Source organism: Amblyomma maculatum, chromosome 3 (assembly GCF_055883805.1).
Source record: "Amblyomma maculatum isolate TAMU_Amacu chromosome 3, ASM5588380v1, whole genome shotgun sequence".
Classification (NCBI taxonomy): domain Eukaryota; kingdom Metazoa; phylum Arthropoda; class Arachnida; order Ixodida; family Ixodidae; genus Amblyomma; species Amblyomma maculatum.
Window position 1 is genome coordinate 130,746,825 of NC_139346.1, and position 66,257 is coordinate 130,813,081.

Here is a 66,257-nt window from a genome sequence, read left to right on the forward strand (position 1 = left end):
GTATACTTGAAATCACCTTTCTCGACCTGCGACAGGGGTACCTACGTGTAAAAGCGCGGAATTCGCATTGGGTCGTGTATTGTTCCAGTACTAAGTGATCTTTTTCTTACCATGCATATAGAAATCTTGCTGAGTGTCTTGAAGGGAGCAGCGTTTTAGAAGTGCTTATATTCGTGGAAGACTTTTTAGTCATCACTCACGACGACAAGGCGATACTTTACTCATTATGCTGAAACTGCACTTGATGTCTTTAGGCAAAACTTGTCTCCATTAATTCTGAAGCATGAAATGCCCAATGAGAATATCAGGTTTTTAGATCTACGACTCAAGTTTCTTGACGATCATATTTGTTGGTATTATGAACCTTGAGTAAAGAAAGCGCTTCTCCCTACAGTATCGGCATAATCAAAGCTGGTAAAGCGAGGTGTAGTGAAATATTGCATCAGCAATGCGTTAAGTCTTGTGTACTTAGCTCCGTGGAGCCTTGGCGCTACACATTAGGCTGCTTTATTGCGCTGGCTACCCTGAACCCCTTGTTTGTGCTGTGGCTGAAGGTATGCTTAAGAAGAAAAAAAGTAGGGCACGAGAAGGATGATTGCAGGAAAGTCATCATCATCGTCGTCGTCAGCCTGACTATACCCACTGTAGGGCGATGGCCTCTCCCATATTCCTCCAATTAGCCCGGTCCTGTGCTAGCTGCATCCACTTGGCCCCTGCGAACTTCTTAACCTCATCCGCCCACCTAACTTTCTACTGCCCACTATACTACGCTTTCCTTACTTTGGAATTCCGTTTGCTATCTTAAGCGACCATCGATTATCCTCTCTTCGCACTACATGTCCTGCCCATCCCCATTTCTTCTTGATTTCTACTAGAGATAATTATCTCACTCACTCTGCACGTTTCGTATTTCTTAATATTACCCTTACCATTTACCTGCATGATGATGATAAAATGCCAGTGATGCATAAAAATTTTATATATATTAAAACTCCTAGAAATGCTTCAAGGACGGTTACAAGTCTAAAACATGAAACCTTGACCGTTATATGTGGCTGAAACAGAGAAAATATGTTCATGACAATGTTGATTTTTCAGTCTCTCTTGCTGCTGCAATAAATTGATCATATATTTGTCTTGCTGTGAATTGTACGGTTTTAGGGTGTTTTGAACGGCTTTAAGCTCATTGGATATTGATGTACAAATAGAAGCGCGGTACTTTGCGAGACCGAGGTGCTGGCAGCCGAGAAAGGGCATCTGCTACAGTGTTTGTGGACCCCTTGCGGTATTAAACAGTGAAACTGTAGCAAAGCAGTCGTGCACTCGAGCGTGCGATTCGGAGTGGATGCCTTCCATGTCCTTGGGACGGCAGCAGGGACACCAGTGCTTGATGGTCTGTTCGAATTGTGAAATGGCGACCCCAAAGATATGTGTGTCATCGCTCACACGCCCAAATACATGCTAGTACTTTTCATTCACCGACTGAATATTTCCTCTCCGCAGGCGACAGTGTACGAGATGCGAAAGCTACTATGCGGAGCTCGTGGCCACTTTTCTGCTGTAGGCCTGCTTTCAGACCCAGTCCACAGTAGGACGCGTCGGTCGACACAATTACAGGAAGTGACATATCGAACATCTGGAGGACTGTACTCGAGGAAAGCATTTCCTTAACCCTCTTGAAACTGCTGTCTGCTTCAGCTGATCAGATGAACGGTTCATTTCTGCGAAGCAAGATTCTCATAAGCTCGACCACTTGTGCCAAGTGTGAAACAAACATGGAGTAATATTCTACGAGGCCCAGGAACGAACGGAGGGCGGCAACATCAGTTGGCACTGGCGTGTTAACTATGAAATATACCTTCCCTGGAGTGGCGAGATACCTTATGCCCTTGGAACTCAAGTTTTGGAACGTCAAAAAGGCATTTGTTGTTCAGTTTCAAGCCTGCGTTCTTGATATTTTGCAGCAGTTTGGAAGGTGCTCTTCTGCTGTCTTGCCAGAAATGATCGCATCATTGATGTAGAACCACACTCCAGTGCAACGGTCGAGGATTGTCGCCATAATCTTCTGAAATGCCGCTGGGGCAGAAGCCAACCCGAAGCAAACTCTTAAAGCGGAAAAGACCGTCATGAGTGATGAATGCTGTCAGATCCCTACTGTCAGGGTAAAAAAGAACCTGATGGTAAGCAGAAGCCAAGTCAAGTTTTGTGAAGTGTGCAGCACCAACCAAAGCTTGAAGCAGCTCTTCTGTATGGGGTAATGGAAAGCTGTCTGGAACAATAGCTTTGTTCGGCTCTCGAAGATCTACACATATCCTGATGCTACCATCTTGTCAACAAAAACAATAGAGGACACCCATTCAGAAGCATCGATGCGCTCGAAGATGTCAAGGCTCAATAACCTCTGAAGCTCCTTTGATGCTGGTGACCGGAAAGAATATGGTAGACGGCGAAGCTTGGAAGCTACAGGCGGCACGCCTTGCCCAGTCTTGATGCGATGGATGAACCCCTTAGCAAGAACCAACTCCGGACTGAAAAGAGAACTGAACTCGTGCTAAGGCTGGCGGCAGATCTTTGTTGCGGGCCTGCTCGCTTGACGGTGTGGAAATGGAAAGGGCTAGCGGGCCGTTGACAGTCGACAGCGGATCAATGGACGCATGCAAGTATTTAAGAGCAGAACCCTCAATGCGAAGATCCAAGGCTTGAATGCCGTCAAGACAGATCAGACAAGTTCCTCGGTGAACAACATAAAAATGTAGTGAAGCTGTGCGGCCTTTAAACTCAACGTCTGCCTAGAAACAACCTAGCACGGAAATCGGCATTAGAGAGTAGTCAGAGTCACATGCGGAGCAGGCAGGAGTGGAACGCTCTGAAAATATCGACTGTATTCTTGCTGCGACAGAATTGAAACAGACGACCCTGAATCGACAAGAAATGTCAAAGTGGCATTCGCGACCTGCACTTGAATATTAATTCTACGTGTGGAACGTTACAAAGTCCAAACTTGCTGAGCACTACTACACGACGAAACGTCTTCATGTAACTCAACTTCACGGACTCGACCTTGCAATTTGAGTTCGTTTGCGGCTGCATACTTTTTGAAAGTGGCCCTTGAGACCGCAAAATGAACAAGTCTTCCCATGCGCTGGGCACTGCGGCGCTGATGAGAAGTGGCCCTGCGAGCTGCATCGAAAACAATGTGTTGAACCGGAGCAGCTACTCCGTTCTCGGTTCCGCTCAGGGAGGCGGTTCCGCTGCGGCGCAGGTGAGCCGCCCACACCCCTCGTTAACCTCTGCTGAAAGAGAGCTGCTAGATGCGCATTTCTTTTTTTTTTTTTCGAAAGAATCGAGGAGGGTTTACGACGCTGCCGCAATGAAATTGCCTTGACCGAAGCAGAAAAATCCTTCATTTCTTCCGCTGCTTGCTCAAACTGAAGTGATATTCGAACTGAGTCCTCGAAAGACGGTGTGGAACCCTCGAGCAGTAACCGCTCACGTACGCGGTTGGAAGTACGCCAAAGTGACGCTATCTCCCGTAGAGCGACAGCAAAGTCATGAACGGACTCACCTGTGTTTTGGCTGGGGCGGTAAAAACGATGGCGCTCGACGATAACGTTGTACGACGTCGAAAACTGCTGCCGTAAAGCAGCGAGTGCAGAGTCGTATTCGTCAGGAGCGGCAGACTTGTCATGGGCGAGGGCTGCGGCGCATGGCGCTGACGGTGCTGCTGCGGCGCTGGTCCCTGCATATAACTTCTGATAAACAGGCTGCCCCTCCGCCCCCAAACAATGCAAAAGAATAGCCTTGCGTTGCTCTGGCTTGAATGCGGCGGCTCCGGATGCAACCAAGTACACGTTGAACATCTGCTCCCACTGCTCCTATTGCAATGCCGGACGGCCGGGCGTAGGAAGGAAGAACGGTGGCGGAGCAAACCCGGTGAAGTTCGTGACGGCGGTCCCGGATGGTGCGGCGGGGTTGGGGCTAGGTTCACAGCACCCTCGTCGCCAATGTGGTGTTTTCGAAGGTGGAAGCAGAGTCCAGCCGTCCCAAACGAACACAACCCGTTTATTCAGACATACACACATATATAACGAACAACAGAAACGCCCCCTGGGGAATAAAGAATCCAAACCGTAAATGAAACTGAATATAACAATGATGTATGTAACTCAATCACGTCTCGAACATTCGTGGCTAACAAAGTTTACGCTGTCTGCATCCAGGAGGAGTCAGTGGAATTTCAGGAGTGGGAGCAGAGCGATCTTTAGCCGGCGGTGTCGGTAAGTAAATTCAGCGTTGTACTTAGCTCTAAACATTAACAAACAGAGCATCTTGTAGAGAGGAATGCAATTACAGCAAATGTATAAAACGTCAAAAATTGTTTCAGTTTTGATGCGTGCTAGAGTCAAATAAATTGTTCAAAATGATGGTTCCACTTCATGATGTATGTAACTCAATCGCGTATTACACATGCGTGGCTAACAAAGTTTACGCTTTCTGCATCCAGGAGGAGTCGGTGGAATTTCAGGAATGGGAGCAGAGCGATCTTTGGGCGGCGCTGTTGGTAAGTAAATTCAGCGTTGTACTTAGCTCTAAACATTAACAAATATAGCATCTTGTAGAGAGGAATGAAATTACAGCAAATGTATAAAACGTCAAAAAATTGTTTCAGTTTTGATGCATGCTAAAGTCAAATAAATTGTTCAAAATGATGGTTCCACTTCATGATGTATATAACTCAATCACGTCTTGCATATGCGTGGCTGACAAAGTTTACGCTTTCTGCATCCAGGAGGAATCAGTGGAATTTCAGGAGCGGGAGCAGAGCGATCTTTAGGCGGCGCTGTTGGTAAGTAAATTCAGCGTTGTACTTAGCTTTAAACATTAACAAACAGAGCGTCTTGTGAGAGGAATGGAGTTGCAGCAAATGTATAAAACGTCAAAATTGTTTCAGTTTTGATGCGTGCTGAAGTAAAATAAATTGTTCAAAATGATGGTTCCACTTCATAATGTATGTAACTCAATCACGTCTTGCACATGCGTGGCTAACAAAGTTTACGCTTCCTGCATCCAGGAGGAATCAGTGGAATTTCAGGAGCGGGAGCAGAGCGATCTTTGGGCGGCGCTGTTGGTAAGTAAATTCAGCGTTGTACTTAGCTCTAAACATTAACAAACATAGCATCTTGTAGAGAGGAATGAAATTACAGCAAATGTATAAAACGTCAAAAATTGTTTCAGTTTTGATGCATGCTAAAATCAAATAAATTGTTCAAAATGATGGTTCCACTTCATGATGTATGTAACTCAATCACGTCTTGCATATGCGTGGCTAACAAAGTTTACGCTTTCTGCATCCAGGAGGAATCAGTGGAATTTCAGGAGCGGGAGCAGAGCGATCTTTAGGCGGCGCTGTTGGTAAGTAAATTCAGCGTTGAACATAGCTTTAAATATTAACAAATAGAGCATCTTGTATACAGCAATGAAATAAAGCAAATGTAGAAAACGCCGAAAATTGTTTCAGTTCTCATGCGTGCTGAAGTCAAATTGATTGTTCAAAATGATGGTTCCACTTCATGATGTATGTAACTCAATCACATTTTGCACATGCGTGGCTAACAAAGTTTACGCTTTCTGCATCCAGGAGGAATCAGTGGAATTTCAGGAGCGGGAGCAGAGCGATCTTTGGGCGGCGCTGTTGGTAAGTAAATTCAGTGTTGTACATAGCTTTAAACATTAACGAACAGAGCATCTTGTATAGAGGAATGAAATTATAGCAACTGTAGAAAATGCCTAAAATTGTTTCAGTTCTCATGCGTGCTGAAGTCAAAACGATTGTTCAAAATGATGGTTCCACTTCATGGTGTGTGTAACTGAATCACGTCTAGCACATGCGTGGCTAACAAAGTTTACGCTTTCTGCATCCAGGAGGAGTCGGTGGAATTTCAGGAATGGGAGCAGAGCGATCTTTGGACGGCGCTGTTGGTAAGTAAATTCAGCGTTGAACGTAGCTTTAAATATTAACAAATAGAGCATCTTGTATACAGCAATGAAATAAAGCAAATGTAGAAAACGCCGAAAATTGTTTCAGTTTTGATGCATGCTAAAGTCAAATAAATTGTTCAAAATGATGGCTCCACTTCATGATGTATGTAACTCAATCACGTCTTGCATATGCGTGGCTGACAAAGTTTACGCTTTCTGCATCCAGGAGGAATCAGTGGAATTTCAGGAGCGGGAGCAGAGCGATCTTTAGGCGGCGCTGTTGGTAAGTAAATTCAGCGTTGTACTTGGCTCTAAACATTAACAAACAGAGCATCTTGTAGAGAGGAAGGAAATTACAGCAAATGTATAAAACGTCAAAAATTGTTTCAGTTTTGATGCGTGCTAGAGTCAAATAAATTGTTCAAAATGATGGTTCCACTTCATGATGTATGTAACTCAATCGCGTATTACACATGCGTGGCTAACAAAGTTTATGCTTTCGGCATCCAGGAGGAATCAGTGGAATTTCAGGAGCGGGAGCAGAGCGATCTTTAGGCGGCGCTGTTGGTAAGTAAATTCAGCGTTGAACGTAGCTTTAAATATTAACAAATAGAGCATCTTGTATACAGCAATGAAATAAAGCAAATGTAGAAAACGCCGAAAATTGTTTCAGTTCTCATGCGTGCTGAAGTCAAAACGATTGTTCAAAATGAAGGTTCCACTTCATGGTGTGTGTAACTGAATCACGTCTTGCACATGCGTGGCTAACAAAGTTTACGCTTTCTACATCCAGGAGGAGTCGGTGGAATTTCAGGAATGGGAGCAGAGCGATCTTTGGGCGGCGCTGTTGGTAAGTAAATTCAGCGTTGTACTTAGCTCTAAACATTAACAAATATAGCATCTTGTAGAGAGGAATGAAATTACAGCAAATGTATAAAACGTCAAAAATTGTTTCAGTTTTGATGCATGCTAAAGTCAAATAAATTGTTCAAAATGATGGTTCCACTTCATGATGTATGTAACTCAATCACGTCTTGCATATGCGTGGCTGACAAAGTTTACGCTTTCTGCATCCAGGAGGAATCAGTGGAATTTCAGGAGCGGGAGCAGAGCGATCTTTAGGCGGCGCTGTTGGTAAGTAAATTCAGCGTTGTACTTAGCTCTAAACATTAACAAACAGAGCATCTTGTAGAGAGGAATGAAATTACACCAAATGTATAACACGTCAAAAATTGTTTCAGTTTTCATGCGTGCTAGAGTCAAATAAATTGTTCAAAATGATGGTCCCACTTCATGATGTATGTAACTCAATCGCGTATTACACATGCGTGGCTAACAAAGTTTATGCTTTCGGCATCCAGGAGGAATCAGTGGAATTTCAGGAGCGGGAGCAGAGCGATCTTTGGGCGGCGCTGTTGGTAAGTAAATTCAGCGTTGTACTTAGCTCTAAACATTAACAAACATAGCATCTTGTAGAGAGGTATGAAATTACAGCAAATGTATAAAACGTCAAAAATTGTTTCAGTTTTGATGCATGCTAAAATCAAATAAATTGTTCAAAATGATGGTTCCACTTCACGATGTATGTAACTCAATCAGGTCTTGCATATGCGTGGCTAACAAAGTTTACGCTTTCTGCATCCAGGAGGAATCAGTGGAATTTCAGGAGCGGGAGCAGAGCGATCTTTAGGCGGCGCTGTTGGTAAGTAAATTCAGCGTTGAACATAGCTTTAAATATTAACAAATAGAGCATCTTGTATACAGCAATGAAATAAAGCAAATGTAGAAAACGCCGAAAATTGTTTCAGTTCTCATGCGTGCTGAAGTCAAATTGATTGTTCAAAATGATGGTTCCACTTCATGATGTATGTAACTCAATCACATTTTGCACATGCGTGGCTAACAAAGTTTACGCTTTCTGCATCCAGGAGGAATCAGTGGAATTTCAGGAGCGGGAGCAGAGCGATCTTTGGGCGGCGCTGTTGGTAAGTAAATTCAGTGTTGTACATAGCTTTAAACATTAACGAACAGAGCATCTTGTATAGAGGAATGAAATTATAGCAACTGTAGAAAATGCCTAAAATTGTTTCAGTTCTCATGCGTGCTGAAGTCAAAACGATTGTTCAAAATGATGGTTCCACTTCATGGTGTGTGTAACTGAATCACGTCTAGCACATGCGTGGCTAACAAAGTTTACGCTTTCTGCATCCAGGAGGAGTCGGTGGAATTTCAGGAATGGGAGCAGAGCGATCTTTGGGCGGCGCTGTTGGTAAGTAAATTCAGCGTTGTACTTAGCTCTAAACATTAACAAACATAGCATCTTGTAGAGAGGAATGAAATTACAGCACATGTATAAAACGCCAAAAATTGTTTCAGTTTTGATGCATGCTAAAGTCAAATAAATTGTTCAAAATGATGGCTCCACTTCATGATGTATGTAACTCAATCACGTCTTGCATATGCGTGGCTGACAAAGTTTACGCTTTCTGCATCCAGAAGGAATCAGTGGAATTTCAGGAGCGGGAGCAGAGCGATCTTTGGGCGGCGCTGTTGGTAAGTAAATTCAGTGTTGTACATAGCTTTAAACATTAACGAACAGAGCATCTTGTATAGAGGAATGAAATTATAGCAACTGTAGAAAATGCCTAAAATTGTTTCAGTTCTCATGCGTGCTGAAGTCAAAACGATTGTTCAAAATGATGGTTCCACTTCATGGTGTGTGTAACTGAATCACGTCTAGCACATGCGTGGCTAACAAAGTTTACGCTTTCTGCATCCAGGAGGAGTCGGTGGAATTTCAGGAATGGGAGCAGAGCGATCTTTGGGCGGCGCTGTTGGTAAGTAAATTCAGCGTTGTACTTAGCTCTAAACATTAACAAACATAGCATCTTGTAGAGAGGAATGAAATTACAGCACATGTATAAAACGTCAAAAATTGTTTCAGTTTTGATGCATGCTAAAGTCAAATAAATTGTTCAAAATGATGGCTCCACTTCATGATGTATGTAACTCAATCACGTCTTGCATATGCGTGGCTGACAAAGTTTACGCTTTCTGCATCCAGGAGGAATCAGTGGAATTTCAGGAGCGGGAGCAGAGCGATCTTTAGGCGGCGCTGTTGGTAAGTAAATTCAGCGTTGAGCGTAACTCTAAACATTAACAAACATAGCATCTTGTAGAGAGGAATGAAATTACAGCAAATGTATAAAACGTCAAAAATTGTTTCAGTTTTGATGCATGCTAAAGTCAAATAAATTGTTCAAAATGATGGTACCACTTCATGATGTATGTAACTCAATCACGTCTTGGATATGCGTGGCTAACAAAGTTTACGATTTCTGCATCCAGGAGGAATCAGTGGAATTTCAGGAGCGGGAGCAGAGCGATCTTTAGGCGGCGCTGTTGGTAAGTAAATTCAGCGTTGAACGTAGCTTTAAATATTAACAAATAGAGCATCTTGTATACAGCAATGAAATAAAGCAAATGTAGAAAACGCCGAAAATTGTTTCAGTTCTCATGCGTGCTGAAGTCAAAACGATTGTTCAAAATGAAGGTTCCACTTCATGGTGTGTGTAACTGAATCACGTCTTGCACATGCGTGGCTAACAAAGTTTACGCTTTCTGCATCCAGGAGGAGTCGGTGGAATTTCAGGAATGGGAGCAGAGCGATCTTTGGGCGGCGCTGTTGGTAAGTAAATTCAGCGTTGTACTTAGCTCTAAACATTAACAAATATAGCATCTTGTAGAGAGGAATGAAATTACAGCAAATGTATAAAACGTCAAAAATTGTTTCAGTTTTGACGCATGCTAAAGTCAAATAAATTGTTCAAAATGATGGTTCCACTTCATGATGTATGTAACTCAATCACTTCTTGCATATGCGTGGCTGACAAAGTTTACGCTTTCTGCATCCAGGAGGAATCAGTGGAATTTCAGGAGCGGGAGCAGAGCGATCTTTAGGCGGCGCTGTTGGTAAGTAAATTCAGCGTTGTACTTAGCTCTAAACATTAACAAACAGAGCATCTTGTAGAGAGGAATGAAATTACACCAAATGTATAACACGTCAAAAATTGTTTCAGTTTTCATGCGTGCTAGAGTCAAATAAATTGTTCAAAATGATGGTCCCACTTCATGATGTATGTAACTCAATCGCGTATTACACATGCGTGGCTAACAAAGTTTATGCTTTCGGCATCCAGGAGGAATCAGTGGAATTTCAGGAGCGGGAGCAGAGCGATCTTTGGGCGGCGCTGTTGGTAAGTAAATTCAGCGTTGTACTTAGCTCTAAACATTAACAAACATAGCATCTTGTAGAGAGGTATGAAATTACAGCAAATGTATAAAACGTCAAAAATTGTTTCAGTTTTGATGCATGCTAAAATCAAATAAATTGTTCAAAATGATGGTTCCACTTCACGATGTATGTAACTCAATCAGGTCTTGCATATGCGTGGCTAACAAAGTTTACGCTTTCTGCATCCAGGAGGAATCAGTGGAATTTCAGGAGCGGGAGCAGAGCGATCTTTAAGCGGCGCTGTTGGTAAGTAAATTCAGCGTTGAACATAGCTTTAAATATTAACAAATAGAGCATCTTGTATACAGCAATGAAATAAAGCAAATGTAGAAAACGCCGAAAATTGTTTCAGTTCTCATGCGTGCTGAAGTCAAATTGATTGTTCAAAATGATGGTTCCACTTCATGATGTATGTAACTCAATCACATTTTGCACATGCGTGGCTAACAAAGTTTACGCTTTCTGCATCCAGGAGGAATCAGTGGAATTTCAGGAGCGGGAGCAGAGCGATCTTTGGGCGGCGCTGTTGGTAAGTAAATTCAGTGTTGTACATAGCTTTAAACATTAACGAACAGAGCATCTTGTATAGAGGAATGAAATTATAGCAACTGTAGAAAATGCCTAAAATTGTTTCAGTTCTCATGCGTGCTGAAGTCAAAACGATTGTTCAAAATGATGGTTCCACTTCATGGTGTGTGTAACTGAATCACGTCTAGCACATGCGTGGCTAACAAAGTTTACGCTTTCTGCATCCAGGAGGAGTCGGTGGAATTTCAGGAATGGGAGCAGAGCGATCTTTGGGCGGCGCTGTTGGTAAGTAAATTCAGCGTTGTACTTAGCTCTAAACATTAACAAACATAGCATCTTGTAGAGAGGAATGAAATTACAGCACATGTATAAAACGCCAAAAATTGTTTCAGTTTTGATGCATGCTAAAGTCAAATAAATTGTTCAAAATGATGGCTCCACTTCATGATGTATGTAACTCAATCACGTCTTGCATATGCGTGGCTGACAAAGTTTACGCTTTCTGCATCCAGAAGGAATCAGTGGAATTTCAGGAGCGGGAGCAGAGCGATCTTTGGGCGGCGCTGTTGGTAAGTAAATTCAGTGTTGTACATAGCTTTAAACATTAACGAACAGAGCATCTTGTATAGAGGAATGAAATTATAGCAACTGTAGAAAATGCCTAAAATTGTTTCAGTTCTCATGCGTGCTGAAGTCAAAACGATTGTTCAAAATGATGGTTCCACTTCATGGTGTGTGTAACTGAATCACGTCTAGCACATGCGTGGCTAACAAAGTTTACGCTTTCTGCATCCAGGAGGAGTCGGTGGAATTTCAGGAATGGGAGCAGAGCGATCTTTGGGCGGCGCTGTTGGTAAGTAAATTCAGCGTTGTACTTAGCTCTAAACATTAACAAACATAGCATCTTGTAGAGAGGAATGAAATTACAGCACATGTATAAAACGTCAAAAATTGTTTCAGTTTTGATGCATGCTAAAGTCAAATAAATTGTTCAAAATGATGGCTCCACTTCATGATGTATGTAACTCAATCACGTCTTGCATATGCGTGGCTGACAAAGTTTACGCTTTCTGCATCCAGGAGGAATCAGTGGAATTTCAGGAGCGGGAGCAGAGCGATCTTTAGGCGGCGCTGTTGGTAAGTAAATTCAGCGTTGAGCGTAACTCTAAACATTAACAAACATAGCATCTTGTAGAGAGGAATGAAATTACAGCAAATGTATAAAACGTCAAAAATTGTTTCAGTTTTGATGCATGCTAAAGTCAAATAAATTGTTCAAAATGATGGTACCACTTCATGATGTATGTAACTCAATCACGTCTTGGATATGCGTGGCTAACAAAGTTTACGATTTCTGCATCCAGGAGGAATCAGTGGAATTTCAGGAGCGGGAGCAGAGCGATCTTTAGGCGGCGCTGTTGGTAAGTAAATTCAGCGTTGAACGTAGCTTTAAATATTAACAAATAGAGCATCTTGTATACAGCAATGAAATAAAGCAAATGTAGAAAACGCCGAAAATTGTTTCAGTTCTCATGCGTGCTGAAGTCAAAACGATTGTTCAAAATGAAGGTTCCACTTCATGGTGTGTGTAACTGAATCACGTCTTGCACATGCGTGGCTAACAAAGTTTACGCTTTCTGCATCCAGGAGGAGTCGGTGGAATTTCAGGAATGGGAGCAGAGCGATCTTTGGGCGGCGCTGTTGGTAAGTAAATTCAGCGTTGTACTTAGCTCTAAACATTAACAAATATAGCATCTTGTAGAGAGGAATGAAATTACAGCAAATGTATAAAACGTCAAAAATTGTTTCAGTTTTGACGCATGCTAAAGTCAAATAAATTGTTCAAAATGATGGTTCCACTTCATGATGTATGTAACTCAATCACTTCTTGCATATGCGTGGCTGACAAAGTTTACGCTTTCTGCATCCAGGAGGAATCAGTGGAATTTCAGGAGCGGGAGCAGAGCGATCTTTAGGCGGCGCTGTTGGTAAGTAAATTCAGCGTTGTACTTAGCTCTAAACATTAACAAACAGAGCATCTTGTAGAGAGGAATGAAATTACAGCAAATGTATAAAACGTCAAAAATTGTTTCAGTTTTGATGCGTGCTAGAGTCAAATAATTTTGTTCAAAATGATGGTTCCACTTCATGATGTATGTAACTCAATCGCGTATTACACATGCGTGGCTAACAAAGTTTATGCTTTCGGCATCCAGGAGGAATCAGTGGAATTTCAGGAGCGGAAGCAGAGCGATCTTTGGGCGGCGCTGTTGGTAAGTAAATTCAGCGTTGTATTTAGCTTTAAACATTAACAAACAGAGCGTCTTGTGAGAGGAATGAAGTTGCAGCAAAAGTATAAAACGCCAAAATTGTTTCAGATTTGATGCGTGCTGAAGTGAAATAAATTGTTCAAAATGATGGTTCCACTTCATAATGTATGTAACTCAATCACGTCTTGCACATGCGTGGCTAACAAAGTTTACGCTTCCTGCATCCAGGAGGAATCAGTGGAATTTCAGGAGCGGGAGCAGAGCGATCTTTGGGCGGCGCTGTTGGTAAGTAAATTCAGCGTTGTATTTAGCTTTAAACATTAACAAACAGAGCGTCTTGTGAGAGGAATGGAGTTGCAGCAAAAGTATAAAACGTCAAAATTGTTTCAGTTTTGATACGTGCTGAAGTGAAATAAATTGTTCAAAATGATGGTTCCACTTCATAATGTATGTAACTCAATCACGTCTTGCACATGCGTGGCTGACAAAGTTTACGCTTTCTGCATCCAGGAGGAATCAGTGGAATTTCAGGAGCGGGAGCAGAGCGATCTTTAGGCGGCGCTGTTGGTAAGTAAATTCAGCGTTGTACTTAGCTCTAAACATTAACAAACAGAGCATCTTGTAGAGAGGAATGAAATTACACCAAATGTATAACACGTCAAAAATTGTTTCAGTTTTCATGCGTGCTAGAGTCAAATAAATTGTTCAAAATGATGGTCCCACTTCATGATGTATGTAACTCAATCGCGTATTACACATGCGTGGCTAACAAAGTTTATGCTTTCGGCATCCAGGAGGAATCAGTGGAATTTCAGGAGCGGGAGCAGAGCGATCTTTGGGCGGCGCTGTTGGTAAGTAAATTCAGCGTTGTACTTAGCTCTAAACATTAACAAACATAGCATCTTGTAGAGAGGTATGAAATTACAGCAAATGTATAAAACGTCACAAATTGTTTCAGTTTTGATGCATGCTAAAATCAAATAAATTGTTCAAAATGATGGTTCCACTTCACGATGTATGTAACTCAATCAGGTCTTGCATATGCGTGGCTAACAAAGTTTACGCTTTCTGCATCCAGGAGGAATCAGTGGAATTTCAGGAGCGGGAGCAGAGCGATCTTTAGGCGGCGCTGTTGGTAAGTAAATTCAGCGTTGAACATAGCTTTAAATATTAACAAATAGAGCATCTTGTATACAGCAATGAAATAAAGCAAATGTAGAAAACGCCGAAAATTGTTTCAGTTCTCATGCGTGCTGAAGTCAAATTGATTGTTCAAAATGATGGTTCCACTTCATGATGTATGTAACTCAATCACATTTTGCACATGCGTGGCTAACAAAGTTTACGCTTTCTGCATCCAGGAGGAATCAGTGGAATTTCAGGAGCGGGAGCAGAGCGATCTTTGGGCGGCGCTGTTGGTAAGTAAATTCAGTGTTGTACATAGCTTTAAACATTAACGAACAGAGCATCTTGTATAGAGGAATGAAATTATAGCAACTGTAGAAAATGCCTAAAATTGTTTCAGTTCTCATGCGTGCTGAAGTCAAAACGATTGTTCAAAATGATGGTTCCACTTCATGGTGTGTGTAACTGAATCACGTCTAGCACATGCGTGGCTAACAAAGTTTACGCTTTCTGCATCCAGGAGGAGTCGGTGGAATTTCAGGAATGGGAGCAGAGCGATCTTTGGGCGGCGCTGTTGGTAAGTAAATTCAGCGTTGTACTTAGCTCTAAACATTAACAAACATAGCATCTTGTAGAGAGGAATGAAATTACAGCACATGTATAAAACGCCAAAAATTGTTTCAGTTTTGATGCATGCTAAAGTCAAATAAATTGTTCAAAATGATGGCTCCACTTCATGATGTATGTAACTCAATCACGTCTTGCATATGCGTGGCTGACAAAGTTTACGCTTTCTGCATCCAGGAGGAATCAGTGGAATTTCAGGAGCGGGAGCAGAGCGATCTTTGGGCGGCGCTGTTGGTAAGTAAATTCAGTGTTGTACATAGCTTTAAACATTAACGAACAGAGCATCTTGTATAGAGGAATGAAATTATAGCAACTGTAGAAAATGCCTAAAATTGTTTCAGTTCTCATGCGTGCTGAAGTCAAAACGATTGTTCAAAATGATGGTTCCACTTCATGGTGTGTGTAACTGAATCACGTCTAGCACATGCGTGGCTAACAAAGTTTACGCTTTCTGCATCCAGGAGGAGTCGGTGGAATTTCAGGAATGGGAGCAGAGCGATCTTTGGGCGGCGCTGTTGGTAAGTAAATTCAGCGTTGTACTTAGCTCTAAACATTAACAAACATAGCATCTTGTAGAGAGGAATGAAATTACAGCACATGTATAAAACGTCAAAAATTGTTTCAGTTTTGATGCATGCTAAAGTCAAATAAATTGTTCAAAATGATGGCTCCACTTCATGATGTATGTAACTCAATCACGTCTTGCATATGCGTGGCTGACAAAGTTTACGCTTTCTGCATCCAGGAGGAATCAGTGGAATTTCAGGAGCGGGAGCAGAGCGATCTTTAGGCGGCGCTGTTGGTAAGTAAATTCAGCGTTGAGCGTAACTCTAAACATTAACAAACATAGCATCTTGTAGAGAGGAATGAAATTACAGCAAATGTATAAAACGTCAAAAATGTTTTCAGTTTTGATGCATGCTAAAGTCAAATAAATTGTTCAAAATGATGGTACCACTTCATGATGTATGTAACTCAATCACGTCTTGGATATGCGTGGCTAACAAAGTTTACGATTTCTGCATCCAGGAGGAATCAGTGGAATTTCAGGAGCGGGAGCAGAGCGATCTTTAGGCGGCGCTGTTGGTAAGTAAATTCAGCGTTGAACGTAGCTTTAAATATTAACAAATAGAGCATCTTGTATACAGCAATGAAATAAAGCAAATGTAGAAAACGCCGAAAATTGTTTCAGTTCTCATGCGTGCTGAAGTCAAAACGATTGTTCAAAATGAAGGTTCCACTTCATGGTGTGTGTAACTGAATCGCGTCTTGCACATGCGTGGCTAACAAAGTTTACGCTTTCTGCATCCAGGAGGAGTCGGTGGAATTTCAGGAATGGGAGCAGAGCGATCTTTGGGCGGCGCTGTTGGTAAGTAAATTCAGCGTTGTACTTAGCTCTAAACATTAACAAACAGAGCATCTTGTAGAGAGGAATGAAATTACAGCAAATGTATAAAACGTCAAAAATTGTTTCAGTTTTGATGCGTGCTAGAGTCAAATAAACTGTTCAAAATGATGGTTCCACTTCATGATGTATGTAACTCAATCGCGTATTACACATGCGTGGCTAACAAAGTTTATGCTTTCGGCATACAGGAGGAATCAGTGGAATTTCAGGAGCGGAAGCAGAGCGATCTTTGGGCGGCGCTGTTGGTAAGTAAATTCAGCGTTGTATTTAGCTTTAAACATTAACAAACAGAGCGTCTTGTGAGAGGAATGAAGTTGCAGCAAAAGTATAAAACGCCAAAATTGTTTCAGATTTGATGCGTGCTGAAGTGAAATAAATTGTTCAAATGATGGTTCCACTTCATAATGTATGTAACTCAATCACGTCTTGCACATGCGTGGCTAACAAAGTTTACGCTTCCTGCATCCAGGAGGAATCAGTGGAATTTCAGGAGCGGGAGCAGAGCGATCTTTGGGCGGCGCTGTTGGTAAGTAAATTCAGCGTTGTATTTAGCTTTAAACATTAACAAACAGAGCGTCTTGTGAGAGGAATGCAGTTGCAGCAAAAGTATAAAACGTCAAAATTGTTTCAGTTTTGATACGTGCTGAAGTGAAATAAATTGTTCAAAATGATGGTTCCACTTCATAATGTATGTAACTCAATCACGTCTTGCACATGCGTGGCTAACAAAGTTTGCGCTTCCTGCATCCAGGAGGAATCAGTGGAATTTCAGGAGCGGGAGCAGAGCGATCTTTGGGCGGCGCTGTTGGTAAGTAAATTCAGCGTTGTACTTAGCTCTGAACATTAACAAACATAGCATCTTGTAGAGAGGAATGAAATTACAGCAAATGTATAAAACGTCAAAAATTGTTTCAGTTTTGATGCATGCTAAAGTCTAATAAATTGTTCAAAATGATGGTTCCACTTCATGATGTATGTAACTCAATCACGTCTTCCATATGCGTGGCTAACAAAGTTTACGCTTTCTGCATCCAGGAGGAATCAGTGGAATTTCAGGAGCGGGAGCAGAGCGATCTTTAGGCGCCGCTGTTGGTAAGTAAATTCAGCGTTGAACGTAACTTTAAATATTAACAAATAGAGCATCTTGTATTCAGCAATGAAATAAAGCAAATGTAGAAAACGCCGAAAATTGTTTCAGTTTTCATGCGTGCTGAAGTCAAATTGATTGTTCAAAATGATGGTTCCACTTCATGATGTATGTAACTCAATCACATTTTGCACATGCGTGGCTAACAAAGTTTACGCTTTCTGCATCCAGGAGGAATCAGTGGAATTTCAGGAGCGGGAGCAGAGCGATCTTTGGGCGGCGCTGTTGGTAAGTAAATTCAGTGTTGTACATAGCTTTAAACATTAACAAACATAGCATCTTGTAGAGAGGAATGAAATTACAGCAAATGTATAAAACGTCAAAAATTGTTTCAGTTTTGATGCATGCTAAAGTCAAATAAATTGTTCAAAATGATGGTTCCACTTCATGATGTATGTAACTCAATAACGTCTTGCATATGCGTGGCTGACAAAGTTTACGCTTTCTGCATCCAGGAGGAATCAGTGGAATTTCAGGAGCGGGAGCAGAGCGATCTTTAGGCGGCGCTGTTGGTAAGTAAATTCAGCGTTGAGCGTAGCTCTAAACATTAACAAACATAGCATCTTGTAGAGAGGAATGAAATTACAGCAAATGTATAAAACGTCAAAAATTGTTTCAGTTTTGATGCATGCTAAAGTCAAATAAATTGTTCAAAATGATGGTACCACATCATGATGTATGTAACTCAATCACGTCTTGCATATGCGTGGCTAACAAAGTTTACGATTTCTGCATCCAGGAGGAATCAGTGGAATTTCAGGAGCGGGAGCAGAGCGATCTTTAGGCGGCGCTGTTGGTAAGTAAATTCAGCGTTGAACGTAGCTTTAAATATTAACAAATAGAGCATCTTGTATACAGCAATGAAATAAAGCAAATGTAGAAAACGCCGAAAATTGTTTCAGTTCTCATGCGTGCTGAAGTCAAAATGATTGTTCAAAATGAAGGTTCCACTTCATGGTGTGTGTAACTGAATCACGTCTTGCACATGCGTGGCTAACAAAGCTTACGCTTTCTGCATCCAGGAGGAGTCGGTGGAATTACAGGAATGGGAGCAGAGCGATCTTTGGGCGGCGCTGTTGGTAAGTAAATTCAGCGTTGTACTTAGCTCTAAACATTAACAAATATAGCATCTTGTAGAGAGGAATGAAATTACAGCAAATGTATAAAACGTCAAAAATTGTTTCAGTTTTGATGCATGCTAAAGTCAAATAAATTGTTCAAAATGATGGTTCCACTTCATGATGTATGTAACTCAATCACGTCTTGCATATGCGTGGCTGACAAAGTTTACGCTTTCTGCATCCAGGAGGAATCAGTGGAATTTCAGGAGCGGGAGCAGAGCGATCTTTAGGCGGCGCTGTTGGTAAGTAAATTCAGCGTTGAGCGTAGCTCTTAACATTAACAAACATAGCATCTTGTAGAGAGGAATGAAATTACAGCAAATGTATAAAACGTCAAAAATTGTTTCAGTTTTGATGCATGCTAAAGTCAAATAAATTGTTCAAAATGAAGGTTCGACTTCATGGTGTGTGTAACTGAATCACGTCTTGCACATGCGTGGCTAACAAAGTTTACGCTTTCTGCATCCAGGAGGAGTCGGTGGAATTTCAGGAATGGGAGCAGAGCGATCTTTGGGCGGCGCTGTTGGTAAGTAAATTCAGCGTTGTATTTAGCTTTAAACATTAACAAACAGAGCGTCTTGTGAGAGGAATGGAGTTGCAGCAAAAGTATAAAACGCCAAAATTGTTTTAGTTTTGATGCGTGCTGAAGTGAAATAAATTGTTCAAAATGATGGTTCCACTTCATAATGTATGTAACTCAATCACGTCTTGGATATGCGTGGCTAACAAAGTTTACGATTTCTGCATCCAGGAGGAATCAGTGGAATTTCAGGAGCGGGAGCAGAGCGATCTTTAGGCGGCGCTGTTGGTAAGTAAATTCAGCGTTGAACGTAGCTTTAAATATTAACAAATAGAGCATCTTGTATACAGCAATGAAATAAAGCAAATGTAGAAAACGCCGAAAATTGTTTCAGTTCTCATGCGTGCTGAAGTCAAAACGATTGTTCAAAATGAAGGTTCCACTTCATGGTGTGTGTAACTGAATCGCGTCTTGCACATGCGTGGCTAACAAAGTTTACGCTTTCTGCATCCAGGAGGAGTCGGTGGAATTTCAGGAATGGGAGCAGAGCGATCTTTGGGCGGCGCTGTTGGTAAGTAAATTCAGCGTTGTACTTAGCTCTAAACATTAACAAACAGAGCATCTTGTAGAGAGGAATGAAATTACAGCAAATGTATAAAACGTCAAAAATTGTTTCAGTTTTGATGCGTGCTAGAGTCAAATAAACTGTTCAAAATGATGGTTCCACTTCATGATGTATGTAACTCAATCGCGTATTACACATGCGTGGCTAACAAAGTTTATGCTTTCGGCATACAGGAGGAATCAGTGGAATTTCAGGAGCGGAAGCAGAGCGATCTTTGGGCGGCGCTGTTGGTAAGTAAATTCAGCGTTGTATTTAGCTTTAAACATTAACAAACAGAGCGTCTTGTGAGAGGAATGAAGTTGCAGCAAAAGTATAAAACGCCAAAATTGTTTCAGATTTGATGCGTGCTGAAGTGAAATAAATTGTTCAAATGATGGTTCCACTTCATAATGTATGTAACTCAATCACGTCTTGCACATGCGTGGCTAACAAAGTTTACGCTTCCTGCATCCAGGAGGAATCAGTGGAATTTCAGGAGCGGGAGCAGAGCGATCTTTGGGCGGCGCTGTTGGTAAGTAAATTCAGCGTTGTATTTAGCTTTAAACATTAACAAACAGAGCGTCTTGTGAGAGGAATGCAGTTGCAGCAAAAGTATAAAACGTCAAAATTGTTTCAGTTTTGATACGTGCTGAAGTGAAATAAATTGTTCAAAATGATGGTTCCACTTCATAATGTATGTAACTCAATCACGTCTTGCACATGCGTGGCTAACAAAGTTTGCGCTTCCTGCATCCAGGAGGAATCAGTGGAATTTCAGGAGCGGGAGCAGAGCGATCTTTGGGCGGCGCTGTTGGTAAGTAAATTCAGCGTTGTACTTAGCTCTGAACATTAACAAACATAGCATCTTGTAGAGAGGAATGAAATTACAGCAAATGTATAAAACGTCAAAAATTGTTTCAGTTTTGATGCATGCTAAAGTCTAATAAATTGTTCAAAATGATGGTTCCACTTCATGATGTATGTAACTCAATCACGTCTTCCATATGCGTGGCTAACAAAGTTTACGCTTTCTGCATCCAGGAGGAATCAGTGGAATTTCAGGAGCGGGAGCAGAGCGATCTTTAGGCGCCGCTGTTGGTAAGTAAATTCAGCGTTGAACGTAACTTTAAATATTAACAAATAGAGCATCTTGTATTCAGCAATGAAATAAAGCAAATGTAGAAAACGCCGAAAATTGTTTCAGTTTTCATGCGTGCTGAAGTCAAATTGATTGTTCAAAATGATGGTTCCACTTCATGATGTATGTAACTCAATCACATTTTGCACATGCGTGGCTAACAAAGTTTACGCTTTCTGCATCCAGGAGGAATCAGTGGAATTTCAGGAGCGGGAGCAGAGCGATCTTTGGGCGGCGCTGTTGGTAAGTAAATTCAGTGTTGTACATAGCTTTAAACATTAACAAACATAGCATCTTGTAGAGAGGAATGAAATTACAGCAAATGTATAAAACGTCAAAAATTGTTTCAGTTTTGATGCATGCTAAAGTCAAATAAATTGTTCAAAATGATGGTTCCACTTCATGATGTATGTAACTCAATAACGTCTTGCATATGCGTGGCTGACAAAGTTTACGCTTTCTGCATCCAGGAGGAATCAGTGGAATTTCAGGAGCGGGAGCAGAGCGATCTTTAGGCGGCGCTGTTGGTAAGTAAATTCAGCGTTGAGCGTAGCTCTAAACATTAACAAACATAGCATCTTGTAGAGAGGAATGAAATTACAGCAGATGTATAAAACGCCAAAAATTGTTTCAGTTTTGATGCATGCTAAAGTCAAATAAATTGTTCAAAATGATGGCTCCACTTCATGATGTATGTAACTCAATCACGTCTTGCATATGCGTGGCTGACAAAGTTTACGCTTTCTGCATCCAGAAGGAATCAGTGGAATTTCAGGAGCGGGAGCAGAGCGATCTTTGGGCGGCGCTGTTGGTAAGTAAATTCAGTGTTGTACATAGCTTTAAACATTAACGAACAGAGCATCTTGTATAGAGGAATGAAATTATAGCAACTGTAGAAAATGCCTAAAATTGTTTCAGTTCTCATGCGTGCTGAAGTCAAAACGATTGTTCAAAATGATGGTTCCACTTCATGGTGTGTGTAACTGAATCACGTCTAGCACATGCGTGGCTAACAAAGTTTACGCTTTCTGCATCCAGGAGGAGTCGGTGGAATTTCAGGAATGGGAGCAGAGCGATCTTTGGGCGGCGCTGTTGGTAAGTAAATTCAGCGTTGTACTTAGCTCTAAACATTAACAAACATAGCATCTTGTAGAGAGGAATGAAATTACAGCACATGTATAAAACGTCAAAAATTGTTTCAGTTTTGATGCATGCTAAAGTCAAATAAATTGTTCAAAATGATGGCTCCACTTCATGATGTATGTAACTCAATCACGTCTTGCATATGCGTGGCTGACAAAGTTTACGCTTTCTGCATCCAGGAGGAATCAGTGGAATTTCAGGAGCGGGAGCAGAGCGATCTTTAGGCGGCGCTGTTGGTAAGTAAATTCAGCGTTGAGCGTAACTCTAAACATTAACAAACATAGCATCTTGTAGAGAGGTATGAAATTACAGCAAATGTATAAAACGTCAAAAATTGTTTCAGTTTTGATGCATGCTAAAATCAAATAAATTGTTCAAAATGATGGTTCCACTTCACGATGTATGTAACTCAATCAGGTCTTGCATATGCGTGGCTAACAAAGTTTACGCTTTCTGCATCCAGGAGGAATCAGTGGAATTTCAGGAGCGGGAGCAGAGCGATCTTTAGGCGGCGCTGTTGGTAAGTAAATTCAGCGTTGAACATAGCTTTAAATATTAACAAATAGAGCATCTTGTATACAGCAATGAAATAAAGCAAATGTAGAAAACGCCGAAAATTGTTTCAGTTCTCATGCGTGCTGAAGTCAAATTGATTGTTCAAAATGATGGTTCCACTTCATGATGTATGTAACTCAATCACATTTTGCACATGCGTGGCTAACAAAGTTTACGCTTTCTGCATCCAGGAGGAATCAGTGGAATTTCAGGAGCGGGAGCAGAGCGATCTTTGGGCGGCGCTGTTGGTAAGTAAATTCAGTGTTGTACATAGCTTTAAACATTAACGAACAGAGCATCTTGTATAGAGGAATGAAATTATAGCAACTGTAGAAAATGCCTAAAATTGTTTCAGTTCTCATGCGTGCTGAAGTCAAAACGATTGTTCAAAATGATGGTTCCACTTCATGGTGTGTGTAACTGAATCACGTCTAGCACATGCGTGGCTAACAAAGTTTACGCTTTCTGCATCCAGGAGGAGTCGGTGGAATTTCAGGAATGGGAGCAGAGCGATCTTTGGGCGGCGCTGTTGGTAAGTAAATTCAGCGTTGTACTTAGCTCTAAACATTAACAAACATAGCATCTTGTAGAGAGGAATGAAATTACAGCACATGTATAAAACGCCAAAAATTGTTTCAGTTTTGATGCATGCTAAAGTCAAATAAATTGTTCAAAATGATGGCTCCACTTCATGATGTATGTAACTCAATCACGTCTTGCATATGCGTGGCTGACAAAGTTTACGCTTTCTGCATCCAGAAGGAATCAGTGGAATTTCAGGAGCGGGAGCAGAGCGATCTTTGGGCGGCGCTGTTGGTAAGTAAATTCAGTGTTGTACATAGCTTTAAACATTAACGAACAGAGCATCTTGTATAGAGGAATGAAATTATAGCAACTGTAGAAAATGCCTAAAATTGTTTCAGTTCTCATGCGTGCTGAAGTCAAAACGATTGTTCAAAATGATGGTTCCACTTCATGGTGTGTGTAACTGAATCACGTCTAGCACATGCGTGGCTAACAAAGTTTACGCTTTCTGCATCCAGGAGGAGTCGGTGGAATTTCAGGAATGGGAGCAGAGCGATCTTTGGGCGGCGCTGTTGGTAAGTAAATTCAGCGTTGTACTTAGCTCTAAACATTAACAAACATAGCATCTTGTAGAGAGGAATGAAATTACAGCACATGTATAAAACGTCAAAAATTGTTTCAGTTTTGATGCATGCTAAAGTCAAATAAATTGTTCAAAATGATGGCTCCACTTCATGATGTATGTAACTCAATCACGTCTTGCATATGCGTGGCTGACAAAGTTTACGCTTTCTGCATCCAGGAGGAATCAGTGGAATTTCAGGAGCGGGAGCAGAGCGATCTTTAGGCGGCGCTGTTGGTAAGTAAATTCAGCGTTGAGCGTAACTCTAAACATTAACAAACATAGCATCTTGTAGAGAGGAATGAAATTACAGCAAATGTATAAAACGTCAAAAATTGTTTCAGTTTTGATGCATGCTAAAGTCAAATAAATTGTTCAAAATGATGGTACCACTTCATGATGTATGTAACTCAATCACGTCTTGGATATGCGTGGCTAACAAAGTTTACGATTTCTGCATCCAGGAGGAATCAGTGGAATTTCAGGAGCGGGAGCAGAGCGATCTTTAGGCGGCGCTGTTGGTAAGTAAATTCAGCGTTGAACGTAGCTTTAAATATTAACAAATAGAGCATCTTGTATACAGCAATGAAATAAAGCAAATGTAGAAAACGCCGAAAATTGTTTCAGTTCTCATGCGTGCTGAAGTCAAAACGATTGTTCAAAATGAAGGTTCCACTTCATGGTGTGTGTAACTGAATCACGTCTTGCACATGCGTGGCTAACAAAGTTTACGCTTTCTGCATCCAGGAGGAGTCGGTGGAATTTCAGGAATGGGAGCAGAGCGATCTTTGGGCGGCGCTGTTGGTAAGTAAATTCAGCGTTGTACTTAGCTCTAAACATTAACAAATATAGCATCTTGTAGAGAGGAATGAAATTACAGCAAATGTATAAAACGTCAAAAATTGTTTCAGTTTTGACGCATGCTAAAGTCAAATAAATTGTTCAAAATGATGGTTCCACTTCATGATGTATGTAACTCAATCACTTCTTGCATATGCGTGGCTGACAAAGTTTACGCTTTCTGCATCCAGGAGGAATCAGTGGAATTTCAGGAGCGGGAGCAGAGCGATCTTTAGGCGGCGCTGTTGGTAAGTAAATTCAGCGTTGTACTTAGCTCTAAACATTAACAAACAGAGCATCTTGTAGAGAGGAATGAAATTACAGCAAATGTATAAAACGTCAAAAATTGTTTCAGTTTTGATGCGTGCTAGAGTCAAATAATTTTGTTCAAAATGATGGTTCCACTTCATGATGTATGTAACTCAATCGCGTATTACACATGCGTGGCTAACAAAGTTTATGCTTTCGGCATCCAGGAGGAATCAGTGGAATTTCAGGAGCGGAAGCAGAGCGATCTTTGGGCGGCGCTGTTGGTAAGTAAATTCAGCGTTGTATTTAGCTTTAAACATTAACAAACAGAGCGTCTTGTGAGAGGAATGAAGTTGCAGCAAAAGTATAAAACGCCAAAATTGTTTCAGATTTGATGCGTGCTGAAGTGAAATAAATTGTTCAAAATGATGGTTCCACTTCATAATGTATGTAACTCAATCACGTCTTGCACATGCGTGGCTAACAAAGTTTACGCTTCCTGCATCCAGGAGGAATCAGTGGAATTTCAGGAGCGGGAGCAGAGCGATCTTTGGGCGGCGCTGTTGGTAAGTAAATTCAGCGTTGTATTTAGCTTTAAACATTAACAAACAGAGCGTCTTGTGAGAGGAATGGAGTTGCAGCAAAAGTATAAAACGTCAAAATTGTTTCAGTTTTGATACGTGCTGAAGTGAAATAAATTGTTCAAAATGATGGTTCCACTTCATAATGTATGTAACTCAATCACGTCTTGCACATGCGTGGCTGACAAAGTTTACGCTTTCTGCATCCAGGAGGAATCAGTGGAATTTCAGGAGCGGGAGCAGAGCGATCTTTAGGCGGCGCTGTTGGTAAGTAAATTCAGCGTTGTACTTAGCTCTAAACATTAACAAACAGAGCATCTTGTAGAGAGGAATGAAATTACACCAAATGTATAACACGTCAAAAATTGTTTCAGTTTTCATGCGTGCTAGAGTCAAATAAATTGTTCAAAATGATGGTCCCACTTCATGATGTATGTAACTCAATCGCGTATTACACATGCGTGGCTAACAAAGTTTATGCTTTCGGCATCCAGGAGGAATCAGTGGAATTTCAGGAGCGGGAGCAGAGCGATCTTTGGGCGGCGCTGTTGGTAAGTAAATTCAGCGTTGTACTTAGCTCTAAACATTAACAAACATAGCATCTTGTAGAGAGGTATGAAATTACAGCAAATGTATAAAACGTCAAAAATTGTTTCAGTTTTGATGCATGCTAAAATCAAATAAATTGTTCAAAATGATGGTTCCACTTCACGATGTATGTAACTCAATCAGGTCTTGCATATGCGTGGCTAACAAAGTTTACGCTTTCTGCATCCAGGAGGAATCAGTGGAATTTCAGGAGCGGGAGCAGAGCGATCTTTAGGCGGCGCTGTTGGTAAGTAAATTCAGCGTTGAACATAGCTTTAAATATTAACAAATAGAGCATCTTGTATACAGCAATGAAATAAAGCAAATGTAGAAAACGCCGAAAATTGTTTCAGTTCTCATGCGTGCTGAAGTCAAATTGATTGTTCAAAATGATGGTTCCACTTCATGATGTATGTAACTCAATCACATTTTGCACATGCGTGGCTAACAAAGTTTACGCTTTCTGCATCCAGGAGGAATCAGTGGAATTTCAGGAGCGGGAGCAGAGCGATCTTTGGGCGGCGCTGTTGGTAAGTAAATTCAGTGTTGTACATAGCTTTAAACATTAACGAACAGAGCATCTTGTATAGAGGAATGAAATTATAGCAACTGTAGAAAATGCCTAAAATTGTTTCAGTTCTCATGCGTGCTGAAGTCAAAACGATTGTTCAAAATGATGGTTCCACTTCATGGTGTGTGTAACTGAATCACGTCTAGCACATGCGTGGCTAACAAAGTTTACGCTTTCTGCATCCAGGAGGAGTCGGTGGAATTTCAGGAATGGGAGCAGAGCGATCTTTGGGCGGCGCTGTTGGTAAGTAAATTCAGCGTTGTACTTAGCTCTAAACATTAACAAACATAGCATCTTGTAGAGAGGAATGAAATTACAGCACATGTATAAAACGCCAAAAATTGTTTCAGTTTTGATGCATGCTAAAGTCAAATAAATTGTTCAAAATGATGGCTCCACTTCATGATGTATGTAACTCACGTCTTGCATATGCGTGGCTGACAAAGTTTACGCTTTCTGCATCCAGGAGGAATCAGTGGAATTTCAGGAGCGGGAGCAGAGCGATCTTTGGGCGGCGCTGTTGGTAAGTAAATTCAGTGTTGTACATAGCTTTAAACATTAACGAACAGAGCATCTTGTATAGAGGAATGAAATTATAGCAACTGTAGAAAATGCCTAAAATTGTTTCAGTTCTCATGCGTGCTGAAGTCAAAACGATTGTTCAAAATGATGGTTCCACTTCATGGTGTGTGTAACTGAATCACGTCTAGCACATGCGTGGCTAACAAAGTTTACGCTTTCTGCATCCAGGAGGAGTCGGTGGAATTTCAGGAATGGGAGCAGAGCGATCTTTGGGCGGCGCTGTTGGTAAGTAAATTCAGCGTTGTACTTAGCTCTAAACATTAACAAACATAGCATCTTGTAGAGAGGAATGAAATTACAGCACATGTATAAAACGTCAAAAATTGTTTCAGTTTTGATGCATGCTAAAGTCAAATAAATTGTTCAAAATGATGGCTCCACTTCATGATGTATGTAACTCAATCACGTCTTGCATATGCGTGGCTGACAAAGTTTACGCTTTCTGCATCCAGGAGGAATCAGTGGAATTTCAGGAGCGGGAGCAGAGCGATCTTTGGGCGGCGCTGTTGGTAAGTAAATTCAGCGTTGTACTTAGCTCTAAACATTAACAAACATAGCATCTTGTAGAGAGGTATGAAATTACAGCAAATGTATAAAACGTCAAAAATTGTTTCAGTTTTGATGCATGCTAAAATCAAATAAATTGTTCAAAATGATGGTTCCACTTCACGATGTATGTAACTCAATCAGGTCTTGCATATGCGTGGCTAACAAAGTTTACGCTTTCTGCATCCAGGAGGAATCAGTGGAATTTCAGGAGCGGGAGCAGAGCGATCTTTAGGCGGCGCTGTTGGTAAGTAAATTCAGCGTTGAACATAGCTTTAAATATTAACAAATAGAGCATCTTGTATACAGCAATGAAATAAAGCAAATGTAGAAAACGCCGAAAATTGTTTCAGTTCTCATGCGTGCTGAAGTCAAATTGATTGTTCAAAATGATGGTTCCACTTCATGATGTATGTAACTCAATCACATTTTGCACATGCGTGGCTAACAAAGTTTACGCTTTCTGCATCCAGGAGGAATCAGTGGAATTTCAGGAGCGGGAGCAGAGCGATCTTTGGGCGGCGCTGTTGGTAAGTAAATTCAGTGTTGTACATAGCTTTAAACATTAACGAACAGAGCATCTTGTATAGAGGAATGAAATTATAGCAACTGTAGAAAATGCCTAAAATTGTTTCAGTTCTCATGCGTGCTGAAGTCAAAACGATTGTTCAAAATGATGGTTCCACTTCATGGTGTGTGTAACTGAATCACGTCTAGCACATGCGTGGCTAACAAAGTTTACGCTTTCTGCATCCAGGAGGAGTCGGTGGAATTTCAGGAATGGGAGCAGAGCGATCTTTGGGCGGCGCTGTTGGTAAGTAAATTCAGCGTTGTACTTAGCTCTAAACATTAACAAACATAGCATCTTGTAGAGAGGAATGAAATTACAGCACATGTATAAAACGCCAAAAATTGTTTCAGTTTTGATGCATGCTAAAGTCAAATAAATTGTTCAAAATGATGGCTCCACTTCATGATGTATGTAACTCACGTCTTGCATATGCGTGGCTGACAAAGTTTACGCTTTCTGCATCCAGGAGGAATCAGTGGAATTTCAGGAGCGGGAGCAGAGCGATCTTTGGGCGGCGCTGTTGGTAAGTAAATTCAGTGTTGTACATAGCTTTAAACATTAACGAACAGAGCATCTTGTATAGAGGAATGAAATTATAGCAACTGTAGAAAATGCCTAAAATTGTTTCAGTTCTCATGCGTGCTGAAGTCAAAACGATTGTTCAAAATGATGGTTCCACTTCATGGTGTGTGTAACTGAATCACGTCTAGCACATGCGTGGCTAACAAAGTTTACGCTTTCTGCATCCAGGAGGAGTCGGTGGAATTTCAGGAATGGGAGCAGAGCGATCTTTGGGCGGCGCTGTTGGTAAGTAAATTCAGCGTTGTACTTAGCTCTAAACATTAACAAACATAGCATCTTGTAGAGAGGAATGAAATTACAGCACATGTATAAAACGTCAAAAATTGTTTCAGTTTTGATGCATGCTAAAGTCAAATAAATTGTTCAAAATGATGGCTCCACTTCATGATGTATGTAACTCAATCACGTCTTGCATATGCGTGGCTGACAAAGTTTACGCTTTCTGCATCCAGGAGGAATCAGTGGAATTTCAGGAGCGGGAGCAGAGCGATCTTTAGGCGGCGCTGTTGGTAAGTAAATTCAGCGTTGAGCGTAACTCTAAACATTAACAAACATAGCATCTTGTAGAGAGGAATGAAATTACAGCAAATGTATAAAACGTCAAAAATTTTTTCAGTTTTGATGCATGCTAAAGTCAAATAAATTGTTCAAAATGATGGTACCACTTCATGATGTATGTAACTCAATCACGTCTTGGATATGCGTGGCTAACAAAGTTTACGATTTCTGCATCCAGGAGGAATCAGTGGAATTTCAGGAGCGGGAGCAGAGCGATCTTTAGGCGGCGCTGTTGGTAAGTAAATTCAGCGTTGAACGTAGCTTTAAATATTAACAAATAGAGCATCTTGTATACAGCAATGAAATAAAGCAAATGTAGAAAACGCCGAAAATTGTTTCAGTTCTCATGCGTGCTGAAGTCAAAACGATTGTTCAAAATGAAGGTTCCACTTCATGGTGTGTGTAACTGAATCGCGTCTTGCACATGCGTGGCTAACAAAGTTTACGCTTTCTGCATCCAGGAGGAGTCGGTGGAATTTCAGGAATGGGAGCAGAGCGATCTTTGGGCGGCGCTGTTGGTAAGTAAATTCAGCGTTGTACTTAGCTCTAAACATTAACAAACAGAGCATCTTGTAGAGAGGAATGAAATTACAGCAAATGTATAAAACGTCAAAAATTGTTTCAGTTTTGATGCGTGCTAGAGTCAAATAAACTGTTCAAAATGATGGTTCCACTTCATGATGTATGTAACTCAATCGCGTATTACACATGCGTGGCTAACAAAGTTTATGCTTTCGGCATACAGGAGGAATCAGTGGAATTTCAGGAGCGGAAGCAGAGCGATCTTTGGGCGGCGCTGTTGGTAAGTAAATTCAGCGTTGTATTTAGCTTTAAACATTAACAAACAGAGCGTCTTGTGAGAGGAATGAAGTTGCAGCAAAAGTATAAAACGCCAAAATTGTTTCAGATTTGATGCGTGCTGAAGTGAAATAAATTGTTCAAATGATGGTTCCACTTCATAATGTATGTAACTCAATCACGTCTTGCACATGCGTGGCTAACAAAGTTTACGCTTCCTGCATCCAGGAGGAATCAGTGGAATTTCAGGAGCGGGAGCAGAGCGATCTTTGGGCGGCGCTGTTGGTAAGTAAATTCAGCGTTGTATTTAGCTTTAAACATTAACAAACAGAGCGTCTTGTGAGAGGAATGCAGTTGCAGCAAAAGTATAAAACGTCAAAATTGTTTCAGTTTTGATACGTGCTGAAGTGAAATAAATTGTTCAAAATGATGGTTCCACTTCATAATGTATGTAACTCAATCACGTCTTGCACATGCGTGGCTAACAAAGTTTGCGCTTCCTGCATCCAGGAGGAATCAGTGGAATTTCAGGAGCAGGAGCAGAGCGATCTTTGGGCGGCGCTGTTGGTAAGTAAATTCAGCGTTGTACTTAGCTCTGAACATTAACAAACATAGCATCTTGTAGAGAGGAATGAAATTACAGCAAATGTATAAAACGTCAAAAATTGTTTCAGTTTTGATGCATGCTAAAGTCTAATAAATTGTTCAAAATGATGGTTCCACTTCATGATGTATGTAACTCAATCACGTCTTCCATATGCGTGGCTAACAAAGTTTACGCTTTCTGCATCCAGGAGGAATCAGTGGAATTTCAGGAGCGGGAGCAGAGCGATCTTTAGGCGCCGCTGTTGGTAAGTAAATTCAGCGTTGAACGTAACTTTAAATATTAACAAATAGAGCATCTTGTATTCAGCAATGAAATAAAGCAAATGTAGAAAACGCCGAAAATTGTTTCAGTTTTCATGCGTGCTGAAGTCAAATTGATTGTTCAAAATGATGGTTCCACTTCATGATGTATGTAACTCAATCACATTTTGCACATGCGTGGCTAACAAAGTTTACGCTTTCTGCATCCAGGAGGAATCAGTGGAATTTCAGGAGCGGGAGCAGAGCGATCTTTGGGCGGCGCTGTTGGTAAGTAAATTCAGTGTTGTACATAGCTTTAAACATTAACAAACATAGCATCTTGTAGAGAGGAATGAAATTACAGCAAATGTATAAAACGTCAAAAATTGTTTCAGTTTTGATGCATGCTAAAGTCAAATAAATTGTTCAAAATGATGGTTCCACTTCATGATGTATGTAACTCAATAACGTCTTGCATATGCGTGGCTGACAAAGTTTACGCTTTCTGCATCCAGGAGGAATCAGTGGAATTTCAGGAGCGGGAGCAGAGCGATCTTTAGGCGGCGCTGTTGGTAAGTAAATTCAGCGTTGAGCGTAGCTCTAAACATTAACAAACATAGCATCTTGTAGAGAGGAATGAAATTACAGCAAATGTATAAAACGTCAAAAATTGTTTCAGTTTTGATGCATGCTAAAGTCAAATAAATTGTTCAAAATGATGGTACCACATCATGATGTATGTAACTCAATCACGTCTTGCATATGCGTGGCTAACAAAGTTTACGATTTCTGCATCCAGGAGGAATCAGTGGAATTTCAGGAGCGGGAGCAGAGCGATCTTTAGGCGGCGCTGTTGGTAAGTAAATTCAGCGTTGAACGTAGCTTTAAATATTAACAAATAGAGCATCTTGTATACAGCAATGAAATAAAGCAAATGTAGAAAACGCCGAAAATTGTTTCAGTTCTCATGCGTGCTGAAGTCAAAATGATTGTTCAAAATGAAGGTTCCACTTCATGGTGTGTGTAACTGAATCACGTCTTGCACATGCGTGGCTAACAAAGCTTACGCTTTCTGCATCCAGGAGGAGTCGGTGGAATTACAGGAATGGGAGAAGAGCGATCTTTGGGCGGCGCTGTTGGTAAGTAAATTCAGCGTTGTACTTAGCTCTAAACATTAACAAATATAGCATCTTGTAGAGAGGAATGAAATTACAGCAAATGTATAAAACGTCAAAAATTGTTTCAGTTTTGATGCATGCTAAAGTCAAATAAATTGTTCAAAATGATGGTTCCACTTCATGATGTATGTAACTCAATCACGTCTTGCATATGCGTGGCTGACAAAGTTTACGCTTTCTGCATCCAGGAGGAATCAGTGGAATTTCAGGAGCGGGAGCAGAGCGATCTTTAGGCGGCGCTGTTGGTAAGTAAATTCAGCGTTGAGCGTAGCTCTAAACATTAACAAACATAGCATCTTGTAGAGAGGAATGAAATTACAGCAAATGTATAAAACGTCAAAAATTGTTTCAGTTTTGATGCATGCTAAAGTCAAATAAATTGTTCAAAATGAAGGTTCGACTTCATGGTGTGTGTAACTGAATCACGTCTTGCACATGCGTGGCTAACAAAGTTTACGCTTTCTGCATCCAGGAGGAGTCGGTGGAATTTCAGGAATGGGAGCAGAGCGATCTTTGGGCGGCGCTGTTGGTAAGTAAATTCAGCGTTGTATTTAGCTTTAAACATTAACAAACAGAGCGTCTTGTGAGAGGAATGGAGTTGCAGCAAAAGTATAAAACGCCAAAATTGTTTTAGTTTTGATGCGTGCTGAAGTGAAATAAATTGTTCAAAATGATGGTTCCACTTCATAATGTATGTAACTCAATCACGTCTTGGATATGCGTGGCTAACAAAGTTTACGATTTCTGCATCCAGGAGGAATCAGTGGAATTTCAGGAGCGGGAGCAGAGCGATCTTTAGGCGGCGCTGTTGGTAAGTAAATTCAGCGTTGAACGTAGCTTTAAATATTAACAAATAGAGCATCTTGTATACAGCAATGAAATAAAGCAAATGTAGAAAACGCCGAAAATTGTTTCAGTTCTCATGCGTGCTGAAGTCAAAACGATTGTTCAAAATGAAGGTTCCACTTCATGGTGTGTGTAACTGAATCGCGTCTTGCACATGCGTGGCTAACAAAGTTTACGCTTTCTGCATCCAGGAGGAGTCGGTGGAATTTCAGGAATGGGAGCAGAGCGATCTTTGGGCGGCGCTGTTGGTAAGTAAATTCAGCGTTGTACTTAGCTCTAAACATTAACAAACAGAGCATCTTGTAGAGAGGAATGAAATTACAGCAAATGTATAAAACGTCAAAAATTGTTTCAGTTTTGATGCGTGCTAGAGTCAAATAAACTGTTCAAAATGATGGTTCCACTTCATGATGTATGTAACTCAATCGCGTATTACACATGCGTGGCTAACAAAGTTTATGCTTTCGGCATACAGGAGGAATCAGTGGAATTTCAGGAGCGGAAGCAGAGCGATCTTTGGGCGGCGCTGTTGGTAAGTAAATTCAGCGTTGTATTTAGCTTTAAACATTAACAAACAGAGCGTCTTGTGAGAGGAATGAAGTTGCAGCAAAAGTATAAAACGCCAAAATTGTTTCAGATTTGATGCGTGCTGAAGTGAAATAAATTGTTCAAATGATGGTTCCACTTCATAATGTATGTAACTCAATCACGTCTTGCACATGCGTGGCTAACAAAGTTTACGCTTCCTGCATCCAGGAGGAATCAGTGGAATTTCAGGAGCGGGAGCAGAGCGATCTTTGGGCGGCGCTGTTGGTAAGTAAATTCAGCGTTGTATTTAGCTTTAAACATTAACAAACAGAGCGTCTTGTGAGAGGAATGCAGTTGCAGCAAAAGTATAAAACGTCAAAATTGTTTCAGTTTTGATACGTGCTGAAGTGAAATAAATTGTTCAAAATGATGGTTCCACTTCATAATGTATGTAACTCAATCACGTCTTGCACATGCGTGGCTAACAAAGTTTGCGCTTCCTGCATCCAGGAGGAATCAGTGGAATTTCAGGAGCGGGAGCAGAGCGATCTTTGGGCGGCGCTGTTGGTAAGTAAATTCAGCGTTGTACTTAGCTCTGAACATTAACAAACATAGCATCTTGTAGAGAGGAATGAAATTACAGCAAATGTATAAAACGTCAAAAATTGTTTCAGTTTTGATGCATGCTAAAGTCTAATAAATTGTTCAAAATGATGGTTCCACTTCATGATGTATGTAACTCAATCACGTCTTCCATATGCGTGGCTAACAAAGTTTACGCTTTCTGCATCCAGGAGGAATCAGTGGAATTTCAGGAGCGGGAGCAGAGCGATCTTTAGGCGCCGCTGTTGGTAAGTAAATTCAGCGTTGAACGTAACTTTAAATATTAACAAATAGAGCATCTTGTATTCAGCAATGAAATAAAGCAAATGTAGAAAACGCCGAAAATTGTTTCAGTTTTCATGCGTGCTGAAGTCAAATTGATTGTTCAAAATGATGGTTCCACTTCATGATGTATGTAACTCAATCACATTTTGCACATGCGTGGCTAACAAAGTTTACGCTTTCTGCATCCAGGAGGAATCAGTGGAATTTCAGGAGCGGGAGCAGAGCGATCTTTGGGCGGCGCTGTTGGTAAGTAAATTCAGTGTTGTACATAGCTTTAAACATTAACAAACATAGCATCTTGTAGAGAGGAATGAAATTACAGCAAATGTATAAAACGTCAAAAATTGTTTCAGTTTTGATGCATGCTAAAGTCAAATAAATTGTTCAAAATGATGGTTCCACTTCATGATGTATGTAACTCAATAACGTCTTGCATATGCGTGGCTGACAAAGTTTACGCTTTCTGCATCCAGGAGGAATCAGTGGAATTTCAGGAGCGGGAGCAGAGCGATCTTTAGGCGGCGCTGTTGGTAAGTAAATTCAGCGTTGAGCGTAGCTCTAAACATTAACAAACATAGCATCTTGTAGAGAGGAATGAAATTACAGCAAATGTATAAAACGTCAAAAATTGTTTCAGTTTTGATGCATGCTAAAGTCAAATAAATTGTTCAAAATGATGGTACCACATCATGATGTATGTAACTCAATCACGTCTTGCATATGCGTGGCTAACAAAGTTTACGATTTCTGCATCCAGGAGGAATCAGTGGAATTTCAGGAGCGGGAGCAGAGCGATCTTTAGGCGGCGCTGTTGGTAAGTAAATTCAGCGTTGAACGTAGCTTTAAATATTAACAAATAGAGCATCTTGTATACAGCAATGAAATAAAGCAAATGTAGAAAACGCCGAAAATTGTTTCAGTTCTCATGCGTGCTGAAGTCAAAATGATTGTTCAAAATGAAGGTTCCACTTCATGGTGTGTGTAACTGAATCACGTCTTGCACATGCGTGGCTAACAAAGCTTACGCTTTCTGCATCCAGGAGGAGTCGGTGGAATTACAGGAATGGGAGCAGAGCGATCTTTGGGCGGCGCTGTTGGTAAGTAAATTCAGCGTTGTACTTAGCTCTAAACATTAACAAATATAGCATCTTGTAGAGAGGAATGAAATTACAGCAAATGTATAAAACGTCAAAAATTGTTTCAGTTTTGATGCATGCTAAAGTCAAATAAATTGTTCAAAATGATGGTTCCACTTCATGATGTATGTAACTCAATCACGTCTTGCATATGCGTGGCTGACAAAGTTTACGCTTTCTGCATCCAGGAGGAATCAGTGGAATTTCAGGAGCGGGAGCAGAGCGATCTTTAGGCGGCGCTGTTGGTAAGTAAATTCAGCGTTGAGCGTAGCTCTAAACATTAACAAACATAGCATCTTGTAGAGAGGAATGAAATTACAGCAAATGTATAAAACGTCAAAAATTGTTTCAGTTTTGATGCATGCTAAAGTCAAATAAATTGTTCAAAATGAAGGTTCGACTTCATGGTGTGTGTAACTGAATCACGTCTTGCACATGCGTGGCTAACAAAGTTTACGCTTTCTGCATCCAGGAGGAGTCGGTGGAATTTCAGGAATGGGAGCAGAGCGATCTTTGGGCGGCGCTGTTGGTAAGTAAATTCAGCGTTGTATTTAGCTTTAAACATTAACAAACAGAGCGTCTTGTGAGAGGAATGGAGTTGCAGCAAAAGTATAAAACGCCAAAATTGTTTTAGTTTTGATGCGTGCTGAAGTGAAATAAATTGTTCAAAATGATGGTTCCACTTCATAATGTATGTAACTCAATCACGTCTTGCACATGCGTGGCTAACAAAGTTTACGCTTTCTGCATCCAGGAGGAATCAGTGGAATTTCTGGAGCGGGAGCAGAGCGATCTTTGGGCGGCGCTGTTGGTAAGTAAATTCAGCGTTGTATTTAGCTTTAAACATTAACAAACAGAGCGTCTTGTGAGAGGAATGGAGTTGCAGCAAAAGTATAAAACGCCAAAATTGTTTCAGATTTGATGCGTGCTGAAGTGAAATAAATTGTTCAAAATGATGGTTCCACTTCATAATGTATGTAACTCAATCACGTCTTGCACATGCGTGGCTAACAAAGTTTACGCTTCCTGCATCCAGGAGGAATCAGTGGAATTTCAGGAGCGGGAGCAGAGCGATCTTTGGGCGGCACTGTTGGTAAGTAAATTCAGCGTTGTATTTAGCTTTAAACATTAACAAACAGAGCGTCTTGTGAGAGGAATGGAGTTGCAGCAAAAGTATAAAACGTCAAAATTGTTTCAGTTTTGATACGTGCTGAAGTGAAATAAATTGTTCAAAATGATGGTTCCACTTCATAATGTATGTAACTCAATCACGTCTTGCACATGCGTGGCTAACAAAGTTTACGCTTCCTGCATCCAGGAGGAATCAGTGGAATTTCAGGAGCGGGAGCAGAGCGATCTTTGGGCGGCGCTGTTGGTAAGTAAATTCAGCGTTGTACTTAGCTCTAAACATTAACAAACATAGCATCTTGTAGAGAGGAATGAAATTACAGCAAATGTATAAAACGTCAAAAATTGTTTCAGTTTTGTTGCATGCTAAAGTCAAATAAATTGTTCAAAATGATGGTTCCACTTCATGATGTATGTAACTCAATCATGTCTTGCATATGCGTGGCTAACAAAGTTTACGCTTTCTGCATCCAGGAGGAGTCGGTGGAATTTCAGGAATGGGAGCAGAGCGATCTTTGGGCGGCGCTGTTGGTAAGTAAAATCAGCGTAGTACTTAGCTGTAAACGTTAACAAACATAGCATCTTGTAGAGAGGAATGAAATTACAGCAAATGTATAAAACGTCAAAAATTGTTTCAGTTTTGATGCATGCTAAAGTCAAATAAATTGTTCAAATAGATGGTTCAATTCATGATGTATGTAACTCAATCACGTCTTGCATATGCGTGGCTGACAAAGTTTACGCTTTCTGCATCCAGGAGGAATCAGTGGAATTTCAGGAGCGGGAGCAGAGCGATCTTTAGGCGGCGCTGTTGGTAAGTAAATTCAGCGTTGAACGTAGCTCTAAACATTAACAAACATAGCATCTTGTAGAGAGGAATGAAATTACAGCAAATGTATAAAACGTCAAAAATTGTTTCAATTTTGATGCATGCTAAAGTCAAATAAATTGTTCAAAATGATGGTTCCACTTCATGATGTATGTAACTCAATCACGTCTTGCATATGCGTGGCTAACAAAGTTTACGCTTTCTGCATCCAGGAGGAATCAGTGGAATTTCAGGAGCGGGAGCAGAGCGATCTTTAGGCGGCGCTGTTGGTAAGTAAATTCAGCGTTGAACGTAGCTTTAATTATTAACAAATAGAGCATCTTGTATACAGCAATGAAATAAAGCAAATGTAGAAAACGCCGAAAATTGTTTCAGTTTTCATGCGTGCTGAAGTCAAATTGATTGTTCAAAATGATGGTTCCACTTCATGATGTATGTAACTCAATCACATTTTGCACATGCGTGGCTAACAAAGTTTACGCTTTCTGCATCCAGGAGGAATCAGTGGAATTTCAGGAGCGGGAGCAGAGCGATCTTTGGGCGGCGCTGTTGGTAAGTAAATTCAGTGTTGTACATGGCTTTAAACATTAACGAACAGAGCATCTTGTATAGAGGAATGAAATTATAGCAACTGTAGAAAATGCCTAAAATTGTTTCAGGTCTCATGCGTGCTGAAGTCAAAACGATTGTTCAAAATGATGGTTCCACTTCATGGTGTGTGTAACTGAATCACGTCTTGCACATGCATGGCTAACAAAGTTTACGCTTTCTGCATCCAGGAGGAATCAGTGGAATTTCAGGAGCGGGAGCAGAGCGATCTTTAGGCGGCGCTGTTGGTAAGTAAATTCAGCGTTGTACTTAGCTCTAAACATTAACAAACAGAGCGTCTTGTGAGAGGAATGGAGTTGCAGCAAATGTATAAAACGTCAAAATTGTTTCTTGTTCTCATGCGTGCTGAAGTCAAATTGATTGTTCAAAATGATGGTTCCACTTCATGATGTATGTAACTCAATCGCGTCTTGCACATGCGTGGCTAACAAAGTTTACGCTTTCTGCATCCAGGAGGAATCAGTGGAATTTCAGGAATGGGAGCAGAGCGATCTTTGGGCGGCGCTGTTGGTAAGTAAATTCAGTGTTGTACATGGCTTTAAACATTAACAAACAGAGCATCTTGTAGAGAGGAATGTAATTACAGAAAATGTATCAAACGTCAAAAATTGTTTCTTGTTCTCATGCGTGCTGAAGTCAAATTGATTGTTCAAAATGATGGTTCCACTTCATGATGTATGTAACTCAATCGCGTCTTGCACATGCGTGGCTAACAAAGTTTATGCTTTCTGCATCCAGGAGGAATCAGTGGAATTTCAGGAGTGGGAGCAGAGCGATCTTTGGGCGGCGCTGTTGGTAAGTAAATTCAGCGTTGTACTTAGCTTTAAACATTAACAAACAGAGCATCTTGTAGAGAGGAATGTAATTACAGAAAATGTATCAAACGTCAAAAATTGTTTCTTGTTCTCATGCGTGCTGAAGTCAAATTGATTGTTCAAAATGATGGTTCCACTTCATGATGTATGTAACTCAATCACATTTTGCACATGCGTGGCTAACAAAGTTTACGCTTTCTGCATCCAGGAGGAATCAGTGGAATTTCAGGAATGGGAGCAGAGCGATCTTTGGGCGGCGCTGTTGGTAAGTAAATTCAGTGTTGTACATGGCTTTAAACATTAACGAACAGAGCATCTTGTATAGAGGAATGAAATTATAGCAACTGTAGAAAATGCCTAAAATTGTTTCAGTTCTCATGCGTGCTGAAGTCAAAACGATTGTTCAAAATGATGGTTCCACTTCATGATGTATGTAACTCAATCGCGTCTTGCACATGCGTGGCTAACAAAGTTTATGCTTTCTGCATCCAGGAGGAATCAGTGGAATTTCAGGAGCGGGAGCAGAGCGATCTTTAGGCGGCGCTGTTGGTAAGTAAATTCAGCGTTGTACTTAGCTCTAAACATTAACAAACAGAGCGTCTTGTGAGAGGAATGGAGTTGCAGCAAATGTATAAAACGTCAAAATTGTTTCAGTTTTGATGCGTGCTGAAGTAAAATAAATTGTTCAAAATTATGGTTCCAGTTCATGATGTATGTAACGCAATCGCGTCTTGCACATGCGTGGCTAACAAAGTTTATGCTTTCTGCATCCAGGAGGAACCAGTGGAATTTCAGGAGTGGGAGCAGAGCGATCTTTAGGCGGCGCTGTTGGTAAGTAAATTCAGCGTTGTACTTAGCTCTAAACATTAACAAACAGAGCGTCTTGTGAGAGGAATGGAGTTGCAGCAAATGTATAAAACGTCAAAATTGTTTCAGTTTTGATGCGTGCTGAAGTAAAATAAATTGTTCAAAATTATGGTTCCAGTTCATGATGTATGTAACGCAATCGCGTCTTGCACATGCGTGGCTAACAAAGTTTACGCTTTCTGCATCCAGGAGGAACCAGTGGAATTTCAGGAGTGGGAGCAGAGCGATCTTTAGGCGGCGCTGTTGGTAAGTAAATTCAGCGTTGTACTTAGCTCTAAACATTAACAAACAGAGCGTCTTGTGAGAGGAATGGAGTTGCTTGCAAATGTATAAAACGTCAAAATTGTTTCAGTTTTGATGCGTGCTGAAGTAAAATAAATTGTTCAAAATTATGGTTCCAGTTCATGATGTATGTAACGCAATCGCGTCTTGCACATGCGTGGCTAACAAAGTTTATGCTTTCTGCATCCAGGAGGAACCAGTGGAATTTCAGGAGTGGGAGCAGAGCGATCTTTAGGCGGCGCTGTTGGTAAGTAAATTCAGCGTTGTACTTAGCTCTAAACATTAACAAACAGAGCGTCTTGTGAGAGGAATGGAGTTGCAGCAAATGTATAAAACGTCAAAATTGTTTCAGTTTTGATGCGTGCTGAAGTAAAATAAATTGTTCAAAATTATGGTTCCAGTTCATGATGTATGTAACGCAATCGCGTCTTGCACATGCGTGGCTAACAAAGTTTATGCTTTCTGCATCCAGGAGGAACCAGTGGAATTTCAGGAGTGGGAGCAGAGCGATCTTTAGGCGGCGCTGTTGGTAAGTAAATTCAGCGTTGTACTTAGCTCTAAACATTAACAAACAGAGCGTCTTGTGAGAGGAATGGAGTTGCAGCAAATGTATAAAACGTCAAAATTGTTTCAGTTTTGATGCGTGCTGAAGTAAAATAAATTGTTCAAAATTATGGTTCCAGTTCATGATGTATGTAACGCAATCGCGTCTTGCACATGCGTGGCTAACAAAGTTTATGCTTTCTGCATCCAGGAGGAACCAGTGGAATTTCAGGAGTGGGAGCAGAGCGATCTTTAGGCGGCGCTGTTGGTAAGTAAATTCAGCGTTGTACTTAGCTCTAAACATTAACAAACAGAGCGTCTTGTGAGAGGAATGGAGTTGCAGCAAATGTATAAAACGTCAAAATTGTTTCAGTTTTGATGCGTGCTGAAGTAAAATAAATTGTTCAAAATTATGGTTCCAGTTCATGATGTATGTAACGCAATCGCGTCTTGCACATGCGTGGCTAACAAAGTTTATGCTTTCTGCATCCAGGAGGAATCAGTGGAATTTCAGGAGTGGGAGCAGAGCGATCTTTGGGCGGCGCTGTTGGTAAGTAAATTCAGCGTTGTACTTAGCTTTAAACATTAACAAACAGAGCATCTTGTAGAGAGGAATGTAATTACAGAAAATGTATCAAACGTCAAAAATTGTTTCTTGTTCTCATGCGTGCTGAAGTCAAATTGATTGTTCAAAATGATGGTTCCACTTCATGATGTATGTAACTCAATCGCGTCTTGCACATGCGTGGCTAACAAAGTTTACGCTTTCTGCATCCAGGAGGAACCAGTGGAATTTCAGGAGCGGGAGCAGAGCGATCTTTGGGCGGCGGTGTTGGTGAGTGAATTCAGCGCTGTACTTACCTTTAAACATTAACAAACAGAGCACCTTGTACAGAGGAATGCAATTACAGCAAATGTAGAAAACGTCAAAAATTTTTTTCAGTTTTGATGCGTGCTAAAGTCAAATAAATTGTTCAAAGTGATGGTTCCAGTTCATGATGTATGTAACGCAATCGCGTCTTGCACATGCGTGGCTAACAAAGTTTATGCTTTCTGCATCCAGGAGGAATCAGTGGAATTTCAGGAGTGGGAGCAGAGCGATCTTTGGGCGGCGGTGTAGGTATGCAAATTTTACGTTGAATTTACTTTTCGAAATTAGCACCGAAAACATCTTGGAGATTGTGAAGAGCGTTAGGAAAATGTATAAAACTCTGAAAAAATTTCAATGCTCACAAATGTTAAATATAAGCAAAGAATTCAAAATTATCGTTCAGCTTCAGGATTTCTTTTAAGCAATCTCCAACTCTGAATATTAAATTCCTGTAAAGCCATGGCTAATCATGTTCACACTTTCTGTACCTAGGTGGAATCAGTGGAACTTCCGGAAAGGAGGGAGAACGATCTTTAGCCGGCGGGGTTGGTAATTAAATTTCTAGTTGAATGTATCTGAGGGAGAATGAAAGGATGTGGCAAATTTTAATGCTTACACGTGGCCAGCAAAATATAAGGGGATGACCAACCTGGAGAGATATGCGTGCGGGAGGGCTTTTGTAGGGTTCTAAATGAGGTTAGAACTTATGTATAGTATGTACATACTTCCATGCTTGCGATACGAAGGCGAGAAAAGAAGGGTGGACAACTGAGCTAGTGTGTGCATATTTTCAAGTTTTTGATGCAGCAGAATAAAAAACAGCGGGGACGCAGAAAGAAACATACAGAGCGAGGACGAGCTGCACCAAAACGTTCTTCTTAATGCAACGGGAGGCATATTTTCAAGGTGTTGAAGATATGTACCAACTACCTCACTTATTCGCCCTTTCAACGTTCATTTCCAGTACTGTGAGTCTTTCTATGTGTTACCCGCATCAGTTAGATACGCGACGACTGTGCCATTACCTTGCTTTCATCAACCTGCCGTGCCCGCCTTTACTCCCGTTGCATCAAGAATAACGTTTTTTGTCTCTCATAGCCCGAGTCGCTTTGAGACGTTAAACCCCACAAACTCAACCAATAAGAAAGTATGGGTGCAGTTTGTCCTCGTCCTGTACGTTTCTTTCTGCGTCCCCGTTGTTTTTTATTCTGTTGCACCAAAAACTTGAAAAGAAGGCAACAAGACAGAGTTGTTGGGGTGTATACTGCTTGTAATGATGACATGCAGATGTCATATTAGTATCATGACTGAATGAGTTTGGTGCCTCGATTCTGACTGTCAAGTTATCGGTGGTCGATGTTTTAGGTATACGTTAAGGTTGTGTGGAAGGCAGGTTTCAAAACCCTATTCAAACACTATATACCATAGCATAGGCTTAAGAAAACCACACCATTTGTCGAAAATGTTAAAGGATTTATGTCACTAAAGCGAAAGCTAGAGAACCAGCAAATTTAATACTCTCAATGTAGCTGGCATTGCGTATAACACCTAGATGAAGAGCAGACCTTTAACTGCTATGGTGAAGAGTGAACTTTTTACACACGCCTAAAAAATGCTATGCTGTACGTCTCAAAATAGGAGGCGTTGGTGGAATCTCCGGAAAGTAGAGCGAGTGATATCTGGGTTGCTGGATCAGGTACGTAAATTGTTTGTACAAATGTCGCCTAAAAACTGAAAATTGTATGTTATCCCAAATGTGTATGAAGATGTTTCGGCTATTTTGAGAACTACTAAACAGTAACTTCCAGATTAGTGACGTAACCGCGAAACATCGCCATCATCAGAGTAGCTAACTTCACTAAAGACCAATGGCGTCGTCACTTGCCCTTCCAATTAGCCTGGCATGTGTATCCACGGACGTAATATCCCCGAAAATTTTATATTATTCCTCCCCCCCTCCCCTGGATTTACACAGTCCTTACTAGGCATTCCTGCTATTGAAATCATATCTGTTCCGCCGAACGACCATCTTGCCTTCACATCATATATTTATGCCCACGCCTATTTCTGCTCCTTGAATCTTACCAAGACATCGGTAACTCACATTCTTTCCCTGGTGCACCCTATACTGTCGCTGTCTGATTGTCATACCTACCTCATTCCTTTACATCTTTCGGTGTGTATTCATGAATTTATCTTAAACCCTTTTCATTAGCCTCCACGTTTCTGCCCAATAGGTGAGCACTGGAAAGAGGCAAATTATTTACTTTCGTTCTCCGGAACACATCCGTAAAAGTAGAGGCAAAGTAATTTAAAACTCAAGAAATCCTGATGTGTTTCTTGAGAGTACAAGTAAACTATCTCTGGCAACGCATTTCATCAACAGATAGGTACTCCAACCGCAGCTTTTAAACAGGCGGCAGCTGTTCAAATCGTGATTGGTGTTGGCTGAGCTTCCTCACGTGCGACACAGATAAAAGTCGCTATTTAAGGCTCGCCAAAACACGGCACAAGCCGATACAGTTGTTTTGGGACAGTATGATAAATAATCTCCCTAAGGCGGGTGGTTCTAATGTCTGTCCAATCTTACAGAGATGACTTCAACCGGTCATTAGTATTGAGTGCAAGTCATTTCCTTTGTAGCGACATATACTGGTATCCTTTCAGAGACAGTGTATAGTGACTCTTTGTCAGGAGGTAGAGAAATTTCGCTTGTTTTCCTGAGCTTAAGTAGGAAGGAGAAGGTCATAAAAAACATTTCATTTCCGTCGCTTAGGCAAAGAGCGTCTTATTCCGATAAAGTAGGCATTGCTAGCAGAAACGGGGCTTCTTCGCTTTGGGTGACGCCGGCGAAAGTCTTCAACAACCCCTCTAATAAGGCAGGACTTGTACGTTTCATACAGACGATGACGTCATAAAATGTGCGTTGTCGGCCTTCCACGCGAAAAAAAAAAAGGTAATACGACTTCCGTCGTGCCCTAGTTTTGTCGGACGATCCACCCACTCTAACCATTTCCTATTAAACGTCATTGTGAAAATATTTATTAAATAATATAGAGGACATCGTCGAAAACGGTTGGGCCCTCAAATAAAGCCACCAGCGCTGAATTAATTCCCTGCCTTGTGACGTTCTAGTAAGTGACCTTGTCAGCCCTGTTGAGGGCTGAACAGTTTCCAGTGTCATCAGTGAGTTCGTTGTTTGAGTAGCGTTAACAGACCTGCGTTAACTGCCATATAAGGAGGGTAACTGAGCACTGGTGAAATCTCCCCTGCTCTTGAATAGAGCAGAAACGCTGTAGTGTGGCCAGGTGTCTACGTGTGGTGCTCGGTCGCGGCTTCCTGCTGCTTTAGGTTTTCGTGTAATGGGGAATAAATTGGCAATCTGTTTGCAATGATCAAGTGAGCATTTCGAACATTTGTGGTGTGGGATAGGCACTATATGTGGCTGTGGGGGGGATCTGATACACAGGTCCGTCCACTCTGGCTTGAACACAACCATTGCCGCCGGTCCGGTCTTGCAATGAAGCTATTGGCAACCTGCGTGAGGCACCGCCTCCAGGTCCCTGTTTCTTGTGCGTGAGATTGCTTCGACTGTGGTCGCGCCTGGCACACTTTGAAGGCAGCGACCGTGGTCAAATTAAGAGTGGGTGGCTGCGTACACACGATACCGCTGCGGAATGAGCTTTCCGGTTTCTAGGCAAATACTAATGGCGAGAGATGAAGAAAAGCTTGGATTGCATGCGGTAACGGGGCCCTGAGGATTCTCAGGGCATTGTGAATAGACTTGCTGTGAGAGCAATGGCGAGATGCTGTTTCGGAGCCAGAGAAGACGATCACATATGACTTGCGTGTAGTGACTACAACAGGAAGTGTAGCTTCTTCAGCGTATCCAACGTTTGGAGCACGAGATTAACTGTGCTGAAAGCGGTCGTCTTATGCACCAAGTACATGTCTTCATCTGTGCATCTGACTTCAGCGTTGCTGTCGTACATGTGCAAAAACCTATTGATGTGAAAGCACAGCGACGAGAGCGTAAGTAAACGTGAATGTTTCTTGAGATAGGTGCCACTTGTATCAATCGCTAGTGTCCAATTGACTAGCGATTGTCCTACGGGACTCTTATCTCGGGAATCATTTTTCAGCAGCGGTATTCAGGACCGCTGAATAATTTCAATGCCAATGCTTTAAGCGGGATAGGCGTCGATGTTCTGGCTTGCTTGTCGGTTGAGTGTCATTCGGTAGACATCTGCGTCCACGTGGCATTCATTGGAGATGGGGGCAATCTTTATAAGTTATATTTAACCAAGCTGGGTTAATGTATCTCCATCTGTTCCTTTATTAGGGATGGCTAACAATGATTAGGAAGCGCAAAGCGCTGAAAGTACAAAAACATCTATGAAAAGCAACTCCACAAGAAACTACTTGGCGACGACAGTCGTACTGTAATAATAAACCTGAAGCTATCAAAGCAGACTACTTAGTGGGCCAGCATGCGGCCACAAAATTAAGCCATTAAATGCCAAATGCCTCTTCATGCTGGCATAACGCATGCAGGCACTGCGCAATGGCCCGTCCGCACATAGGATGTTGTACGTTTTTCTATAGCTGACGAATAATTTGCATTGCGACGTATCCTAATGATACTTGTACATTTTTGTTTTGTTCTAGGGAACCAGTATACATCGACATAACGTCAGCTTCGTGTACAGTCACCGAGAGCTTGCTTTTGTATATTCTTCCAGTCTTCTTCGGGTAATTATTGTATCAAGAAATAAAAATAAAGAAAATATTTTGTTGAGTGACGAACCGAAAGACAATCTGAGTGGCTTCATCATGAAAAACTTCTCAATTTCGTTACTTGGCATACGTACTGGCCCATCGTTTATTTACCACATTGTACTTATCATCAGGGTGCCGGATTTGTGTAAATGAATAACGATGTCTAGTTCATGCTTACATTACAAAACATGTAGTAATGCAACGAAATAAGTTCATAAGCGCCACCTGCCTCCACATCAGTACATTCGGCATGACCTGCCTATTAGGCCTAGAGAGTTGTATAGAAGGTGTTTTAAAGCAAACGGTTTGAATGTGCCGTGCCAATTTCTGTCAATAGTGCAGTTCGCTTTTACTTGGTAAAGGTTTATGAAACCTGAACATGTTTGTGGTGGCACCACAAAACAAAAGTCAGAAGTCACGATAATAAATAACTCCCTTTCGTTGCGAAAACAATTACAAAAACAAAATCGCAGTTTTTCTCTCTCCTTTCATTTTGTTTGTAAATTACTTCAAAGCAAATCGCACAAATAGTTTATGAAGACAAGGAGAAAAAGTTTATGGATCACCGTGCGAATATGCACGGCAAACTACAGCAGACAGCATTTGTTTTGTATTACTATAACGCCTTCAACCTTTTATTCATTAGGTTTTATTTTAAGAAATATATCCTTTCTCTGACGCAGCACGTTTACGTGAGAGGACTTGTAGCCTTTGGTGCAATTCTGCGCATGTAGTTTCCGCAGTGATGGTGGCTTTTTAGTTTTTATCTTATATCATGTGTACCTGCGGAATTTAACATAGTTTCCAAAGAGACAGATTATTTATATGGTATGTGAAAGTAAGTCAGTGTTGTTTTCTGTAATGAAGCCTAGCCGGGGTCAGTTTTTCATTCTCTTCATTGGCACTTTTTTTTTCAAGAAGTCAAACACACCCCGCTGTCTTATGCCTTAAATTGTTCCTAATTATTGTTAGTTTTCTTTAACTATCAGACATCAAAAGGATATAAAAAGATGAAAATTTATCTTTGTATCCCATATTTGTTATCGCAGCAGTCACTTAAAGCTATTTCTCTAAATTGTCCAGAAGGCAACAAACATTCGAAATATATATCTGAGATAATAACCCTAATCTAAGCAAACAAAATGTGTATATGTGAGGAAACATTGTTTTGAGGCTTACTTAGCCATAAATTCGCAGAATATACTGAAGGGTATTTGTTAGAGAATATGCGAAAAATATAAACTTGCACGAAATCATTCAATAACATTTACTCGTCTAAGTTGAATGGGAATAATTTTTGTCTCGACCGAAAAATTTTGCCAGTTGAGTCCATGCGTTCACCTCTGCGTTGCTCGTTCTTGTTATTCACTGCGGGGCACTTCCCAGCGGCTGCAAGTGCGCAAGAGCAGAGCCACCACTCTACTGCTGTAATACAATGGTGCGCAAGGAATGCTGCCAACTTCTGTAGTAGATAGATCTCCTCAAGGGTATGGTTAGAAAAATAATGAAGCAGCAGCATGACAGGAGGATCATAGGAGATACCCACCTAGACTTCTGCAGCCAGAGAGCTCATCCCACGGCTGCAAGAAGGGCTATAGTACAGAGATGGCGCTCAGCTCAATCACAGCCATCTGGGCAGCCGATGGGAAGTGCGCTGCTAGAAACAGCAAGCACGGTGCAACTTGGGGTAGAACTAAAAGGCTCAACTTGCAAAATATTTTGTCGTTTAAAACAAGAACTATTCCTACTAAGCATTCAGAATCAATGCTATTGAATGATGGCTTGCAACTTACTATCGTTCATATTTTTATTTGGAACACTTCACTGCACAATAGACGCCTGAAAAGGCTCAAGGAGCCACTTTTGTCATAAATGACTAGAATTTATCGTCCCAAAGGGACACAGGCTAATATTAGACACCGTTTTGTCACACACACACGCATATATATATATATATATATATATATATATATATATATATATATATATTGTCACGCTAATGACGACGATGAGGGATGGTGATGGTGAGGCAGAAGAAGAAGAAGAAGCGTTGGTGCCTGGGGCTAGTAGGCTTCACCTTATCCCACTGCCATATCACTGTAAATAAACACCCCTTTGCTATTTCATCGTAACAAAAATGTCACGCTAATGACGACGATGAAGGATGGTGATGGTGAGGCAGAAGAAGAAGAAGAAGCGTTGGTGCCTGGGGCTAGTAGGCTTCACCTTATCCCACTGCCATATCACTGTAAATAAACACCCCTTTGCTATTTCATCGTAACAACTTGGTGGAAGGTGCTCCGTTCGATCCCCAAATACGGCGCAGCAAGAACCACTGGAGTTTCGACGTAGTCGCCGCCTTGCTGGACTGCCACCGCTTCCAAACATCATGGACCACAGCGATTCTAACCGCGCCGGCCGCGACGCTGCAAGCCAGGCTGGTGACAGGCCTGCCCCCTCCAGCTCTATTCCCTGCCAGCCTTACCGGGAACCACGACCTTTTGCAGGAGAGGAAGGTGAGGACGTTGAGAAGTGGCTACTTCATTATGAACGAGTTAGTCGGTACAACCGGTGGGACCCTATCACCATGCTCACAAATGTCGTCTTCTTTCTAACTCACACGGCGATGACATGGTTCGAGAATAACGAGGACAATTTGACAACTTGGGAACGGTTTGCCACCGAGATCAAACAGCGTTTTGGTGACTCTGTACCGAGCAAAAAACGGGCTGAGCAGACCCTTGCCCAAAGAGCTCAGTTGCCGGATGAAACTTGTACCACTTATACAGAAGAGATCCTCCGATTGTGCAGATGTGTCAATTCCAACATGCCCGAAGAAGATAGAGTCGGCCACATTTTGAAGGGTATCGCGGCTGACGTATACAACTTTTTAATCGCCAAAGACAGCCTTGAAACCGTCTCCGATGTCATTAAACACATCCGCGCTTTTCAAGCTCTGAGAACGCGTCGTATTGTGCCAAAATTTGGGCGGCTGGCCAACGTGCCTACCGTGGCCAGCCTTGATGACCACGCCCAACTAGATCTTCCGTCGACGATCCGGCAAATCGTGCGGGAAGAACTCTTGCGGCTCAACCCACTTCCCCTGCACGAATCTGCTGAGGTCTCTGTCCAGAGGGTATCTAGACGGCCGGCTTCACCACCACAAGCGATTACCGTTCAGCCTTTCCCACAAGCTCCTGAAGTTGCAGCTTCCATTGACTATCCTCCCATGCATTTCGCCAACCGGAATGCGTCGGTGCCTGACGCCCCAAGGTATGACGTCGCCTCAAGTGCCCATAGATCTTCCATTCGATCTACCAGGATTCCTGAGCAGTATGAGCATTCAGACAGACCTACGACGCACCCAGCTGTTCCCTGCTCTTATTCGCAACAGCATTTTCTACCTTCTCCGCCGATATGCTACCGCTGCGGCGTCGAAGGTCACATCGCCAGATACTGCCGCAGTAGGTTCCCACCTCGCTATAACCGTCCGGCGCTTCCAACAGTACCCAACAATCGGCAATACAATCCCGTTTTTCAACAATCAAATACTCAGCGTGGGTATTACCGCAACATCCATAACCAGAATATCCGCGACCACTCCCCTGCATCTGATAAAGTGTTACTCCACCACCCGCCTTCCGTGCGCGTCGTTCTCCATCACCACGACGGCGCCCCATGTCGCCTCAGCATCATCAGCAGGAAAACTAACCAGCGCGACCAATGGGGGTGAGGCCGCTGGAAATGTGCTGTGTGCCAACATCCCTCCAACTATAATGCTCAAAAACAAAATTCGTGTGTTTATTGATGGTGTGTATACATTAGCTTTGGTGGATACGGGTGCGACTGTGTCTGTGATGAGTAATCAGTTTAGGCGCTTGTTGGGACGCAAAGTGATGTTTGAATATGACCGTGCTTCAACGTTTTGTGGTGTGAGTGGAGAGGCGTTGCGGCCACTGGGTGTGTGTAGTGCGCAAGTGTCTGTGGGTGGTGCAATTTTTCAAGCCGAATTCGTAGTCTTACCCCACTCTACGCATGACATCATTTTAGGAATGGACTTCTTGAAGTTTTGTGGCGCTACCGTAGACTGCCGAAGTCAAGAGGTTCATTTTGATGGCTCGCATCTGCCGACACTTTTTGAAAGTGGCCGTGATGAAGAAACAGTTTTTAGTATTACCGAAGACACAGTAGTTCCACCCTTGTCTGCCATGTTCGTCCCCGTGTCCGTTCCACTTCTTGAGAAGGTTTTATTCCAGGCCATGGTGCACCCAGTTCACTCAGCATGCCTGAAGAAAAATGTAATTATCCCTCACTGTATGATATCCGTGCATCATGGTAGTGTCTCGTTATGGACCATCAACCCATCGTCCGAGCCCGCAGTTTTACCAACGGGATTGAAGCTTGCCTCTTGTGGACCCGATGCGCCCCACGTCGTTGCTTTGGTCACAGATGCTACGAGTGCCATCGTACCTTTGCCTGCTGATGAAACTTCAATCTCCCGCATGATCAGCGCCGATCTCAGCTCACCTCAACGCCGTACTCTTGTGGATATTCTTCTACCTTTTTCGCCTATGTTTGACTTTTCTGAAACAGATGGACCAACCTCTCGCCCTGCACATCGGACCCATCATAGCATCGACACTGGTTCGGCTCGTCCCATTCGTCAAAAGCCATATCGCGTGTCCCCATCTGAGCGCAAAGTCATTCATGAGCAAGTGGAGGACATGCTACAGAAAAAGGTGATACAGGAGTCATCTAGCCCCTGGGCTGCCCCTGTTATTCTTGTACGCAAGAAAGACGGTTCGTGGCGATTCTGCGTCGATTATCGGCGTTTAAATTCTGTTACGAAAAAGGACGTCTATCCTCTTCCTCGCATAGACGATGCCCTCGACTGCCTCTCTGGTGCGTCCTATTTTTCTTGTCTTGATCTCAGATCTGGCTACTGGCAAATTCCAATGGACCCTGCAGATAAGAAAAAAACAGCCTTCGTAACGCCAGATGGCCTTTATGAGTTTAATGTTATGCCATTCGGGCTGTGTAATGCGCCAGCTACATTCGAACGCTTTATGGACACAGTTTTGCGCGGCTTAAAATGGGACATTTGTCTTTGCTATCTGGACGATGTCGTGATATTTGGGAAATCCTTCCAAGAACACAATGACCGTCTAGTACGTGTCTTGAATTGCCTGCACAACGCCGCCCTAATTCTGAACTCCAAAAAGTGCCGCTTTGGAGAGCGCCAAGCGCTGGTGCTAGGACACCTTGTCAATGGTGATGGTGTAATGCCGGATCCCCAGAAAACTGCCGCTGTTGAGTCTTTTAAACCCCCGCAGACAGTGAAGGAGTTGCGCAGTTTTCTAGGGTTGTGCTCGTATTTTAGACGCTTTATACATCGCTTTGCTGACGTTGCTTACCCATTGACGTGCCTTCTCCACAAAAACTCTACTTTTAACTGGACACCAGACTGCGACGCGTCATTCCGTCAACTGAAGTTTCTTTTAATATCGAAACCCATCTTACGTCACTTCGATCCTACTGCAATGACAGAAGTACACACGGACGCTAGTGGAATCGGTCTTGGTGCAGTCCTTGTCCAACGGCACAATGAACGAGAGCATGTTATCGCGTACGCAAGTCGTACCCTGAGCAAGCCGGAGCGAAACTACACAGTCACCGAACAGGAATGCCTAGCTGTAGTTTTCGCTGTGCAGCGTTTCCGTTCATATTTGTACGGACGTTCGTTTACTATCGTAACTGACCATCATTCACTCTGTTGGTTGCGGAACCTTCGAGACCCATGTGGTCGCCTCGCACGCTGGGCCCTCCGGTTACAGGAATATGACTTTGCCGTGGTTTACAAAAGCGGGAGGCGTCATGCAGACGCAGATTGTCTTTCTAGGATGCCAATGGCCACTACTGGACCTGAAAGCGACGATTTCGACAATTATATATCGACCCTCGAGCCAGCGTTCCCCGACACGAATGTTTTCAAAACGGAACAGCAAAATGATACCAGTCTGCAGCCTCTCTTTGCCCAAGCCAACGTACCTACAAGCCGTTTTTGTGTGCATGATGGCCTCCTATGGAAAAAGAGTTATTCGCCTGTCGGCCAGCGATACCTACTCGTAGTTCCCAAGACGTTGTGCACGGACGTATTGCGTGTTATGCATGATAATCCAACTTCTGGGCATTTGGGATCGGTTAGAACACTCCACCGTGCTCAAGAAAGATTTTACTGGCCCAGAATGCGCTCGACGGTTGAACAATACGTTGCCAGTTGCAAGCAATGTCAACGCCACAAACGTCCAACTGCAACTCCGTCTGGCTTGCTGCACCCTGTGAAGACCCCGACAGCACCGTTTGATCAAGTAGGCATTGACCTCGTAGGTCCGTTTCCGAAGTCCGTGGATGGAAATCGCTGGATTGTAATCTGCGTGGACTATCTCACACGTTACTGTGAAACCGCCGCTCTTCCATCTGCTACGGCGCATCAGGTGTCGCTTTTCTTGCTGCACTCAGTCATCTTACGACACGGGCCGCCACGAATTGTCATCACTGACCGGGGCCGACAATTCACTGCTGATGTTGTTGAAGAGCTCATGCGTTTATGCGCCGTAACTTTCCGACACTCGACGCCATACCATCCCCAGACAAATGGCTTGACTGAGCGCGTCAACAGAACGCTTATCAACATGCTAGCCATGTATGTGGACGCAGGGCATAAGAACTGGGACACCATACTGCCCTTCATCACGTATGCGTTTAATACCGCCACGCATGAGACGACTGGATACAGTCCATTTTTTCTGCTTTACGCCAGACCACCACGCTACTCTCTGGATACTATCCTGCCCTTCACAAGCCGTGAAGACCCCTGCCTGGCTGAGACCCTCTGTCTCGCCGAAGAAGCTCGGAGAATCGCCCGATTACGGTCTGGTGCTTCACAAGAACGTTCCAAAGTGCGATACGATTCCAGTCACCGGCGGGTCACGTACTCTGTAGGTGATTTAGTCTGGCTATGGCGTCCAATTCGGCGCCGTGGCCTACATCAAAAACTCTTGGCCCATTATGACGGCCCATATGTGGTTATCAAACGCCTTAGTGATTTAACTTATGGGATAGCCCGCCTGACAGCATCGGGTCGCCGGTCTGCCAAAACCGAACTGCGTCATGTTGCCCGCTTGAAGCCGTGTCAGCCTCGCACGACTCACGAACACGCCCAGAGGGCTTCGTCTGAGTAGGGGGGAAATGTCACGCTAATGACGACGATGAGGGATGGTGATGGTGAGGCAGAAGAAGAAGAAGAAGCGTTGGTGCCTGGGGCTAGTAGGCTTCACCTTATCCCACTGCCATATCACTGTAAATAAACACCCCTTTGCTATTTCATCGTAACAATATATATATATATATATATATATATATATATATATATATATATATATATATATATATATATATATATATATATATATATAATAAATATATATATATATATATATATATATATATATATATATATATATATATATATATATATATATATATATATATATAGGATGCGAGAACATTTAACGTACTTGGCCGCTTAAAAAATAATAGAGCGAAGGGTACGCTTCATTTAAAGAAACATTTTATTAGACTCGACGTTTCGATCGGAGACCGATCTTTCTCAAGAGTGAGAAAGATCGGTCTCCGATCGAAACGTCGAGTCTAATAAAATGTTTCTTTAAATGAAGCGTACCCTTCGCTCTATTATATATATATATATATATATATATATATATATATATATATATATATATATATATATATATATATATATATATATATATATATATATATATATATATATATATATATACATATATATATTGTAGGGGTGTGTTTATTCAGTCGACGCAGATGGATCTAGCTGCTCGGGATGAACTCGCAGCGGGGCGTAAGGCGCAGCGAATCAAACAGACAACGACCAACTTCTTCGTTCTTGAGAGCGGCAGCACGCGACGCATGTCAGTGGCTATGACGATGAAGATTACCACACTACAGTTTCCCCCAGAGCAGAGAAGAAGCCATCCTGGCGACTCATGGAGCCGAAAGGACAGACGGATCGTAGTAGGGCTTGATTCGGTCCACATGAACTATTTCACGTCCACGGTGACGCAAGTCCGCAGAGGGCGTAACGGGCTCAACTACGTAGTTGACAGGAGATGTTTTTTGAAGGACTCGGTATGGACCCTAATACCGAGCAAGAAGCTTCTTTGAAAGGCCGGTGGTTGTGGCAGGAACCCAGAGCCACACCAGAGGGTTAGGTGCATATGAAGGCGCCTCGCCAGTGTCACGATGGTGTTTTTGTTGCCACTGGTTTTCCTTTGTAAGCGAACGAGCGAGCTGACGGCATTCGTCTTCGTACTGGGCGGCGCCCGAGTGTGGCGTCGATTCAGGAACATCAGGGCGGTAGGGAAAAAGCGCGTTCATTGTGCAGGTTGGCTCGCGCCCGTAAAGAAGAAAGAAGGGAGAGAATCCAGTGGTGGTCTGTATCGCAGTGTTGTACGCGTAGGTTACGAAGGGAAGAACGTGGTCCCAGTTGGAATGAGCGTCGTTGACGTACATGGCCAGCATGTCACTCAGAGTACGGTTGAAGCGTTCTGTCAGACCATTCGTCTGAGGGCGGTAAGAAGTAGCGGTGCGATGAATGATGCGGCATTCTTTCAGTAGGGCCTCGAGAGCGTCGGACAAGAAAACGCGTCCGCGGTCACTGAGCAGTTCCTTCGGAGTCCCGTGGCGAAGAATCAAATTGTTGAGAAGGAACAAAGCAACGTCTCTTGCCGAGGCAGAGGGTAACGGTGATGTTTCAGTGTAGTGAGTAAGATGGTCTACTGCCATCTTACTCTACTATTTATATATGCTATATACTACTACTACCTACTCAGTTCAGTTCAGTCGTTCAGTCGTGTCCGACTCTTCGTGACCCTATGGACCATGTCACGCCACGCTTTCCGGTCTCTTACTATCTTCCTAACATCACATAACTTCATCTGCAGTGCCTCGAGGATGCCATCTAACCATCGCGTTCGCTGCCTACCCCTTCTCCGGCGTCCCTCAACCTTTCCCAACATCAAATCTTTCTCCAGCGACTCCTCTCTTCTCATCAGATGACCAAAGTAGCTGAGCTTTAACTTTAGAATTTGACCCTCCAATGAGCAGTCAGGGTTTATGGTCGACAATATCGACTGATTTGATCTTCTGGCAGTCCAAGGAACTCTCAAGAGTCTTCGCCAGCACCACAATTCAAACGCGTCAATTCTTCGGCGGTCAGCCTTTTTCACAGTCCAACTCTCGCATCCATACTCTCGCATACTACTATCTACTACTATACTATTATACTATATACTCTAATATATATATATATATATATATATATATATATATATATATATATATATATATATATATATATATATATATATATATATATATATATATATATATATATATATATATTTATCTCGTTCTACGTGCCGCTGGCGGTAACAAAGGACGTCCCACGTCCGCCGCTATGGCTGAGGGTGGCGCTGGTGAACACTCTCAAGGTTCGTATACAGACAACATAAATACCCAAGAAAGTAGCAGGGGGGACAGCGGCCGATGTAGCTCAGTTGGAAGAGCACCGGACGCGTTATTCGGAGGTCGTGGGTTCGTATCCCACCATCGGCACGTTGTTTTTCTTCTACTTTGTGTCTAATTATCTTTCCCCTAAACAGATCACATTACTAATTTCTGTGATTATCCACGTAAGCATTAAAAAGAAAAATAAAGTACCATCCCCAACGCTTTCCTTGGCCTCGCCGACTGTTGGCTTCTTTCCTTCATATATTATAACGAGCACCCTCATTTCCCCTTGATTGATCTGCTTGTAGCTTACGGGGGTCTCGGTTCTGGCAGTCTTGAAGCCATAGGTAGCGTAAGAGGGTTCTAGCACAGCTTTCGCCCTCACTCTTGATCACGTTCTACGTGACGCTGGCGGTAACAAAGGACGTCCCACGTCCGCCGCTATGGCTGAGGGTGGCGCTGGTGAACACTCTCAAGGTTCGTATACAGACAACATAAATACCCAAGAAAGTAGCAGGGGGGACAGCGGCCGCTGTAGCTCAGTTGGAAGAGCACCGGACGCGTTATTCGGAGGTCGTGGGCTCGGATCCCACCATCGGCACGTTGTTTTTTCTTCTACTTTGTGTCTAATTATCTTTCCCCTAAACAGATCACATTACTATTTTATGTGATTATCCACGTAAACATTAAAAAAAAAAGTGCCATCCCCAACGCTTTCCTTGGCCTCGCCGACTGTTGGCTTCTTTCCTTCATATATATATATATATATATATATATATATATATATATATATATATATATATATATATATATATATATATATATATATATATATATATATATATATATATATATATAAAACTCCAAATTTTTAAAGTTAAGAAAAATTGTAGATAAACGTATTAGACATGAATTTCATATCCGTAGCCTTAAGATTTATCTCCAGTCCAAAATCACACCAACGGGTTTGCAGGTATCACTGTCACCCTCAATGAATAACCTGTGTGACGAGGACAAGGAAAATTGGAACCATGTATTGAAATCTGCATCTTTAGATCTCCTTGAAGTCACCATTTCCCATTTTGATAGGGTGTTGGTATCCCTGGGAACAGAGGAGAGTCGTGCTCGCAGAAAAAGCGCCCTTTCCACGCTCCAGGCCACTGAACTCATGTTGTTTGGGGAAAAAAGAGCGACCGAGATAGCCGAAATCAAACGAAAAAAATTTACCCGTGACGGTGTTCCCCACATTATGATCACAAACCTAACAATACCGGAAAAAAGCTCGAAAACAGAAGCAGTTAAGCATTATTACCCTCTGGTTGAAAGCTCAGATTTTGACCCCGAGGACAGTATTATAAACCTTTCATCCACCCCCCTTATGCCAGAGGAACGATCTGTACTCTCACGAGGACTTACATTTTGCCCTACTACTGGAAAATTTAATGAATTTTCGGTATTGAAGGACCTTGACAACTTTGCGCGAACTCTGAGACTGAGGGAATACTTTTTCGAAGGGACACAGAGCACGACACATGACAAAGAATTCAGCCTTAAAAATCACCAATGGACTCCGAGTACGGGGAGAGATAAACATTTGGACATGTACATTAGTGCCGTCCAGAACGATGTAATCAGGGCTTATAAGGACTACAGACCAGGGAAGCAAAACCTTTCCAAAAAGGAACGTGACGCATTGAAGGCGCTCAGTAGACGGAGGGATGTGGTCATCAAACCGGCAGATAAAGGAGGCGGCATAGTGGTAATGGACAAGGACAAGTATATTGAGGAAGGAATTAGACAACTCTCTAACACTAAATTTTATAAACACCTAAAAGCGGACCCCACCCTAAAGCATCAAAACTTTATAGCAGGGACCCTAAATGAGCTCGCAAAAAGTGGGGACATCTCCCTGCGATTATGCAAAGCCCTGACCGCCTCACACCCGTCGCCGGGCCGATTCTACATGCTTCCGAAAATTCACAAAAATGGTAATCCTGGACGCCCTATAGTATCTGGCATCGGTACAATCACAGAACCAATCTCCAGTTACATTGACACATTAATTGGACACATACCTGAAACACACCCATCCCACATACGTGACACAAACCACTTCCTTCGCGAAATAGCAGGTATAATCTTCCTCAGGGGGCCTTCCTTGTAACCTTAGATGTAGTCTCTCTATATACAAATATCCCGCATTCTGACGGAATCAAAGCTCTAATTCAGGCCTATATTCAGAATAGGAAGGAAGGATCCCCCACTCCAGAAGTCCTAGAGGTATTGACAAAACTAGTACTAGAATACAACAACTTTGAATTCGACAACGAACACTACTTACAAACTAACGGCACCGCCATGGGTACAAAAATGGCCCCTACTTATGCTAATATCTTCATGCATAGCATTGAATTTGAATTTTTACTTACTTCCCCCATTAAGCCCACCCTATACAAGCGCTACTTGGATGATATTTTCTTAATTTGGACTGACACAGAACAATCACTCCTACATTTCATTGGAAACTTCAATCTCCTCCATCCTAGCATATCATTCACGCACACATATTCCCGAAACAAAATTAACTTTCTTGACGTTGAAATTGCGGTTCATGAAGGTTCACTCACCACAAGCGTATACAGAAAACCCACGGACCGACAACAATACTTACATTTTCAAAGCTGTCATCCTCATCACTCAAAAACAAGCATTCCATATTCTCAGGCTCATCAATTCAAAAGAATTTTTTCCCAAGATCAGGACTTCGCACGAAACGCAAAGCGTATGCGGGAAGTCCTGACTAAACAACGGTACCCGCCAAATATTATTGACGACGCCATAAAGAAGGCATATGAACTCAACCGAGAGGAGATACTGGAGGGACGTCCACGAAAGGAAAACATAGACCGCCGAACAAGCCTGGTACTCACCTACACGAGTAACCCCCCCAACGTGAACAAAATCCTAAAGAAACATTTCAACATTCTAGAACAGAGCGAACGTCTCTCGAGTATTTTCACGACTCCTCCCCAAGTTGTCTACCGACGACCGAAAAACATCCGCAACATCCTAGTCCACTCAAAAATAGGTAATAACCCGCGGTTGGGGTGCCGGCCTTGCGGAAAGAGTAGATGCCAGGTGTGCAGCCACATGCAGACATCAAGCTGCGCAACAAGCACAGCGTCAAGTTTTAAGTGGAGAATAGATGGTAACTTTGATTGCGATGCCTCAAACGTTATATATCTCCTAATGCGGTGTATGCTGCATGCAGTATATTGGCCAGACAGCTACCCCTCTTCGAATGCGGTTTAATAATCACCGAGCTCATGTCCGCTCTCTGCCCAACCTTCCTTTTTCAAAACATATCAACCAGAAACAGCACTCATTCGACTCAGTCAAACTAACAGTTCTTCAGGGGGGATTCAATAATACACGGGAGCGGGAGCAGCGTGAGTCATACTTTATTTATAAGTTTAGGACAATTAATACTGGGATAAATGAAAACATTGGGGCAATGTCGTCCTTACGAGCCCTGCAAGCTTAATGCTATACATATATATCAATCATTATCCCTTTACAGTTTTTCCTCGGTTTCTTTTTTTTTTTTTCTCGCTTCTTTGATACCCTCCACATCCCACTTCTCGTAAAAACCTTCTTCATGCTTGGCGCTCACATCTTTTAGCGAAAACCTCAAAGTATTTCACCATTCTACTCACTTCTTTTTTTTATTATTATTATTATTCTTTCTTTGAGGTTCATCTCCCGTCGCAAGTTGCTCGAACTTTACTCGCCGCTGTCAGGTTATTCTAACCAGCAGTGTCCACCTGGTTTTTTCATCACGCTGGGCGCTCCCAGTGAGAACAAGAAAAATAATTTTCTCACCACCTGCAGCAAACACGTCCCCCCACCTGTTTTCTTCTTTTGCTTAGCCCTCATATCTGTTAGCGAAAACCTCAAAGTATTTCACCATTCTACTGTCCCACATATTTACTTACTTTTTTTTTTATTCTTTCTTTGAGGTTCATCTCCCGTCGCAAGTTGCTCGAACTTTACTCGCCGCTGTCAGGTTCTTCTAACCAGCAGTGTCCACCTGGTTTTCTCATCACGCTGGGCGCTCCCATCTTTTAGTGAGAACAAGAAAAATAATTTTCTCACCACCTGCAGCAAACACCTTCCCCCACCTGTTTTCGTCTTCTTTTTTTTTTTTTTCCCCTTCCAAGGTTGTTCCGCGGTTGCCTGTATTGTGTCTTGTACTGTATACAGATGACTCGCGGCGGCCGGTGCCTTGGGTTGATGGCCCATTGGGCCTAGCCTGCTCTCCGCAGCTGTGTGTGTATGTGTGTGTTGTGCGTGTCCAGCTGACTCACCTGTGTGTGCCCATATTGTTTGTATCACCTCTGGCCAACCCTATAAGAAGACAAACAAGAATCATGTACCATCAGTCTTGAGAAAGGCAGGGCTCCTGCCGAAACGTCGACTACAAATAAACTTGGAAACAGTATGAAGCAATTTTTCACTTTTATATATGTATATATATACATATATAAAGGAAGGAAGGAAGCCAACAGTCAGCGAAGCCAAGGAAAGCAGGAGGGGGGGGGATATTTATTTAGTATGGACCTCAATTAGTAATGTGATCAGTTAGGGGGAAAGATAATTAAACACAAAGTAGAAGGAAAAACAGCGCGCCGACGGTGGGCACCGCACCCACTACCTCCGAATACCGCATCCTGTGCTCTTACCACTGAACTATATCGACGGCTGTCCAACCTACTACTCTCTTAGTTATGTTAATGTTGCCTGTAAACAAACCTTGAGAGTGTTCACCAGCGCCAACCTCAACCATAGTGGCGGACTTGGAACGCCATATGTTACCGCCAGCGTCACGCAGAACGTGATCAAGAGGGAGAGCGAAAGCTGTACTAGAACCCTCTTTCTTCGCTACCTATAGCTTCAAGACTGCCAGAACCGAGACCTTCATAAGCTATTATAGCTGCTCACAGGCCTTGTGCACAACCCACCGTCGACTGTGAACGGATTACTTGAGTCCACCACAATGTAAAGGGTACTACAACAGCGTGCTGTGATTTGCGAACGACCTTTCCATACTGCCACAGTCACAAAATCGTCTACATCTTCCGAGTGAATTCCTGACTCTGCGCGAGCTGATTCCTAGCGTCGTGCACAAAGAGTTGAGCATGTTCTGCAACCCATGGCAGCCGTCGCCAGCTTCCGTCTTTGCTATTGTACGTGAGGAGGGGCGACATGCGCTCAAGAGCCCTCTTTCGCCTGTCGACAAGCGCCCACCATCGTTGCTGGAAACCTACACCAGTCCCACATATGCGGAAACTCAGCAGCGTCAGACTGCAGCGTCAGGGAATTTGCCGACCATTCAAAGTGACGGATTATCATTATTTATGCTGGTTGGCAAATCTGCGTGACCAGTCTGGACGACTTGCATGCTGTATTCTACGGCTTCAGGAGTTTGACACAACTATCGTTTATGAGTCAGGTCGCAAACACAAAAAATTTGGAGGACGCTTAAGCTTCGCCTTCAAGAGTGGAACGCGATAGCGTTATTGCACCTCGTTCGCACCGAGCATACCGAGCGAATGAGTGGGCGGTGCGAACGAGGTGCAATAACGCTATCGTCAGGGGCGAGTGGCGCGCCACGTGTCGGGGCAGCGCCGCACATTGCGAGGAGGGGTTATTCTGTGTTTGCCGCAAGATGGCTCTGCATGTGCGCAGAGCGCACAAGAAATGTAGCGGAAACGTACTTCGCTACTCGTGTAACTGCGACTTCTGTAAGTAACATGGTCATAATTACCGATATACACCGCAGTATAACTAGAGTCCCTAGAAGTATTTGCTAGTCTGCCGTCCGAGCGGGGTTCCCTATGGAACCGGTTGGCCGCTTCCCGGATGAAAGCGCAGGGGGCGCTGTACGCATTCGGAGCGTGGTCGCGTTGTGTACGTGGTGCTGTGGCGGTTGTGCCGTGCTCTCGAATCTGCGCCGCGCTGATCCGTTGGTGCCGTGACAATGCTCGTGCACCACGTGCACTTTTTTTTCGCTCGCGAGCCGGAATGCGCGCAAATTAGCTAGCATGTGTGCAAGTGTGCCTTTTTTGTGGATATGTGATCGCGTCATGTCCAGAAAACGGGGTAAGCGTGATAGCACGTGTTTCTTGCCCGGGTGCAAGACCGAGCAGCGCTCGTGCATGGTGAAATGTTCTCTCTTCAGGACACCGAAAGACGCAGGGAAGAGGCAAGAGTGGGAGCGCAACATCAAGCGCGGCTGCAAAGGCAATAACATTGTTTATTGTCTCAGCTAGGGCATAAAGGAATATGCAAAACGAAAATTAAAAGGCGTAATAAATGAAAGAAAATAGACTGGCTGTGTTCTAATAAAATTCAAGAGAGAACGATGATAACTAGGCCCTTGCGTGCAAGCAATGAACGAAGATGGGTTGCTCGGTGAAAGGCCCACTGCCGGTGCCGATATTGTCTCCGTGGCGGGCAAACCCACAAGTGGTGAATATCTTCCTCATTATTTTGTGAGTTGCAGACAGGAAATCCTGGACGTTGATATAAATATCGGTATATATAAATATCGGATGATCCAGATCGGGGTTGCCCTCACATTACTGTAACACGAAATAATTAAGCTAGTGTCGACGTTTGTGAGCGACACTTCAAACCCTGCTTTATTGAGCGAAGTTTTAAGATAGGTAAAGGTAATTGAGCTTCCACGGGATGTTACGCAACTCACGAAGGATGCCATCTCAACGGTTTCCTGCCTCTCAAGAGAAAGGAGCGCAACTTGTACGAGCAAGAACAGTCAGCAGGGAGACCTGCAGAGAAAGAAAAAAAAGCGCACTGATCCTGAAGCATCAGTAAAGCCAGTTGAAGAATACAGCGGTGGTGGATCGTGTGACGTGAGCCTGCTCCAGGAATGCAGAAAGCTGCATGCCACCGCCACTGGGGACAAATGTCGATCTTTCTGATGTTGAACAATGAACATTCGCATAGTGCCACTCAAGCGAGGACGAATCTCTGGAGGCAATCTACGCAAATCGGCGAGTTCAGTTCCATCGCAGTGATACTGGTGAAGCTGCCATGAATGCTGCTGTGTGCATTCGAGGAAACAAAGTCAAGGAGATAGCTGTAAAGTCGACAGAAGAGGTAATTAATCTTCAGGAGATTGCGAAACTCAGCTTGTGTCCTGGCAGCGGATTGAAGCTAGCTATTACCAAGACCTTTCCCTCCTAAAATGGGCGTTACTTAATTTGCGACGACCTGTACCATTATTTCTGATGCAACATGCATATAGCCTGCAAATGCTTGCGAAAGTTAACTCAGAACACCCTGTCAAGAAGAAGAAAAAATTAAGAAACAGACTTCTATGTCTCGAGCAGTTTGTCGTACGAAGGACAAGGTGGCAAAGCTGGTAAAAGCTCTCGGTGAAATTAAAAATGAAAATGAACACCTTCAAGGACAGAGTTTGAAAGAAGTGTTAGTGCCCTTCCTCTCAACTAACAGCTGGCTGTTAAAATATGTTTTAGAGGTTGCAAAACGGAAGTCAACAAAAGTGATGGCATATTCTGATGAGTGGCTACTAGGCTTCCTAAGTACCAAAGAATGCCTATCAGCAGTTTGCCTGAAGCGCGGTGCGATTTGGAGGGCTCGGGTTCCCATCTTGCGTGCTTTAATTGTGCATGCATCCGAAAGTTTCTAGTTCTACATACGTGTTATAACTTAGCTAAACGTCCGAAGAAGTTAAGATGAAACTATAGCGTGAATGAAAACGCCGGCGACAGCGCTCTATTGCTTGCACACATGGTCCTTGGAGCCTAGAATGTGCATCTAGTATAGTTCTCCATGCAAGCGCAATTGTTTGCACAAAATCCTCAGAAGTCTTCATTACAATACGGTACGGCGGTAGCTTCAGCAGGATAATAGGGTATAAAATGCAGCTTCGTTTCTACATCGGGCTCAGGGCCATGCGCGCAAAACTTCGCTCACGAAAAAAAAAAAAGTCGCATCAGTGGTTATGCCAACAACTCGGCTTCGAATTCAATATTACGGCTAAACTGAAATCAAAGACAAAAGAGCGGCATCGCATGTACAAGGCACCTGACAATGAGCATGCAGCGAATGCATTTCGAAGCGCACGGGCGCGCGCGTCGTCTGCTCCGGCAGTAGTGGCGCACTCCGGTTCACCGCAGCGCCACCGCGGCGATCATTCAGCGGCAGCCCCCGCCGCGGCCGGCGGACGACAGACTAGCAATATTTCTAGGGACCCTAGTATAACGTCCTACGGCACGTTTCTAAGGCAACACCGCATTCACTAGAAGCGCTTTTGTACCGCTTTCAAGCATCGAACTCGTGGCTGAGTGGTAGCGTCTCCGTCTCACACTCCGGATACCCTGGTTCGATTCCCACCCAGCCCATCTTGGAAGTTGCATTTTATTTATGAAGCGCATGCCGGGATTTATCGCTCACGGCCAACGACGCCGGTGGCTTTTCTGCGACACGAGCTCCTTAACGCTACCGCGTTAAAAACGCTGACACGCTGTCACGCGCACCCTTTGGCACTGGAGATGCTGTAGCCGATGACGACAGCGGCCTTCCAGGTGATGTTTTTCTGTACTCTAAATAGCTGTAAAACCAACCGAGAACAGAGCCGGGAGAGAAGCTCAACTGTTCTGGAATTACAATGCTTAACAAGTGTAATTACCTAAATCATATTCCTTTCCCGTCTTCCGTAGAAGTGCGTTACATTTAGTTTTCTTTTGAGCCGCAATGGTCGCTTAAATCACGGAAACTATAGGAGAAAGAAGTTGAGGAACCCTAACATTGTAGATCGGAATTACGCGAGCACTCTAATGCTGGAGGTGGAGTAACCGAATACATCCCATAGAAACATGCACTGCAGGTTCGATCTCTTAAAAAGAATAAAATGAGAGACAAAACCAATTCGGGAATAAAGCAAGAATGACATAATTAAGGATGTTAGTTGAAATATGCCTTTCTTCAAATCACTTTCAGCCAAATATATACAAGTGTTGACCTCTTCACCATCGTTCCTCCATTTTCTTCCGTTTTTGTCACAACAAAAAAAGTCGATTCATTTAAATTTCGGCTATAAATTCTATTTATCATTCTTTTCTTTTTCAGGTCACTGCTCATATGTAGTTCGCGCGTGCCGTGTGTCGGAGCAATGAAGCAGTAGAAGAAGAGCAACGTTCATGAGCAAGCAAGCACCTTTCGAAGACTCTGAGCCATAGCAAACACTTCAGGTATGGACTCATCCGTTGACGAAGATGGAAAGATCGGGAAGAGGCGGCGCTCTCAAAGGAGTTCCTCGGGGTCCAGCGGCAGCCGGTCCTCGCTCGGCTCGGATTCATCTGCCAAGAACAAGGCGGGCCGCCGGCAAGTGAGCGAGCCCACCGACCAAGTGGCTCATTCCTCAAGACCCGACCAAGTTCCTGTTGCCGCTGCACAAGGGCATATACAGCCAGGCATTTCCGCCACTGCTGCCCCCAACTTCGCGGGCGGTCGTTCGCATGGACCTTCGGGAAGTAAGCAAGAGTCATCGATCCTCAAAGATGAGCAACCCCAGGCCATCGAGATTCACGTCGCTGTTTCGGAGACACCGACTTCAGCGAAGGAAGCACCAACTACCATCGGACTTCCATCATGGTCGAACCTATCAGCCGAAGAAGATTCCCAGCTACTTGCGCAGATGCATGACGGCTCGAAATTGAGGCCACCATTAGAGAACACCGTCAGAGCTGAGAATCATTTGCTGCAGGCGTGGTCCGGGATTTCAACGAAGGAACAGCCGACGTCAACGCCCCATCCTGAGGATATTTACCAGTCAGGTTGGCGCGGATCCAACACCCATAGTGGCAGTCGGCAGTCGGGCTCTAGCGGTAGTTTACCTGAAGGAGAGCCGACGTCAAAGCAACAACCTGAGGACATATGCCCGCCGAGTATGCGGAGATCCAGCATCAGGAGTGAGTCTAGGTTGTCGGGCACCAGTGCTAAAGTACCAGGTGATGACCAGACGCCTTCATCTAGCAAGCGCAAAGGGTCAGACGACATTATTAAGGCGCCCACACCAACGCTGCCGAAAAGAACCCTAAATCATAGGAAGTCACCGCGAACGAATTCCAAACCTCAACGCGTGATGTTGCAATCGTCTCGAAGGTCGTCGCCAATACAGAACTCGGGAAGAAACCGCCAACTGTCCATGTCGTCCTTGATTCAAGGGCTTAAGACGTTCACCGATGAACACCACGGAGAACAGTGCTCCAAGGTAACTGCAAGAATTCTATTGTGTCACATATTGGGGGCCTGATGCATGTATATGTTGCTGCGTTCGGTTCTAATCGCGTAATGATGGCAAGCTGACCTTGTTGTGGTTCG

General features: G+C 42.7%; 1 protein-coding gene across 1 annotated transcript; it reads left to right on the top strand.

Moving 5' to 3' along the window:
- The first annotated feature begins 31,916 nt into the window (after nucleotides 1-31,916).
- LOC146196033 (uncharacterized) lies at nucleotides 31,917-46,241 on the top strand. Its single transcript, XM_084596910.1, has 15 exons — nucleotides 31,917-31,935; nucleotides 32,001-32,057; nucleotides 37,097-37,153; nucleotides 38,799-38,855; nucleotides 39,650-39,706; nucleotides 39,932-39,988; nucleotides 40,215-40,271; nucleotides 40,497-40,553; nucleotides 40,779-40,835; nucleotides 41,061-41,117; nucleotides 41,346-41,402; nucleotides 41,631-41,687; nucleotides 41,931-41,983; nucleotides 43,077-43,134; nucleotides 46,107-46,241. The coding sequence occupies exons 1-15, from the start codon at nucleotides 31,917-31,919 to the stop codon at nucleotides 46,127-46,129; spliced, it is 780 nt and encodes a 259-aa protein (XP_084453036.1). The 3' UTR covers nucleotides 46,130-46,241.
- The last annotated feature ends 20,016 nt before the right edge of the window (nucleotides 46,242-66,257 follow it).

What these genes read in the sequence shown, in the direction of transcription:
- LOC146196033 (XM_084596910.1), top strand. An exon ending in ATCTTTAGGCGGCGCTGTTG is followed by an intron (nt 40,554 to 40,778) that starts GTAAGTAAATTC and finishes TTCTGCATCCAG; the next exon opens with GAGGAACCAGTGGAATTTCA. An exon ending in TATCTGGGTTGCTGGATCAG is followed by an intron (nt 43,135 to 46,106) that starts GTACGTAAATTG and finishes GTTTTGTTCTAG; the next exon opens with GGAACCAGTATACATCGACA.